The 60948-nt window shown below is 38.4% G+C and overlaps 1 protein-coding gene across 1 annotated transcript; it reads left to right on the top strand.

The window, feature by feature from the left end:
- The first annotated feature begins 1296 nt into the window (after nucleotides 1-1296).
- Nucleotides 1297-27152, top strand: CYP2C76 (cytochrome P450 family 2 subfamily C member 76). Its single transcript, XM_003922366.3, has 9 exons — nucleotides 1297-1531; nucleotides 5697-5859; nucleotides 7267-7416; nucleotides 9665-9825; nucleotides 11129-11302; nucleotides 12230-12371; nucleotides 14486-14673; nucleotides 25705-25846; nucleotides 26494-27152. Exons 1-9 carry the CDS (start codon nucleotides 1364-1366, stop codon nucleotides 26673-26675), a joined length of 1470 nt encoding a protein of 489 aa, XP_003922415.1. The 5' UTR covers nucleotides 1297-1363; the 3' UTR covers nucleotides 26676-27152.
- Nucleotides 27153-60948: the final 33796 nt, after the last annotated feature.

The following is a 60948-nucleotide window of genomic DNA, read 5'->3' as shown; positions in this document are numbered from 1 at the left end:
TGCACGCTGTGATGCTTGCAACCATTCACGCACACATACAAACACACACATTCCACCTTCAGAATATCCTGACCACCAAGTAAATACTTCATCACTCTTGTGGCTTTTCTTACCTTGGTCTGTGCACAGAAGTTGCCTGGTTACCACAGTATAGTAAGCCATTCTTCCCCTGCATTGCTGAGAGTTCTGCTTTAATTCTTGCACAGGGTGGCTTGTGGCTTTTGACCCCTGAAGCCACAGCAATGAGGCAGTAGGTTGCCTCCTCACGAGAGAGAGCCAGAGACTACCCGAGGGGAGTGAGTCCCCATACAGGCCACTAGAATTGTTATATGTAAATTTTTAGTGCTGCAAAAAAAAAAAAGTAGCATTCAAATATAAATTTTGTCTCAGCAAGGCAACTTTATTTTCTGCAGAAAAGGTACACTCACCAGCAGTTTGCCATGAGAGTACAAGGTACACTCACCAGCAGTTTGCCATGAGAGTACAAAGAACAAGGGAAGGGCAGGCATATTTATCCCTTATGGACTGGCCTCTACTGCTGTGCCAGGCCTACCTCCATTGGCGGGAGCTGGGCCTCACAGTCTAAACTATACCAATTGGCTGATAACTCAAACCTTTTTGTAAAAGGTTAAAGACAAGAGAGAACAAAGAAAAAGAGAAAGTCATTTATAAGAAGCAATAACATTTCCAAATAACGTAGGGGAATTAACTATGAGCTGAGGCATGCCTGGGCTTATCCAGACATGTCAGAGGGCAAATATATGGGCTACAGCAGTATAAGAACTAGGAACACAGAATATACCTATTTCTTTATTATAACCAACAGCTACTTAGGATTATTAATAAAAGGCTTTCAAATAAATCAACCTTTGAAGAAGCTATTATTCATCCTTAATAAGCTAAGAAGAAAGCTCTGAAGAGGAACTTCTATTCACTTTTATTTTCTACAGAGTCGTCTCACTTTTTACTTGGATATTCTAGCTAAAAGTTTATCAATTTTCTGCATCATTTCAAATACCAACTCCTTTTTTTGATGTTTTGAATTACTTCCCAGTCTCTATTGCATTTATTTCTGTGCAGAAGTTTATGATTTTCTTCTTTGTATTAATTTTGATTTTATTTTTTCTTGTTTTTACAAAAGTGAGAGTTATCACTCAATTATTATTTTAGGCAAAACTTAATCAATCAATACTGAACTGAATTTTTGTTTTTACTTCCACCAGCAGTTCAAGATGTACTAAAGATAAAAAAATCAATATCCAAAGTTCAAAGTCTTAGTACATAATTGGTGAGAACCACGTACTTTGTCTTCACAAAATCTTTGGATTCTTATCTTTCAACTGCATTTTCACAGAGCACATCAATGGATCTCTTTATCATTCTGGCCATTTGCCTTTCTTGTCTGATTCTTCTTTTTCTGTGGAATGGAAGCAATGCTAAAGGAAAACTCCCACCTGGCCCAACTCCTCTCCCCATTATTGGAAATATTCAACAGTTAAATAGTAAGAATATCAGCAAATCCATAAGCATGGTAAGTGTGGCTAATTTTCTTTTAGTTTTCTGCAGTGAGTAAGTCAGATAGCCTGATAGCCAAGCAACATATGGTGCCAGATACCAAGTTTTAAAGAGATGCCTTTACAGAGAGGTGTTCATTAGATACACAGATATGACTTTAGAATGTAGACAGATAGAAGAAAATGAGATCAGTAAATTTAAAAGAAATGAAGAAATCTGCAAGTCAGAAGCAAGTAAGTGTCTACTCCAGAATGGAGGTTTCAACTGGAAAGCAGTTATAGACTATACCACTAAGAGGAATATTGGGACTTTCATTTACAAAGGAGTTCATTTAGATTATATAAATTGTTTGTCTGTTTAATCCACCAGTGAAGTAATCTAACAATGCACCATCAGTCATTAGTACAAGAGTGCATTTGTATCAGTGAATCGGAAACAACTTATATACGAAGTGTTCTCAAAGATTAGGACCAGTTTCCTTGTATTGTGTATGTGGAGAGCCCAGTTGCTTGTGAAGAAAATGTTTTTCACAATTCCTTATTGATCTCAAAGTTTATCAGCGGTTCAACATGGCAGCAGTTGCCCAAGATGGGAGTCATTCCTGCCACCACTGGATCATTGCAAAGATCATTGATCTATGTTATAATTGTTGACATTACCAGGAGCAGAAATTCTCTGTTGATACTGTAATCCAGGTTGCTTTTTGTGTAACTATTTTTTGGTAAATTCTAGTGAAAATGGAACCGCTTTCAGTTTTTTAAATAAGCACTGATTTACAGAGCCACAACACTAAATTTTCCTGAAGTACAGATGAATTGAAATCAAGGACATTACTAAGGGTTCAGATCTTTCATATTTCATACTGTAGTTCATAATAAATGAGTCAATAAGTTCTCTACTCCCAGTTGTTTACAGAGAAGTTGCTCTCTAAAGCCTGAAGGAATTATCTGGAATCTGTCTTTTCCTTGAGAAAGCCAGTTACCAGAAAACTGTCTCTGGAAGTTCATTCTTCCTATACCTTGGCTTTGAATCTAAAGAGATTGTGTCAGCACTCCAGCTTGTCCAATTGTTAATTCATATATTTAAGCAGAATTAAAACCTCTGTAAACTTTAAATTCCATTTGTTTAAGATATAAATAAGAAATATTTTGCACAGGTTACTAAGTATATCATGTATTGAAGAAGTAATTATGCACCACACAAAGTGGTGCAAAATCTTTGCATGCCAAAGATTTTCAATGGTGAAAGAAAATTTTAAAAGACCCTATCATTATGGAACTTACAGTTTAGAGGAGAAGAATATATTTATGAAATAACAGTGCAACTAAAGTTATGATTACAAACTGTGTAACAGGGACGTGGTAGAAAGAGACCATGTAGTTTCAAGGGACTAACCAGTTAGAGGAGTAGTCAGCAAAGGGTTCTCTGAGGAAGTGAAGTTGGAGCTGATATGTAAAGAATGATTAGGAATTAAACAGATAAAATATCAGCAAAACCCAATTTCACGTGTTTTCTATCTGGGGGAGAATTGCTTCTGTCAGTGCAAAGACTCAAATTGCAAAATATTTGAAGAGATTTATTCTGAGCAAATATGAGTGACCATGGCCCATGACACAGCCCTCAGGAGACCCTGAGAACATGTGCCCAAGGTGGTCAGGGCCGGACTTGATTTTATACATTCATGCATTTTAATATATACACAGGAGACACCAGTCAATACATTTAAGATATACATTGGTTTGTGCAGAAAGGTGGGAAAACTTGAAGCAGTAAGTTGGGGGAGTACTTCCAGGATATCGATAGGTTTTAAAATTTTCTGATTGGCAATTGGTTGACTGAATTATTGTCAATAGAAAGGAATGTCTGGATTATGATAAGAGGTTGTGGGGACCAAAGTGTTAACATGCAGATGAAGCCTCCAGGCAGCACTCTTCAGAGAGAATAGGTTGTAAAAATCTGTGTTGATGTTAAATGCTAGTCAGTTTTTCTTGAATTCCAGAAAGGAAGAGGGCAGAGTAAGGCATGTTCAAGCCCCCTTCCTATCATGGCCTGAATCAGTCTTTCAGGTTAAATTTGGAGGGACCTGCCCTGGAGGAGGAAGTCCATTTAGATTGCTGGCGGTAAGAGTGGGCAGGCTCAGTTGGCAGGGGGCGGGGGGAGGCTTTGAATTTTAATTTCAGTTTACACTTCTCTCCCCAAAACCCCCAAAAAGGAGGACCAATGTGTTTGTAGTCCAGAGAGTACGTAAGAATATGGTACAAACTGAGAGCAGAGAGGGAAGCAGAGGGCAGAACATGCAGGATTTGCATGGATGTAAAGAACACTTGTTTTTATCATAAGAGCAATGTGATGCCATAAACATGCTTAAAGGACAGTCATGTTTACATCTTCCTTGTGAAAAGGTCACTATTATTTGTAGAATAAATTTTTAGGGCAGCAAAAGAAGTTCTACAATGGACAAGTTAAAAGAGTGTAAATCTTATATCATTTAGGATGCCACATAAGGTGATATTATAGAAAGACGATGCTAAAAGAAGATAGGAGTTTATTTCTGTCTCACATAAGGATCTCTACGTGACTGCTGGTGACTTGCCTCTCCTCCATGATGTCATTCAGATAACTAGTTTTTTTTATTTTAATCTTTTTAGTTCTAGTATTGAAGCAGGAGCAGCAAGGAACAAACCTCTCGAGTATCAAACTGAGGAAGGAAGTGGCTTTTTATTCAGCTGGGAGGTACAGGGGTCTACAGCCTCATTTACTGAGCTCCCAGAGAAGCAGCTTCTTTCCCCTTTTATAGGCTTACAATGCTAAAGGGGAAATTGAGGCAAAACTATGTCATTGTTCATTTGCTGGATGTCCTACCTTATAATCTTTTGGCTTCATTGATTTGCTAATTCATATGCAGTATGAGCAGGGACAGACAGGGGAGAGGGCTTACAGAGACAAGACGAAGTCAGTAAATTATCATTTGACAGAGGTATTTCCAGGAAGGAGCCTGGATCATGCAAACATTGATGGGCTCCGGCTGGTAATAACATTCATTTGCAACTCTTTCGAGGCTTATAGATAGCAGAGACACTAGGAACTGAAAAAGGGGAGTCATCTTTCCAGCTCTTTGGTATTTTATTTTATTTTTTCACCCTCCTTCCCATCCAGAGGAGAGGAGGAGGTGGAGGATAGAAAGAGGGAGGAGGGGAGGGGGGTCTTTCCTCTCATTTGTAGAATGAATTTTTAGGGCAGCAAAAACAGTTCTACAATGGGCAAGTTAAAAGAGTGTAAATCCTATATCATTTAGGATACCACATAAGCTGATATCACAGAAAGATGATGCTAAAAGAAGATAGGAGTTTACTTGTGTCTCACATAAGGGTCTCTAGGTGAGTGCTGGTGCCTTGCCTCTCCTCCATGATGTCCTTCAGATAACTAGTTTGTTTGTTTGTTTGTTTTTAAATCTTTGTAGTTCTAGTAACTTGTGCCCCTAGACTGTTTTTCTCATTTGCACATTCACAGTAGAGGCATCTCCATTCTATTATTTCAACACATAGGTGGGGCAGAAATGAAGGGGAAGCAATTATCTTTTATGCACCAATGTAGAATTTTAACACAACACTTGTGTTTATGTCAGTTCATGGAAACTTAGTCATATGGCTGCATCTAGCTTCAAGTTAAGCTGGGAAATATCTGTGACCACGCTGCTATGTTATTATGCATTACAAAAACATGGCACTGTCTTGTGCTAAAAAGAAATGATAGAGAACAATGATGTACAATTATTAGACTATATCTGAAGAAAGGAGATGGGCTTCCCTTAAACCAAAAAAGAAACACAGATTTACTCTAACTGTAAGAAAAAAGGAGAAACTTGGTATAATTATTAGTTTGACATAAAAAATTAATAATATAATAGGAACAAAATGCATAATATGCCCCTGCCATATAGTAGAGGCTGAATAAAAATAAATATTGAATCTGATACACTAATATCATTACTAATAAAACTGATAATTACAATTCAAATACTTTTTTCTTATCAAATAATTGGTTCTAAAACATTACATTTTATATGATAGGTAGATGAATATTGAAACATCTTTTCAGCAAGATTAAAAATAGTTCCCTCACTTACCTACATTTTGTTTTTGAAATTCACACTTTACTTGCATTTGCTGTTATTTTTCCAGCTGGCAAAAGATTATGGCCCTGTGTTCACTGTTTATTTTGGCATGAAGCCCACCGTGGTGTTGCATGGATACAAAGCAATTAAGGAAGCACTGATTGATCATGGAGAAGAATTTTCTGGCCGAGGGAGTTTGCCAGTGGTAGACAGAATTACCCAAGGATTAGGTATGCTTCCCATTGGAGTATGTGTGTGGGTTTGTAAGTTGTAAACACTTCAGAAAGTCTAAGAAATTGACAAATCATAAGTATTTAGAAAAATTTATCAAACACACTTTTCGTATTTTCTACATGAGGCTAAGAAGAATTTTTCTATAAAACGTCATTAATCTATATTTAAAATTTGTGAAAGTGACACATTGATCCCATTAAACATTAAATTCAATGATAACAAGCCATCTAACCACTAATTTTCTATGAATTTTGTTACAAAGACAAGTTCATTGTAAATTATGGTCAGTTAAAATAATGGAAAAGCAACAGAGAGATGAGAGAGAGGAGGAAAATTACTGAATTATCGTATTCACCAAATATTTTGCTTCCTGATCTTAGTCATGGATATGCAGAGATTAGTTTAGGAAGCTTGAATTGTGTGTATGGAACCACATGAGTTTGGAAAATGTCCATCTTTACCTTCAAATATGATTCTAAAACATGAAAAATATTAGAATCCAAGAAAATTCAAAGCATAAAGCAAATGTGTTCTGAAAAGATCATGGAGAAACACATAGTGAGTATGTAGCAGAATTGATACTAGAAAAAGCTTATTTGATTAAGTGCTTCAACTTTCTTCTATTTGTTATTAAAGCTAGCCTTAAACTGTCCAGGCTTCTGGTGGATCACAGGGTTCTGGCCAACAGAGATATGACCTGAATGGGGTCCTGACCTCTTCTGCATTGTTCTCTAAGAGGCTTCCTGGAAAAATTTTGTATGAGCTTGTTTTCCCCTTGATCTGGTCTTGAGTCTGGCAGCCTAGTATTGAACTTCTTTGGTGTTTACTTCCATATTTCATGGAAGAGTGTTAACAAATAGAGGGGGAATGTTAAATGGGTGAGTTATCTGTTTAGCGACTATACCCCTTATCTGAGGAATGGATTGTTAGGTCATTCCTTCCAAAGAAAAAGTGCTGTCTTACATTATCCTGAGAATTCCCCCGTCTTGTTGTTTCTCCTAAAATTCACTTAGTCTGAAAAGCCAGCCCTGAAAATTAACGTCTGACTAGGACTCACCATGTTTATTGCTGCAGGATCATAGAGCATTTTGCCTTTATAATTTCTAGTATCCTTGTAAAATGGGACAAAACATTCAGTTCACAGAATTATTTTGAATTTTAGTGAAGCTGGTGGAGAAAGAATAGTTTAGTAATATGTAAAATTGAGAATCCTGACAGTTGAATAGTAGTTTGGGTTAAGAGAGGAGACAGGTGAGGGAGGGCTCAGTGGGAATTCCTGAAGCGGACACCATTATATTTACATCCCTGCTGAAATGTCAGTATCGTTTCCTGAGATGAGAACTCTCAGCTCGTATTCATGACAATGAAGTATATTTTCTCTCTTTTTTCTTTTGTGTTGATAGGAGTTGTTTTTAGCAATGGAGAAAGATGGAAGCAAATCCGACGTTTCTCTCTCATGGTTTTGAGGAATATGGGGATGGGGAAAAAAACAATTGAAGACCGAATTCAAGAGGAAGCCTTGTGTCTGGTGGCAGCATTAAAAAAAACCAATGGTGTTTATTTCTGTTTATAATTAACACTAATTGTTTGGGTGGAATAAATGGTATTGTAAATAGACTACAAAATATTATGATGGCTGAAGTAGCATAGTTTACTTTTTGCTTATATAGCTGTAATTAAGAGGTGAAGTGTTTGGAATAACAGTCTTTTTAGGTACCAGGTTAATTGGGCTTTGATACCTTCAGCAGATGTCTTTCAGCGTCATCAATGGCTCATCCCTCTGTGTGACAGAAGAAGGAAAAATGGGGAAGTTAAAGAGCAAATACTATTTTAGGCCATGCATAGAAGTCGTACACATAACTTCTCTCATATGTACCACTTAGTAATAGGGCTACACCTAACTGCAAGAGAAGCTGGAAAATGTGGTTTACTCTGTGCACACAAAGAGAACATGAATTTTGGCAGTCAGCTAACAGTCTTGGCCACATAAGCTTGCAAAATTAGTTAACTTTTCTAGTAAATTATTTAAGAAATGCAGGGGTTGCTAACTACCTCCAAAGCGTAGGGCTGCAATTCACCTCTCATGAAGGAGTATGGATATGAAGAAATAGACCCACAGCAGCACAGATTCCTGCAGCATCTAGATATGTGTGTGCACATGCAGGGCTGAGAGAGGAGGTAGGGAAGAAAGGAGCAGGCAGGGCAGGCAAGGGGTAGGATCAGCATCATAAGTTATATGTGGTTTTATAATCTCATACATTGAATGAATATTTTTATGTGTTTAGCTTGTCAATGTTTTTCAAGAACATTATTAGCTGGATAGTAGAGTAATCCATTATTTTTGACTTACCTGAGTTTATTTAACTAATCCTCTATTTTGTCCAGATAAGTTGATTCTAGTTTTTCCTACTCTTAGTATACAAAAGTGCAACCCATATTAATTGTTTTAAATGTCTGACTACTTTCTTTGAATAAAATTTGAAAATAGAATTGATTGAGCAATGAAAATTGGGTTTTGGTACATATTATCTGTGAAATGATTTGTATCCTTAATTTGTATTGAAGAACTTACTATTAACTAGTTCAACTTTTCCCATGGTGACTATTGCCTTATCTCAACTTCCTGATTTATGATCATCCCAAATCTGCTTGATTCCACTTAGTTATTATCCCCTCACACTTTTGGGGAAGCCCATTTCATCACCAATAATGCTAACAGCTGGAAATTATTTTCCTATGTTGAGAAGAGCTAATTTTCCTTGTAACTTTTACTTTTTGATCTCAGCTTGCATTTTCCTCTAGAGTTGTAGTGTTGTGGTTATCACCACACACAGGCAAGAGGGACGTTATTTCTCATCCAAAATCTGGTTTAGATGTTTACACTAATGATGCCACACAAATACCAATAGGATATGAAAGTTTTATTACTCACATAATGTTGCTTTCAATCAACAGCAGGATGATACCCAACCGGGTCCCAAAATAATATTGAAAGAGCAGGGAGAGGATAGTGACATAAAGTTTTTGTGTCAATTAAGGGTTAGGGCTGGGTTGAAGATTCCTGTGTGCAGGCCAGGGCTTAAACTTCCTGTTTGTGCCATAGGAGGGATTACTGTTTGTGTGGCTTATAATTCCTGTTTGTGCCAGAGGAGGGAACCCTCAGGCATTTTTTTTTCCAGCTTTTCCAGATGGGATTGAAGGGGAAGAGTTCAGCATGAGTCTTCAAAACTTCTACCAATGGAACATTAAAAAATGAGGCCATGGTCTTTATTGCATATAGGAAACCTGTTTCTACCTACAGTGTATTTTTCTATAATTCCAATTTCTCTCATTATTTTTATTTTTTAAAAAAGACAAGCATATTTTTCAGCTGTGTTTTGTAATATTCTATTTCAAGTTTCTTCAGTGTTTTGATTTTCTTTTTACATTATTTCGTTTTCTGTTGGCATTGTGAGGATGCATCGACACTGACAATTAAATCCCATACATTAAAAGATATATTAAATGGCATCTTTCTATTTTGTATACCTTCTTGTGAATTAGAACATTTTCAAAAATGATATAAATAGGAGACTCCTTTGGGCAAATTTATATAAGTAAACTTGTCCTGATGAGACAGTTTTATTTGGAGAAACAACGCATTTTATTTTAGGCATTTAAAGTTTATAGCAATGGTGGCATGTTCAGGTAGTTTCTATTCGTAAAACATCTTAGAAGTCAATCATTTTGAACTATTTTAAACAGTCAATATTAGATTTATATGAAAATTATGTACTAACTTCTGACTGGTATTATTTATAGCATCTCCTTGTGATCCCACTTTTCTTCTGGGATGTGTTCCCTGCAATGTGATCAGCACCATCATTTTTCAGAATCGTTTTGACTACAGTGATCCGAAATTTCAAACCTTGATCAAGTATTTCAATGAAAACTTTGAAAATGTGAGCACCCCTTGGATACAGGTAAGCTCAAGGTTCTTTTAGAATGTGTAATAGTTTTCTAGCTTATCTATTGCTCATGCCTACCCCGTCTCTCTACCCTATTTAAAAATGTTCAAAGTAATGCTTATCAGATTCTCATTTGCAGCCCATTAGCGAGTTATCAAATCAATCTAAGGCAATAAAACTGAAAACACAAAATGAGATAGAATAGAAAAAATATATAATCTCAGAGTGCTTCATTTATAGCAAGATTTGTTTTGCTAAAACTTTTGTTGTTTTTTTAGATCCTCAGATATAGAAGGTAGTGATTTAAGATGTATTTCTTATTAAAGTACACGGTCAGAAAATGTTAGTAACCTATGTTTTACAATTATTAACAACTAAAATTCTATACTGATCGTGAAGTTATGATGTGTCCTACCTTCAAAGGATCCTAGAGAATAAATAATCTAATGTCTCTCATTTACTGGAATGGGAAACTGACCCAGAGCTATTAGGTATATTTTCCAAAATAGCCTAGCTAAATCAATAAACAAGCAGAATCTAGAATCTAGATTTCCTGATTCCATATCTAGTTTGATTCAAGCTGCCAGCCTGAATATATAATGTTGATGCCTTTCAAGATAATTAGGTCATTCGGGTATTGTCTAAAGCATGTTCTGTAAACCCTAGGACCAGCAAAAAAATGAGTCTGGAAAATATGCGCATTCTTCAGGTTGGAATGCCTAAATATTCATTCATTCTCTCTCTCTCTCTCTCTCTCTCTCTCTCTCTCTCTCTCTCTCTGTATTCAAACACACACACACACACACACACACACACACACACATACACACACATATATATGGAAGTTCCCAAGTCACTTAGCTTATATATATATAGATATACTATTCTTCATTGTAACAAATGTGTATGAGTCTTCATAAATTTTTAGAATATCCCCTGGTAAAACATGTATTGGGTATACTGGTATGAACAGAGGGTATTAGCTCTGAGATCACTAGTTTGGTGTGGTCAGATTATTAATTAACCTTATGAACTTCAATATCCTCATCTGAAGAGAGGTGACAACGGGTAATTTCCTGACTTCCTTCAGAGAGTTTTGGTAAGGAAATTAATGTGATTGACCTTGAAGTTGCTTTGTAACCTGTGCATACTGTCTCTACCTACTTTTTCAGTGCTCTATCCTTCAAATTCTGAATGCCTTCTTGGGCAGGAACCATGTCTATTCATCTTTATCTACTTAGCATATAGCCAGTGTCTGATAAATAATAAGGGCCTGTGTTTAGTGAATAAATTAATGAAGGATTCTTCTTTCTTTCAGCTCTACAATGCTTTCCCCTTTTTACGGGTTCTCCCAGGAGGTCATAATGTGATATTTAAAAACCATGCCTTGCAAGTAAATTTTATTTTGGAGAAGGTAAAAGAACATCAAGAATCTCTGGATATCAGTAATCCTCGAGACTTTATTGACTACTTTCTGATTAAAATGGAAAAGGTATAATGTGATCTTGATTTGATACTTTATCATTGTGGGTGACATGACTCACAGATATGCTTTGTTTTTTCTGGTAAAACTCAGATATGAAAACAAATTCTCTGTTCTAAAGTGTATTCATTGTTCATCCTATTACCTGTGTAAGCCATATTGAGTGTCTTGGGATATTTCTAAGTTCTCACTTTAAAAGACTTAAGTTTTATGTTTATCATGTTAAAGCTGGTTCTTTATTTGGGGGGCAGATTAAAACAAACACACACAAGCACACATCCATTCAAGACTGGTGATAACATATCACGATTCTGTGAACAGAAGATGTAACTAATGAGGGAACACAGGAATGGATAGGAACCCAGAAAGGCTGACTGTTGAAAATCTCTAAGAAATACTAAATCACAGATGAAGTAGATTTGAGGAAACTCTTAGATAAACAGGGAGGAGAAAATAGTTCCAGGAGATGCTGAGTGTAGTAATCAAGTTTGTGAAATTTTAAAAGAGGCTATCTTGATTGTAATTGAGGAACAGTGGTGGCTGTAATGACTGATGGAGTTGGAAGTAGTGCTGTAGTTTGGGCGTGTTTAGTTCCAGAAGCTTTTGAATGAAAAATTAGATATGATGAATAGACAATAGAAGCTAGAGTTGACAGTGATTAGCAGTGATGACTTAGTAAAAAGTATGTTTAAAAGAAATTACAAAGGAACTGATTGGCTCCAGTGGGTAAGAAAGTGAAGAATCAGAAAGGACTTGAAATTTTATAACTCCAATTATATTTTAACAGAAATCCTAACAGTTCATCTCACATAGTCTTTACCCATAGCACACCCTAATGTCTGGTTTAATTTGCCATGCATTAATGTCATAATGAACAGTGTTGTGTTAGTTGACAAGCTTTTTATTTATTAAGTAATTTTTATGTGTCGTTGCTAGGAAAAACACAACAAACAGTCTGAATTTACTATGGACAACTTGGTTGCTACCATATGGGATATGTTTAGTGCAGGGACAGAGACAACGAGCACCACAATGAGATACGGACTCTTGCTCCTGCTGAAGCACCCTGAGATCTCAGGTATGATCAGAGATGATGGGCAGGATCAGATTTAAGATAGAAATGAACAGAAAACACTGATAGCCATCCCACCATTTACCTGCCAACACAATGTACAAGAAAAGTTCTCATTAGTGCATCTACCTACCATTGGGTGGGTTCAATTCAAGTTAGTTCATAGTATAAAAAGAGAATAAAATGTTTAATGACAGAGATTTGAAGGGCAGAGGTCATTATTCTCCCTGCTATGGTGCAGTATTCTTGATTTGGGTTGGAACAGTTGCAGTAACAGAGTTGTCTCAGAATCTAGAAAGAACTAGGTTCTCTCATTCCCTCAAAAGCTCTCACTTGATGTGCCTTCCGTGTTTAGATAAATATGTTTTCATCAAAAGATATTTCTATGAAATGCATCTGCAATGTAGGGATTCATTCAATAAAGTTCGAATCTTTCTCCACCAAACGACTGAATCTCAAGGGTTATACACCCTTTCCCACATTATTTTCTAGAAAACCCTTTTGGATAGACACATTTTTCCTCATAAACATAATTTCTCTTTCAAATTTAACTTTTTCATTTTTCCACCTCTTTTTTACTGAGTCTTCATCTAAGAGGATGTTTCTTTCACTACTGTATCATGGTTTTTGATTTGGTGCGTTGAGATCTATTTAGTATGATTAAACCTCATGAAGCTTATGTCCATGATATCAGCACCAAAATTTTCCCCTTTAAGTTTTTTTTTTGCCCTCCCATTATAAATAGGACATGTTTTCTGAGTACTGAAATTTAGAAGCATATCTGCAAATTTTATGACATTGTGAGATATGGTGCTTCTCTTTTTCTTTCATTTGACCCAGTCTTTGTTAGCTAAATACTTCTGTTTTATAAGACCTATGTTGATTATGACCAGAATTTGCATATGACATTCCTCTCCAAACCTTCAATCTTTTGCACATTGCAAATACTCTGTGTTATATTCCATATCACTCCCAGTTTCATTTTCCAGGTGGATGTTTTCTTAAGTCATGTCCACATATATTTTTCTTTCCTTTCTCTCCTCATCTTTTACTATGCTATTCTATTGAGCATTTCAACTGTATTGCTAGTTCCTGACCACTTTATGTCTCCGCTGTCTTCTATATAAAACTCCAGCCTCTCAGCCTGAGAAGGGGATATTTAAAACATGCCTCAAATTTGTTTTATTTTTGATAGCTATCAAAATACAGAATTTGCACATGCTCTATTACAAAGATAGATTCTTCAGCTAGTACATAAATAACATTTAACTAAAGCAGCAGTGTGGCATTGTTATTTTGAAAAATGAGTTCTAGACTTTAATAGCAGTGGCTTTGAATTCTGATTCTACTAATAGATGGCTTGTTTGACCTGCAGACACATGACTACTCTCCATATCTCATCCCTTATCTGCTCAAAGGGGATAATACTGGAAAGACCTCATATTCCCTGAGCATTCTGAGGAAACTTTATTTACTTCTCTGGACTTTTTTCTTTGTAAAATACATAAAATAATACCTGACACATAGAATAATACCTCACACATACTTTTTTCTTTGTAAAATATATAAAATAATACCTGACACATACTGCACTATTCATAAAGTAATATAATGAATAGTGCAGTACGTTCATCCTATATTAGTAATACTTTCTAAATAAATGTTAACTTAATTTTCTGTGCTGAATCAAGTAAATATTTTATGTTTTTCTATTTGTTAAGCATTTCCTGAACTACATTGTGTGTTCTTAGATTATTGAAACTTAAATATTTAAGATAAAATTGGCATATATAAAGCGGTTGAACTACATGATCTTCAGCGATTCTTCAGAATCCCAGATCTTTGCATCTGTCAAGAAAAAGTACACAGAGTAGGGAATCAGAGTTGAGAACTGAATGTCATCATGAAATTGTACTTCATGCCTGCATATATTTAAGTATCTAATGAACTTTCAGCTTGTCCAAGAAATGCAAACTTTTTTTTTCATTCCTGTGGAGGTGGTAACATAATTTTCCATCTGTCCATTTCCAATGACAATGGGACAGTGATGAAAGGATCAAACAAGTGGTACTTCAAGTTTTTTATTCATTTCACATAAATTCTGATTCCTGCCTTGCCAGCTAAAGTGCAGGAAGAAATCGATCAAGTGGTTGGCAAAAACCGAAGCCCTTGCATGCAGGACAGGAGCCGCATGCCCTACACAGATGCTGTGGTGCATGAGATCCAGAGATACACTGACCTCGTCCCCACCAGCCTGCCCCATGCAGTGACTCAAGATACTCACTTTAGAGAGTACTTTATTCCAAAGGTGAGAGATACTATGTCTATACTCTTCCTTAGGAGTCTTAGGCCATCAAATGTCATAGTGGTAGAACTTTAGATTGCCTAATCTTCTACAGGTATGGCACAGTCATAACTCTGTCATCCTATCCCGTGACCACATATTTCTTCCCTTCTAGTTTTTGATACACATTTCTAAATATGATAGTGCTTAGACTCCCGCAGGATTTTCAGTGCTTTGATAGCTCCACACTCTGCCTGTCCATTGGCCCAATGTGCTATCCTGTTCTTTGCTTTCAATTTTATGTTTTATTACTCCCACCAATTAATCAGTATCCTATATCCCCACCTCCTTCTGTACCTTCCTTGTCACTTACTTGTGAAAAGTGCAATACGAAAGTCTCCTTCCTCCCGGCTGATTTTTGGCTACTGATCCCTGCTGGAAAAGACCACGCAGCCCAGTAGGTTGATATTGTTATCAATTCCAAATGTGTTGGCTTAATTTTGATCAATGCCAAATGAACCTTACCCAATAATCCTGCTTTACAATGGTAACTCAACTTGCTCCACAATGACTTTCAACCTAGAACTCTTTTCAATCTTTCATTATCTTCTTTTTATTTGACAACCTTTTTTTCCATCTCAGTCAGTGAAAGTGGACTCTTCTAATGCCTACTTGGCTACATTCACACCATTTGATTCTCTCTCATGTCAGTTGCTGTGACAGAAGGGCTGTCTTCTGATCTAATAGAAGCTGTTTTACCTGTGGCATGGATCCCTTCTCTCTTACTTTTCCAATGATCCTCCTTAAATAATTATTTCTTCTTCCTTCCTCTTCATCATCTCCTTTCATGCTGGCTCCTTTTTATTAGCCTCGGAGCATCATCAATTCTCTTTTTATAATTTATGATTGACACATAATAATTGTACATATTTATGGATAACAATGTTTTGAAACATGTATGAGTTGTGTTAATGATTACATCAGGATAATTAGTATCTTGATTACCTTGAACATTTATCATTTATTTGTGATGAAAGCATTCAAGAACCTCCCTTCTAGCTATTTTGAAATATATTTGTATTAGTCCATCTCCATGCAGCTGATAAAGACATACCAGAGACTGGGCAATTTACTAAAGAAAGAGGTTTATTGGACTTAACAGTTCCACGTGGCTGTGGAGGCCTCCCAATAATGGTGGAAGAAAAGGATGAGCAAGTTGAATCTTACATGGATGGCAGCAGGCAAAGAGGGAGGTTATGCAGAGAAACTCTAATTTTTTTTCTTTTTTTTTTTAAATTGCATTTTAGGTTTTGGGGTACTTATGAAGAACATGCAAGATTGTTGCATAGGTACACACACGGCAGTGTGATTTGCTGCCTTCCTCCCCGTCACCTGTATCTGGCATTTCTCCCCATGCTATCTCTCCCCAACTCCCTGCCCCCCACTATCCCTCCCCTGTTTCCTCCCGACAGACCCCAGTATGTGATGCTCCCCTCCCTGTGTCCATGTGTTCTCCTTGTTCAACAACCACCTATGAGTGAGAACATGTGGTGTTTAATTTTCTGTTCTTGTGTCAGTTTGCTGAGAATGATGGTTTCCAGGTTCATCCATGTCCCTTCAAAGGACACGAACTCATGGTTTTTTATGGCTGCATAGTATTCCATGGTGTATATATGCCACATTTTCCCTGTCAAGTCTATCCTCGATGGGCATTTGGGTTGGTTCCAAGTCTTTGCTATTGTAAACAGTGCTGCAATGAACATTCGCGTGCATGTGTCCTTACAGTAGAATGATTTATAATCCTTTGGATATATACCCAGTAATGGGATTGCTGGGTCAAATGGAATTTCTATTTCTAGGTCCTTGAGGAATCACCACACTGTCTTTCACAATGGTTGAACTAATTTACAGTCCCACCAATAGTGTAAAAATGCTCCTATTTCTCCACATCCTCTCCAGCATCTGTTGCCTCCAGATTTTTTAATGATCACCATTCTAACTGGTGTGAGATGGTATCTTAATGTGGTTTTGATTTGCATTTCTCTAATGACCAGTGATGATGAGCATTTTTTTGTATGTTTGTTGGTCTTATGTTTGTCTTCTTTTATAAAGTGTCTGTTCATATACTTTGCCCACTGTTGAATGGGCTTGTTATTTTCTTGTAAATCTGTTTTAGTTCTTTGTAGATTCTGGATAGTAGCCCTTTGTGAGATGAGTAGATTGCAAAAATTTTTTCCCATTCTGTTGGTTGCTGATAGACTCTAATGACTGTTTCTTTTGCTGAGAAGAAGCTGTGGAGTTTGATTAGGTCCCATTTGTCTATTTTGGCTTTTGTTGCCAATGCTTCTGGTGTTTTAGTCATGAAGTCCTTGACTATACCTATGTCTCGAATGGTTTTGCCTAGATTTTCTTCTAGAGTTTTTATGGTGTTAGGTCTTATGTTTAAGTCTTTAATCCATCTGGAGTTAATTTTAGTGTAAGGTGTTAGGAAGGGGTCCAGTTTCTCCTTTCTGCACATGGCTAGCCAGTTTTCCCAACACCATTTGTTAAACAGGGAATCCTTTCCCCATTGCTTGTTTTTTTCAGGTTTGTCAAAGACGAGATGGTTGTAGATGTGTGGCATTTCCTCCAAGGCCTCTGTTCTGTCCCATTGATCTATATTTCTGTTTTGGTACCAGTACCATGCTGTTTTGATTACTGTAGCCTTGTAGTATAGTTTGAAGTCAGGTAGTGTGATGCCTTCAGCTTTGTTCTTTTTGCTTAGAATTGACTTGGCTATGTGGGCTCTCTTTTGGTTCCAGATGAAGTTTAAGGTGTTTTTTTCCAGTTCCGTGAAGAAGGTCATTGGTAGCTTAATGGGGATAGTGTTGAATCTGTAAATTACTTTGGGCAGTATGGCCATTTTCATGATATTGATTCTTCCTAACCATGAGCATGGAATGTTTCTCCATCTGTTTGTGTTCTCTCTTATTTTGTTGAGCAGTGGTTTGTAGTTATCCTTGAAGAAGTGCTTTACATTCTATTTAGTTTTATTCCTAGGTATTTTATTATCTTTGAAGCAATTGTGAATGGCAGTTTGTTCTTGATTTGGCTCTCTTTAAGTCTGTTATTGGTGTATAGGAATGTGTGTGATTTTGGCACATTGATTTTGTATCATGAGACTTTGCTGAAGCTTCTCATCAGTTTCAGGAGATTTTTGGGCTGAGACAATGGGATCTTCTAAATATACAATCATGTCATCTGAAAACAGAGACAATTTGACTTCCTCCTTTCCTAATTGAATAACATTTATTTCAATTTCTTGCCTGATTGCTTTGACTAGAACTTCCAATGCTATATTGAATAGGAGTGGTGAGAGAGGGCATCCTTGTCTAGTGCCAGATTTCAAAGGGAATGCTTCCAGTTTTTGCCCATTCAGTATGATAGTGGTTGTGGTTTTGTCATAAATTGCTTTTATTATTTTGAGATACGTTCCATCAATACCTAGTTTATTGAGAGTTTTTAGCATAAAGGGCTGTTGAATTTTGTCAAAGGCCTTCTCTGCATCAATTGAGATAATAATGTAGTTTTTGTCTTTGGTTGTTTATGTGGTGAATTATGTTTATCGACTTGTGTATGTTGAACCAGCCTTGCATCCCCGGGATGAAGCCTACTTGATCATGGTGGATAAGGTTTTTGATGTGCTGTTGCAATCGGTTTGCCAGTATTTTATTGAAGATTTTTGCATCTATGTTCATCAGGGATATTGGCCTGAAGTTTTCTTTTCTTGTTGAGTCTCTGCCAGGTTTTGGTATCAGGATGATGTTGGTCTCATAAAATGATTTGGGAAGGATTCCCTCATTTTGAATTGTTTGGAATAGTTTCAGAAGGAATGACATCAATTCCTCTTTGTATGTCTGGTAGAATTGAGCTGTGAACCCATCTGGACCAGGGCTTTTTTGGGGTGGTAGGCTATTGATAACTGCCTCAAATTCACCCCTTGTTATTGGTCTGTTCAGGGTTTCACCTTCTTCCTGCTTTAGGCTTGGGAGGATGCATGTGTCCAGAAATTTATCCATTTCTTCCAGGCTTACTGGTTTATGCGCATAGAGTTGTTTGTAATAACCTCTGATGATGGTTTCTGTTTCTGTGGAATCTGTGTTGATATCCCCTTTATTGTTTTTTATTGCATCTATTTGATTATTCTGTCTTTTTTGTTGTTGTTGTTAATCTGGCTAGTGGTCTATTTTATTTATCTTTTTGAAAAACCAGCTCCTGTATTTATTTTTTTGAAGGTTTTTTTTTTAATGTCTCTATCTCCTTCATTTCTGCTCTGATCTTGGTTATTTCTTGTCTTCTGCTAGCTTTTGAATTTTTTTAGATCTTGCTCCTCTAGCTGTTCAATTTTGATGGTAGAGTGTCGATATTAGATCTTCCCTTGCTTCTCTTGTGGGTATTTATTGCTATATATTTTCCTCTAGACACTGCTTTGAATGTGTCCAAGGGATTCTAGTATGTTGTGTCTCCATGCTCATTGGTTTTGAAGAACATCTTTATTTTCACCTTCATTTCATTGTTTATCCAGTCAACATTCAAGAGCCAGTTGTTCAGTTTCCATGAAGTTGTGCAGTTCTGAGTTAGTTTCTCAATTCTGAGTTCTAACTTGATTGCACTGTGGTCTGAGAGACTGTTTGTTATGATTTTCATTATTTTTCATTTGCTGAGGAGTGATTTACTTCCAATTACGTGGTCAATTTTAAAGTAGGTGGGATGTGGTGCTGAGAAAAATGTAAATTCTGTGGATTTGTGGTGGAGAGTTCTGTAAATGTCTATTAGGTTTGCTTGGTCCAGGTCTGAGTTCAAGTCCTGGATATCCTTGTTAATTTTCTGTCTGGTTGATCTGTCTAATATTGACAATGGGGTGTTAAAGTTTCCCACTATTATTGTGTGGGAGTCTAAGTCCCTTTGTAAATCATTAAGAACTTCCTTCATGTATCTGGGTGCTCCCCTATTGGGTGCATATATCTTTAGGATCGTTAGCTCTTCTTGTTGCATTGATCCTTTTACCATTATGTAATGTCCTTCTTTGTCTCTTTTGATCTTTGTTGCTTTAAAGTCTATTTTATCAGAGACTAGGATTGCAACTCCTGTTTTTTTTGTTTTTTTTTTTTTTCCTCTCCATTTGCTTGGTAAATCTTCCTCCATCCGTTTGTTTTGAGGCTTTGTGTATCCTTGCATGTAAGATGGGTTTCCTGGATACAGCACACCAATGGGTTTTGGCTTTTTATCCAATTTGCCAGTCTCTGTCTTTGGATTGGGGTCTTTAGCCCATTTATATTTAGGGTTAATATTGTTATGTGTGAATTTGATCTTTCCATTTTGATGCTAGCTGACTGTATTGCCCATTAGTTGATGTAATTTCTTCATTATGTCGATCATCTTTACCATCTGGTGTGTTTTTGGAGTGGCTGGTACTGGTTATTCCTTTGTATGTTTAGTGCTGCTTTCAGGAGCTCTTGTAAAGCAGGCCTGGTGGTGATGAAATCTCTGAGTACTTGCTTGTTTGTAAAGGATTTTATTTCTCCTTCGCTTATGAACCTTAGTTTGGCTGGATATGAAATTCTGGGTTAAAAGTTATATTCTTTAAGGATGTTGAATATTGGCCTCCACTCTCTTCTGGCTTGTAGGGTTTCTGCTGAGAGATCTACTGTGACTCTGATGGGCTTACCTTTGTGGGTACCCGATCTTTCTCTCTGACTGCCATTAGTGTTTTCTCCTTTATTTCAACCCTGGTGAATCTGACAAATATGTGCCTTGGGGTTGCTCTTCTTGAGGAATATCTTTTGGTGTTGTCTATATTTCTTGGACTTGAATATTAGCCTGCCTTGCTAGGTTGGTGAAGTTTTCCTGGATTTATCCTGAAGAGTATTTCCAGCTTGAATTCATTGTCTCTGTCACATTCAGATACACCTATCAAACGTAGATTAGGTCTTTTCACATAGTCACATATTTCTTGGAGACTTTGTTCATTTCTTTTTACCCTTTTTTCTCTAATCTTGCCTTCTCATTTTATTTCATTCAGTTGATTTTCAACCTCTGATATCCTTCCCTCTGCTTGGGCAATTTTGCTGTTGAAACTTGTGCATGCTTCGTGAAGTTCTCATGTTGCGTTTTTCAGCTCCATCAATTCACTTATATACCTCTTAAGCTGTTTATTCTTGTTTGCATTTCATCAAAACTTTTTTTTTCACGGTTCTTAGTTTCTTTGCATTGGGTTGGAATATGTTCTTTTAGCTAGTTTAAATAATAAGAGAGGTTTCTTATTACCCACCTTCTAAAGCCTGTTTCTGTTAATTCATCAGACTCATTCTCCATCCAGCCTTGTTCCCTTTCTGGTGAGGAGTTATGATCCCTTGGAGGAGGAGAGGCATTCTGGTCTTGGGTGTTTTCATCTTTTTTGTGCTGGCTTCTTCCCATCTTTGTGTATTTATTTACCTGTGGTCTTTTTATTTGGTGACTTTCAGGTGGGGCTCTGAGTGGATGTCCAGTTTGTTGATGATGAAGTTCTTTCTTTCTGTTTTTTAGTTTTCCTTCTAACAGTCAGGCCCCTCTGCTGTAGGACTGCTAAAGGTCCTCTCTAGGCCCTGCTTGCCTGGGGCTCACCTGCAGTGGCTGCAGAACAGTAAGGGTTGCTACCAGTTTCTTCTTCTGCTATCTTTGTCCCAGAAAGATATCCACCAGATGTCAGTCTGAGCTCTTCTTTATGAGGTGACTCTTTGGAATATAGGGGGATCAGGGAGCTGCTTGAGGAGACAGTCTGTCCTTTTTAGGAGCTCAAGTGCTGAGCTATGAGCTCTGTTTTCCATTCAGAGCTGCTGGGCAGGTACATTTAAGTCTGCTGCAGCAGAACTCAGAAATGCCTTCCCCCCATCCCAGGTGCTCTGTCCCAGGAAGATAAGGCTTTATTTATAAGTTTCTGTCATGCTGCTACCTTTTTTCAGGACTGCCCTGCTCAGCAAGGAGGCAGCCTAGTCATAGTCTGCCTGTAGAGGTTTTGCTGTGTTGCTGTGGGCTCTGCCTGGCAGCTGTGTGAACTTCCCTGCAGTCCTGTTTATAGGGGTATGTTTAGAACTGCCTTGGCAATGTCGGCCCACCTCTGTAATGGCAGACTCTCTCTGTAATGGTGGACAGCCTCAGCAATGGCCGGCCGCCTTGGCAATGGTGGATTACCTTGGTATTGATGGACTCCATTGGTAATGGTGGATGCTCCTCCCCAACAGAGCTGGACCATCCTGGGTTCAGCTGTGCTTGCTGTGAAACTCTCAATCCAGAGCATTTCAGATTGCTGATTTTTGTGGGGGTGGGACCGTCTGAGCCTTATCACGTGGTTCCCTGCCTCATATCCCCCCCCCCCATTTTTTTTTTAGTTGAATGCGTGACTCTGTCTCCCAGGCATCCCAGTCACCAGTTGATATGGTGTCCTTATTTGTGTGATTTCTTGTGCATAGACCCGCTGCATCGGCTCAAACAGCCACTGGAAACTCTGGGTGCTTTTTTGCCAGTGAATCTCCTGTCCTAGCTCCCTGTTTCAGTCCCCATTTTTTCAGTTGAACAGGTGACTCTCTTTCTCAGGGGTTCCAGTCACTAGTTGGAAAGGCATCCAGATTTGTGTGAGATTTTGTGCAGAGACCTGCTGCGCTGGCTGAAACAGCTGCACTGGGGGCTTGTGATACTTTTTCGCCGCAGAATCTCCTGGCCTGGCTCCCTGTTTCAGCCCCCTTTTTATCAGTTGAATAGGTGACTGTGTCCCCCAGGTGCTCCAATCGCTAGCTTAAAGGGCACCCGGACCCATGTATTTTGTATGGAGACCCGCTGTGCCAGCCAAAAGAGCTGTGCTGGTGACCCATGAGGCTCCTCCCCCTGGGAATCTCCTGGTCTATGGGCAATAACAATCCATCTGGAAATGCGGTGTCCACTCACCCTCCATGCTCTTGCTGGGAGCTGCAATCCTGAGCTGCTCCTAATCAGCTATCTTGGCTCCCTTCTCCTTTCTGGACTTTTTCATCTATTTTCTTGGTCTATGCCTTTTTTTTTTTTTTTGTCAGTGCCATGTTGTTTTGGTACTTTGTTATATATGTGTGTGTATGTGTTTGTGGGTGTATTTTTTTTTTTTTTTTTGAGATGTAGTTCTACTCTGTCACTCAGGCTGTAGTGCAGTGGTGTGATCTCAGCTCACTGCAACCTCTGCCTCCCAGGTTCAAGTGATTCTCCTGCCTCAGCCTCCTGAGTAGCTGGGACTACAGATGCCCACCACCATGTCTGGCTATTTTTTGTATTTTTAGTAGAGATGGTGTTTCATCATGTTTGCCGGGCTGGTCTTGAACTCCCAACTTCAAGTAATCTGCCTGCCTTAGCCTCCCAAAGAGCTGGGATTACAGGCCTGAGCCACCATGCCTGGCCTTTGTTATATATTTTGAAGTTAGATAGTATGCTCTCACTAGCTTTTTTCCTTTTGCTCAAGATTACTTTGTCTACTCAGGGTCTTTTGTAGTTCCACACAAATATAAAGGTGGTTTTTTCTATTTCTGTAAAAAATATCATGTTTATTTTTATAGGCAGTGCATTGAATCTGTAGATTGTTTTGGCTAGTATGAATATTTTAGGAATATTAATCAGTGGACAAGGATATCTCCATTTATTTGAATCTTCCATTTTTTTTAGTGTTTTATAATTTTCATTGTATAGACTTTTCAACTCCTAAATTAAATTTATTCTTAGATATTTAACTTTTGTTTACTTACCTGAACACTAGGACTTCTGGTACTATGTGGAATACATGTGGTAAAAATGAGTATCTTTGTTTTGTTTCAAGTCTTAGATAAAATTTTTTTCAGTTTTTTCATGTTCAGTAAGGTGTTGGTCATGGATTTGTTCTACATGGCTTTTGTTATGGTGGAGTAGATTCCTTCAATACATGTTTTTGAATGTTTTTATTATGAAAGGAAGTTGAATTAAATCAAATGGTTTTTCTATGTTTATTGAGATGTTCACATGGTTTTTATCTTTCCTTTTGTTTAATTATCTGTCTCTTTTATTGATTCGTGTATGTTGAACCACCTTTGCATCCCTGGGATGAATCCCACTTGATCATGTTGAAGAATCTCTTTGATTTGTTGTTGAATTTAGTTGCTTGTATACATATATATATATATATATTTTTTTTTATTTTTTTATTTTTTTATTTTTATTTTTTTTTTTTTTTGATGGAGTTTCACTTTTGTTGTCAAGGCTGTTGTGCAGTTGTGCAATCTCAGCTCACAGCAATCTCCGCCTCCCAGGATCAAGCAATTCTCCTGTCTCAGTCTTCCAAGTAGCTGGGATTACGGGCATGCACCACTGCACCTGGCTAATTTTGTATTTATAGTAGAGATGGAGTTTCTCCATGTTGGTCAGGCTGGTCTTGAACTCCTGACCTCAGGTGATCTGCCTGCCTTTGCCTCCCAAAGTGGTGGGATTACAGGCATGAGCCATTGTGTTCAGCCTACTTATATTTTGTTAAGATTTTTTGCATCTATGTTCTTCAGAGACATTGGCCTGCAGTTTTCCTTTTCTTCTTGTGTCTTTGATATCAGAGGAATCATGGCCTCATAGAATGAGTTTGGAAGTATTTCCTCCATTTCAATTTTTTGGAAGGATTTGAAATAAACTTTCTTGGTGTTTTTAAACTTGGTAGAATTCAGCAGTGAATATAAAAATATAGTCTGACTTTTCTGTGGTGAGAGATCTTTATTACTAATTTAATTTCATTACTCAATTATTAACTTATTCAGGTTTTTTATTTGTTTGTGATTCAATCTTGGTACATTATATAAGTCCATAAATTTATCAGTTTCTTCTAGATTATCTAATTTTTAATAATAGTCTCTAATGATATTTTGCATTTCTGTGGTCCAGTTGTAATGGCTCTTTTTTGTCTTTCATTTTACTTATTTTGATCTTCCCTGTTTCTTCATAGTCTAGCTGAAGGTTTGTCAGTTTTGCTTATCATTTCAAACAAAAAAACCCAAAACTCTCTCTTTCATTGACTTCTTTGTATCTTACCTAGTTCCTATATTCATTGTGTATTTTATTGATTATGCTATAATATTTACTATTTTTGTGCTTCTACTTATTTTGGATTTGGTTTGTTTTTGTTTTTCTAGTTTCTTATGTTTTAGTGTCAGATTGTTATTTTGAGATCGTTCTCTTTTTGATTTAAGGGTTGTTTTAAACTCCATTCTTAGCATTGCTTCTACTGTATCTCATAGGTTTTGGTATATTTTACTTTCCTTATAATTAGTCTCAAGAATTTATAAAATATTTCCTCTTAATTTTTTTATTAACTCATTCATTCTTTATAAACATGTTGATTAATTTTTAGGTATTTGGATACTTTCCATTCTTGATTTCTAGGTTTATTTCACTGTTTTCAGGAAAAAAAAAATACTTGAGTTTAATAAATTTGTTGAAACTTGTTTTGTGGCTGCCATATGATTTATACTGGAGAGTGTTTTATGCACTGTTTAGAATAGTGTATATTTTGTAGCTGTTGGGTGGAATGTACTGTGCATACCTACTAAGTCAGGTCAAAGGAGCAGTTTAACACCATTGTTTTTTGGTTGATTTTGATGTCTGAATGATCTGTCTATTGCTGAAAATAGGGTGTTTTCTATTATTATGTTGGAGTCTGCCTCTCCCTTTAGGTCTATTAATATTTGCTTTATATATTTAAGTGCTTTGATGTTGAGTGCATGTACATTTATAATTTTTATATCCACTTGATGAAATTCCCCTTAGTCATCATACTGATCACCTTCTTTGTCTCTTCTGACAGGTTTTAATTTAAAGTCTTCCCTTGGAATTCATGGGGAATTGATTGCAGGACTCTTCGTAGATAGTAAAAACCACATAAACTCAAGTCCCATAGTCAGCCCTGCAGAATCCACACATACAAAATGTCGGCCTTTCTTATCTATGGCTTTTGCATTCCATGAACACTGTATTTTGATCTGGTTTATCTTTTTCTCTTTCATTCAGGGCACAACAATATTAACAGATCTGAGTTCTGTCCTGAACGATGACAAGGAATTTCCCAATCCAGAGAAGTTTGACCCTGGCCACTTCCTGGATGAAAGTGGCAACTTTAAAAAGAGTGATTATTTCATGGTTTTTTCAGCAGGCAAGCAAGATTTTTTCTTCTTATGTGTACATCAGGAGTCAAGTGAAATAAGGAAGGGCTCTGCATGGAGGCTTCTTGAAATTGCCTGTCTGTTTATGGAGTGGTGAATGATTAATAATGGCTGAGGTGAGGGGAACTGGGTGGAAGATGTGGAAAGAAACGACTCCCTAAGAATTGCCTGTGGCCAGTTGGTGACATTTCTTTTTATAGCTGGCAATAATAAGCTCTCAGCCATTTTTTTAAAAGGAGGTATGTGGCAGGATTTATCCTTTAGAATCCAGATGACAATGAATAAATCTATTTACTTTTCAAGTCTAGGGTCAGAAGTTTATGGAGAAGTAGATACAGTGTTGTGTATTGTGCTAGTTGGGATAGACTTGTGTGCGTGCGTGCGTGTGTGTGTAAAGGTGTCACTGGAAAGCTACAGCACAGCAGTTCCAATATGCATGCACAAAAATTTTTCATGTAGTACCCACCCAGAAATAGCTGCTAAAAAAATGAAACCACGTTTGGGTGTAAGTAGAAAAAGCTGTAGGTTCATTATTCATTCATTAATATATTTCTTCATTCCATATTAATTTAAACCTTTCTGGGTATTAACTCAGCTCCAGAATTAAATGAGTAATGAACTTGTGTGTTACTTTTAGGAAAAAGAGCTTGTGCTGGAGAAGGCCTGGCCCGCATGGAGCTGTTTTTAATCCTGACCACCATTTTGCAGAATTTTACCTTGAAACCTCTAGTTGATCCAAAGGATATTGACACCACCCCAGTTCACAAAGGGCTTGGCTCTGTACCACCCTCCTATGAGCTTTGTTTCATTCCAGTCTGACAAAATGTCAGGCTGCTAGAGCAAGGCCCTTCAGTCTCATGTAAAAAAAAGCCAGCTGTTTCCTGTCCTGTGTGTCAACCATCATCTACTCCTTCCTTAAAAGCAGGAAGGCCGTCTCTGAGCCTTATCTCTTTTAATTTTACCCATCCTTCAAAATCCATTCCAATTTTTCCTGTATGAAAGAAAATTTATTTTTTCATCTCCAATAAAATTCTACTTGTAACAGAATCCTAAGATGATAAGCTACATTGTATCTGTAGTGCATATGAAATGGAAAGCACTCTATAAATGCCGTATTTGGCTTTGCTACCACAAATGAAAAAAATCAGAAATTATCTGAGATTTTTTAAAAAGTTAAAAGTATTAAAACATGAACTTTGTTAATCTCTCACTCCTGTCTATGGGAATGATGTCTTGACGATTAACTTGTATACTTTGTCTTTTCCCAGTGTTTATTAAAATATAATTACATGTGTATATGTGTATGTGTTGGATATATATGGCGTGTATGTGTTTATTTTTGCATCTATGTGTATACATGTAGAGAAAAAAGAAAGGAAGCTCATTCCAGCCAAAGGGAATAATATGAGATAAACTTGAATTAGCCAGTCTGTCCCAGGATATCTTTTCTTTTTTTCCCCTAGTGGTTAAATACACACATACGTGGACACACACAGATGTACAGACATATTAAGGCAAAGAAGAGGGGAATATGTATTTGAACATACACAAACAGAAATACATGTGTGCGTTTTTATGTGTGTATGTAGAATATAGCTGTGATTTGGAGATGACATTTAATAACATATTTTAAGAAGCAATATAAATAAACATAGCTGACAATATCCTATTAGATGGTTATTCCATAGTTTAAAAATTATTTCCATCTTAAAGGATGTTTAGGTTATTTTTGAACTATTGTTTAGTACAAATGCTACTAGATGCATACATCTTATACTGTTCTTATACTATTTCTTCAAGGTGGTTTTATAGATATGAATGGCTGCACCATAATGTATAGAATCTTTTACTTTTCATAAATACTGGAATATAGTTTACTAAAACTTACATATGTGTTTACTTTTCTACCATGAATATAATAGAAAGACTATTTCCCCAAATCCTTATAAATACTGAAGATTAAATTCTTTGGTAATTTTAGTAATTTTGGGTTATCTTTCATGGATTTTTCAAGTAGAAAATCCTGTCATCTATAAATAATGTTTCAGTGTAATGACCAGAAATTCTTAAGAAATAACATGTACCAAATGTCTTTGCTTATATCTGTTTCTCTCTTTGTTGTTCCCTCTCAGTTACCCATCTCTCTCTCACATAAATATGCAAGTATGTATTTTTATGGAAAATAGTAAAATTATAAAAGTTTGTAGAGATAGGATGACAGAGAGTTTAGAAAATTCATATTCGGAAGACTGATATTTTATGCAATTTAACTTGAAATAATTGCTGATTTGAAAACAGGAGCTGAGAGGCCGAAATGTTGAATAAAAAATTTCTTTTAGAAATGGAAATAATTTTTGGCAAATGTCCAGAGTTAGAGGAAATTAAATGGAGTTCAGAGCTTTTCAGGTAAGAAAGACCAAGTAAGCACTTTTACTTCAGTTGAAGCCTAAAGGCCATAATGAAGGTTTGCAGACAAGGATTAGAATATACCTACAGTTGAAAATTTATAATAAGGCCATAGTTTTGTTTTAAATAATCTACTCCCTAAACATTTTCTTATCTGCAGACATTTTTGGCTAGAGAAATGTAATGTCCTGCTCTCATAGACCCTCAAAGTTACTTAGAGGTGAGGGCTTAGGGCCTTCTCAGTTCTTTCCTAAGTTTGGGTAGCCTTTTATGTTTCAGAAATGTGTCACTGCTCATCAAAGCTTTCTGTGAGCATCTTATTTTTCAGTTTCTTCTTTTAAGGTTTTTAGTTAGCTTAGCAGATTTATAAAGTGCTGAGGTAGGTGTGACAGGCATTCTCCAACATGCACACAGAGCCTCTTGCAAAGACTGGAAACTTTATTTGTTCCAGATGTCTAAGGAAATTACTGTTCAATTGTTAGCAGAGCATTAAGCTAATTGAACAAAGTATTAAGTGGGCATAACAAAGGGAGACTTTACAGAATTATTTCAGAGATGCCACTAAAACACAAACTGGAGCAAAAATGCCTTACTGAGTTTTCAGAGTACAAATTTGTAACTGAATAGAAATGCATTGCTGGTGGCGAAGCAGAATGGGCAGAGGAAATGAATACAATGTTATATATTTTTTAAAAAATACATTACTTAGCTGGGTGCAGAGGCTCACACCTGTAATCCTAGCATTTTGAGAGGCCAAGGCAGGATGATCAGCTGAGGTCATTACTTCAAGACTAACCTGGCCAACATGGTGAAATACCATCTCTACTAAAAATACAAAAATTAGCTGTGTGTGGTGGCATGCACCTGTAGTCTCAGCTACTTGGGAGGTTGAGGCAGGAGAATTGCTGGAGCCTGGGCAGGCTCAGGTTGCAGTGAGCTGAAATTGAGGCACTGCATTTCAGCCTGGGCGACACAGTGAGACGTCTCTAAAATAATAAAAATAATGCAGAAGAAGGCTTTTGGGTAATAACAAATTCCTCTGAGCCAAGGGAGCAGTTTCTAACCCAAGGCAAGGAAGCTAAGAAACTTTAAAAAATGTTATACAAATTGCTAACTAGAATAACCAGTTTGGAGAGGAACATAAATGACCTGAAGGAGCTGAAAAACACAGCACAAGAACTTCATGAAACATACACAAATATCAATAGCTAAATCAACCAACCAGAATAAAGGATATCAGAGATTGAAAACTCGAAATAAAATGAGAAGACAATATTAAAGAAATAAGAATGAAAAGAAACAAAGCCTGCAAAAAATATGGGACTATGTGAAAAGACCACATCTACCTTTGATTGGTGTACCTGAAAGTGATAGAATAGAATCAAGTTGGGAAACACTCTTAGATGTTATTCCAGAGAAATTTTTCAACCTAGCAAGAGAGGCAACATTAAAATTCAGGAAACACAGAAAACACCACAAAGTTACACTTCAAGAAGAGCAACCGCAAGACACAAGCAATTGCCAAGATGTTTTGTCACAACCAGGCCTGCCTTACAAGAACTCCTGAAAAAAGCGCTAAACATAGAAAGGAACGACTGGTACCAGCCACTGCAAAATCATACCAAATTGTAAAGACCACTGATGGGATCCAATTCACACATAACAATATTAACCTTAAATGTAAATGGGATAAATGCCCCAATTGAAATACACAGACTGGCAAATTGGATAAAGAGTCAACACCCATTGATGTGTGGTATTTAGGAGACCCGTCTCACGTGCAAAGACATACATAGGTTCAAAATAAAGGGAAAGAGGAAGATTTACCAAGCAAATGGAAGGCAAAAACCAAACCAAACCAAAAAACAAAACAAACAAACAAACAAAAAAAAACAGGGATTGCAATTCTAGTCTCTGATAAAACATATTTTAAACTACCAAAAAATCAAAAGAGATGAAAGCAGACATTACATAATGGTAAAGGGATCAATTCAACAACAACTAACTGTCCTAAATATATATGCACCCAAAACAGGAGCACTCGGATTTACAAAACAAGTTCTTAAAGAACTACCAAGAGACTTAGACTCCCACACAATAATAGTGAGAGACTATAACACCCCATTGTCAATATTAGACAGATCGATGAGACAGAAAATTAACAAGGATATCTAAGATTTGAACTCAGCTCTGTACCAAGCAGATCTAATAGACATCTATAGAACCCTCCATCCCAAATCAACAGAATATACATTATTCTCAGCACCACATTGCACTTATTCTAAAACTGATCACATAATTGGAAGTAAAACACTCCTTAGCAAATAAAAAAAAGAAAAAAAAAGGAAATTATAACAGTCTCTCAGACCACAGTGCAATCAAATTAGAACTCAGAATTAAGAAACTCATTTAAAAACCACACAACTGCATGGAAACTGAGCAACCTGTTCCTGAATGACTACTGGGTAAGTAACAAAATTAAGGTAGAAATAAAGATGTTTCTTGAAAACAATGAGAAGAAAAACACAATGTACCAGAATTTCTGGGACCCATGTAAAACAGTGGGTAGAGGGAAATTTATAGCACTAAATTCTCATAAGAGAAAGCAGGAAAGATCTAAAATTGACACCCTAATATCACAACTTAAAAAACTAGATAAGTAAGAGCAAACAAATTCAAAAGCTAGCAGACAACAAAAAATAAGTAAGATCAGAACAAAACTGAAGGAGAAAATTAATTCAGTAGCTAGTTTTTGGAAAAGATCTACAAAATAGACCACTAGCCAGACTAATGAAAAGACAAGAATCAAATAACTGCAATAAAAAAATCATAAAGGGGATATGACCAACAATTACGCAGAAATAAAAAACTACCATCAGAGAATACTATAAACACCTCTATGCAAATAAACTAGAAAATCTAGAAGAAATGGATAAATTCCTGGACACATACATCTTCCCAAGACCAAACCAGGAAGAAGCTGAATCTCGAATAGACCAATAACAAGTGCTGAAATTAAGGTAGTAGTAAGCAGCCTACCAACCAAAAAAAGTTTAAGTCCAGATGGATTCACAGCCAAATTCTACCCGAGGTGTAAGTAGGAGCTGGTACCATTTCTTCTGAAACTATTCTAACCAGTAGAAAAAGAGGGAATCTTCCCTAACTCATTTTATGAGGCCACAACATCCTGATAACAAAACCTGGCAAAAACACCAGAAAAAAATGAAAATTACAGGCCAAAGTTCCTGATGAACATTGATGTGAAAATCCTCAATAACATACTGGCAAACCCAATCCAGCAGCATATAAAAAAGTTTATCCATCATAATCAAGTTGGCTTCATCCCTGGGATGCAAGCCTGGTTCAACATATGCAAATCAATAAACTCTATCCATCACATAAACAGAACGAATGACAAAAACCACATGACTAGCTCAATAGATGTAGAAAAGGCCTTTGATAAAATTCAACAGCACTTCATGTTAAAAACTCTCAACAAAGTAGGTATTCATGGACTATATCTCAAAATAATAAGAGTTATTTGTGACAGACCAACAGCCAATATTATACTGAATGGACAAAACTGGAAGCATTCCCTTTGAAAACCAGCACAAGACAAGGATGCCCTCTCTCATCTCTCCTGTTTAACATAGTATTGGAAGTTCTGGCCAGGGCAATAAAGTAAGATTTTTTTAAAGGGTATTCAATTAGGAAAAGAGGAAGTCTTGTCTCTTTTTGCAGGTGACATGATTGTATACTTAGAAAAACCCATTATCTCCACCCAAAATCTACTTAAGCTAATAAGCAGCTTAAGCGACGTCTCAGGATACAAAATCAATGTGCAAAAATCACAAGTATTTCTATACACCAATAACAGACAAACAGCTAAATCATGAATAAACTCCCATTCACAATTGTTACCAAAGAGGATAAAATATCAAGGAATACAACTTACAAGGTGTTTGAAGGACATTTTCAAAAAGAACTACAAATCACTGCTGAAGAGAATAAGAGAGGACACAGACAAATGGAAAAACATTTCATGCTCATGGATAGGAAGAATCCATACTGTGCAAATGGCCATACTGCCCAAAGTAGTTTGTAGATTTGATGCTCTCTCCATCAAGCTACCATTGACTTTCTTCACAGAATTGGAAAAAACTATTTTAAATTTCATATGGAACCAGAAAAGAGCCCGCATAGCCAAGACAATCCTAACCAAAAAGAACAAAGCTGGAGACATCATGCTACCTGATTTCAAACTATACTAAAAGTCTAAGGTAACCAAAACAGCATGGTACTGATACAAAAACAGATAAATAGACCAATGAAGTAGAACAGAGGCCTCAGAAATAACACCACACATCTACAACCATCTTATCTTTGACAAATCTGACAAAAACAAGCAATAGGGAAAGGATTCCCTATTTAATATATGGTGCTGGGAAAACTGGCTAGCCATATGCAACAAGCTGAAATCTGATCCCTTACACCTTGTACAAAAATTACCTTAAGATGGATTAAAGACTTAAACATAAGAACTAAAACCATAAAAACCCTAGAAGAAAGCCTAAGCAATACCATTCAGGACATAGGCATGGGCAAATACTTTATGACAAACAACGAAAGCAATGGCAACAAAAGCTAAAATAGACAAATGGGATCTAATTAAACTAAAAAGCTTCTGTATCATCAGAGTGAACAGGCAACCCACTGAATGGGAGAACATTTTTGCAGTCTCTTCATCTGACAAAGGGCTAGTATCAGGAATCTACAAAGAAATTAAACAAATTTACAAGAAAAAAAAAAAAAAAACACACACACACACCAAAAAGTGGATGGAGCATTTGAATGACACTTTTCAAAAAAAGACATTTATGTGGCCAAGAGACATGAAAAAAAAAGCTCATCATCACTGGTCATTAGAGAAATGTAAATCAAAACTACATTGAGATACCATCTCACACCAGTTAGAATGGTGATTATTATTATTATTATTATTATTTTTTGAGACGGAGTTTCACTCTTGTTACCCAGGCTGGAGTGCAATGGCCCGATCTCGGCTCACCGCAACCTCCGCCTCCTGGGTTCAGGCAATTCTCCTGCCTCAGCCTCCTGAGTAGCTGGGATTACAGGCACGTGCCACCATGCCCAGCTAATTTTTTTGTATTTTTAGTAGAGACGGGGTTTCACCATGTTGACCAGGATGGTCTCGATCTCTTGACCTCGTGATCCACCCTCCTCCGCCTCCCAAAGTGCTGGGATTACAAGCTTGAGCCACCGCGCCCGGCCAGAATGGTGATTATTAAAAAGGAAACAACAGATGAAGAGGGCGTGGTGAAACAGGAATGCTTTTACACTGTTAGTGGGAGTGTAAATTAGTTTGACCATTGTAGAGGACAGTGTGGTGATTCCTCAAGGACCTAGAAATAAATATTCCATTTGACCCAGCAATCTCATTACAGGGTATATATCCAAAGGATTATAAATCATTCTATTATAAGGACACGTGCACACGAATGTTCATTGCGGCACTGTTTACAATAGCAAAGACTTGGAACCAACCCAAATGCCCATCGATGATAGACTGGACAGGGAAAATGTGCCAGATATACACCATGGAATAATATGCAACCATAAAAAACGATGAGTTCATGTCCTTTCTACAAACACGGATGGCCCTGGAAACCATCATTCTCAGCAAACTGACACAAGAACAGAAAAGCAAACACTGCATTTTCTCACTCATAGGCGGGTGTTGAACAATGAGAACACATAGACACAAGGAGGGGAGCATCACACTCTGGGGTCTGTGTGGGGGACCTAAGGGAGGGACAGCGAGGGGGTGGGGGTTTCGGGAGGGATAACATGAGGAAAAATGCCAGATATATTTGATGTGGAGGAAGGCAGCAAACCACACTGCCATGTATGTACCTATGCAACAATCTTGCATATTCTTCACATATACCCCAAAACCTCAAATTCAATAAAATATATTTTTAAAAATGTGCCTCCATGTGGAACTGTAAGTCCAATTAAACCTCTTTTCCGCCCCCTGCCGCCAGTTTCATGTCTTTACCAGCTGTGTGAAAATAACTAATACAATATCCTGAAAATTTGTGTGCCCATACTAAAGAAAAGGCATAAGCAGAATTGTTCACAGCAGCCTTCTTCAAAGTAATCTCAAACCAGAACCAAGTCAATATTCAATAACATTACACTAAACACCATGTCATATTTACAGAATGGTAAATAACACTACTGTCAATAAAACACTGTCAATAATCATTAAAAAACACTGTTGCTTGTGAACACTTGAATGAATCTCATAGATGTAAGGTTCAACAACAGGGCCCAGACATAAAAAATACATTCCGTAATATTCCATTTTTTTTAAACATTACTTGAATATAACCCTCCTTGACACAATCAAGCTTCATTGACAGAAGTCAAAATAACACCGTATTCTCTGAGGCAAATGTACCTGAAACAGGCATAAGGGAGCATTTGGCATGTTGTAAGTGTTCTAGATCTTGATGTGAATTGGATTCGTGAAGGTTTATACATGTGTAAAAATTTGTTAATGTTCATACTCAAATCCAGTTAAGAGCAATAATATTTTATATTTCAACAGAGCAAAATAAAACATCAAAAAACTAGACATGATAAAATAAGACATACCAAGTGTAGTGGTTCATACCTGTAGCTCTAGCTTCTTGGGAAGCTGAGATGGGAGCATTGCTTGTACTTAGGCATTTGCACTATGCCTGGATATCATAGGGAGAGCCCATCTCTAAATAGAAACAAAAACAAGACACATAGAGAAGTTTCAGAATAAAATATAGATAACAGAATAAAACCCACATTAATATATATCTTAGAATTCTCTGAATGTAGTATAATAGTAAATATAATTACTATATATGTAGAAATAAATTCAAAAGTCAATATGAGCATAACAATAGAAAATATTTTTAAAATATTAATTTTCCAACTAAAAATATACTAAAGTGAATTGCTTAATGAATGGTTGCAGTAGCAAATATTTGATAGCTAAATAGTAAATTCAAAAATATATGAGAAAATAGCATACAGTCTAACAAAAAAATACAGAAAAAAGGCAATGAAGAAGCTTATAGAGCTTAAGGTGAAATTAGACTTCCCAATGAGAGAAAAGACAGAATAGAGAAGCCACTGAAGAGATAAAGGCCTGTAATTTTTCAGAGCAGATTAAAGATATAAAGTTACATATTGGAGAAGAGCTATGAATCTGAAACAAGATGTAAGAAAACATGTTTAGGCAGATAATAGTAAAAAGACTAAAAAACAGATATTAAAGAAAGGTCCTAAAAACTGAAAGAGAACAAAAAGCATTTCCTTTCAAAGTAGCAATACTATTTCTAACTTCTAAATAAAGGCAATAAAATTCCAAAGAAAATAGAAAAATATAATCTAAATGCTAAAAGGAAATAACTGCCAATCTATGCTACTTAATCCAGCAGAAAAATATTCTTTAATAATGAAGAAAAGAAAACCAGACAGGACATCAATAAGAAAATACAGGACTTGAACCATACCAGAATCAGTTGGACCTAACAGACACATGCAAAGCACTGCACCCAACAGTAATAAAATAACCACATTTTCTCAATGCATATGGAACCTTCACCAAGATGCAACATATGTTAATAATACATGAGTTAAGAAAAAGTTGTTTAGGCAGATAGAATACAGGAGTCCTCAGTAAGGTTTTCCTTTTAATAAAAAGCAGCCCCAAAATAATTATTTTCCAACAAATACCAGCCTGTATAATGGGCTTGCAGACATAGACAAGCAAGCTGGAAGCTTGCACAGGTGAATGCCATCAGTTGTGCCAATATGAAAAGACTACCTGGGACTAGGCATGTTCAAAATGGCAGCTACATCTTCCCTTCTCTTTGCCAGCCATGTGTACAGTAAGGAGCAGGCAACAAGGCGTCAGTAAGGCAACGATCCCACTTGCATAAGATTAGGTTGGGGTGGCCAGCTTCCCCGCTTAACTATGTAAACTTCACATCTGGTCCAACCAATCTATGGGTCCTGTTTATATTAGGCACTGCCTCCTCAAGCTTGTCTGCAAAATCTATTACACTCTGCCATTGGGCAGAATTCTTATTTGGATGCCCCTCTATCTCACAAGAGAGAGAGCCATTCTTCTTTCTCTTTCTTTTGCAAATAAAACCTCTACTCCTAAACTCACTCTGTGTGTGTCCATGCCCTTAGACTTCTTGTTGCAATATGATGAACCTCAGGTATTTACCTTAGACAATTATGCAGTTTCATATTGGGGACTCATTCAGGATCCCAAGGTACATTCATTGGAAAGGTGAATACAGGAACGGACGTTTCAAAATCACTCTTTTGCCTTGGTCTGGAGAGCACATGGCATGTCAAAGCCATTCTGTGCCCTTAGTCAGGAGATCACAAAGCATTTCAGGGTCACCAGCGCCCTCTAGTGGAATTGGAATTCTCTCCATAAGGCACATTGCTGGTCCTCTGCTCAAACACTCTTGCCTCCCAATTCTCCTCTTTTTGTGCCCCTCAACTAGAGACCAGGCTTCATATTGCTTCTGTGAACAGAAAACTTTCCCTTCAACAATTAGGAGTAAAATGTCCTCCAAAACCAAATTTTAGTTTCAATACCGTCCCATCAGCTAGGAAACTGCCATTTAGGCCCTATGTTCTTTTAAGGCACCTATTCTGCTCCCTATTAAATTGTTACTTAAATAGTAAGGGGATTTTAGGTCTGCAAGTTAACTGAAACCATTCCTTAAGGGTAAATGCTTTACCATGGGCCATAATATCTAGACTAGAAAAGCAACTTCCCGGGTGTATTAGTCTGTTTTCACACTGCTGATAGACATATTCAAGACTAGGAAATTTACAAAAGAAAGATATTTAACTGGGCTCCTAGTTTCACGTGGCTAGGGAAGCTTCACAATCATGGCAGAAGGAAAGGAGGAGCAAATCACATCTTACATGGATGATGGCAGGCAAAAAGAATTCGCACAGGGAAATTCCTCTTTTTAAAACTATCATATCTCATGAAACTTATTCACTATCACAAGAACAGCATGAGAAAAACCTGCCCTCATGATTCAGTTACTTCCCACCAGGCCCCTCTCACAACACATGGGAATTCAAGATGTGATTTGGGTGGGGACACAGCCAAACCATATTATTCCACATGTGGTCCCTCCCAAATCTCATGTTCTAACACTTCAAAACCAATTATGCCTTTCCAACAGCCCCCCAGAGTCTTAACTCATTTCAGCATTAACTCAAAAGTACATAGTCCAAAGTCTTTTCTCATCCAAGACAAGGCAAGTCCCTTCTGCCTATGATCATGTAAAATTGAAACAAGTAACTTACTTTCTAGATACAATGGGGGTACTGGCATTGCATAAATACAGCCATTCGGAATGGGAAACATTGGCTAAAACAAAGGTGCTACGGGCCCCATGGAAGTCCAAAATCCAGTGGGCCAAATATTAAAACTCCAGTGATCTCCTTTGACTCTAATGTCACACGTCCAGGTCACACTGATGCAAGAAGAAGGTTCACAAGGTCTTGGTCAGACCCACCCCATGGCTTCGCAGAGTACAGTCTCCCTCCTGGCTGCTTTCATAGGCTAATATTGAGTGACTGTGACTTTTCCAGGTGCACAGTGCAAGATGTTGGTGAATCTACCATTCTGAGGTCTGGAAGATGGTGGACCTCTTCTCACAGCTCCACTAGGCAGTGCCCCAGCAGGGACTTGGTGTGGAGGCTCCAACCCCACATTTTTCTTTTGCACTGACCTAGCAGAGGGTCTCCATGAGAGCCCCACCTCTGTAGCTAACTTATGCCTGGACATCCAGGCATTTCCATTCCTCTTCTGAAATTTAGGTAAAGGCTCCCAAATCTGTTCTTGACTTCTCTGCACTGGCAGGCTCAACACCATGTGGAAGCTGCCAAGGCTTGAGGCTTATATCCTCTGAAGCCACAGCTTGAGGCCTTTGTTGGCCCCATTCAGCCATGGCTGAAGTGACTGGGATATAGAGCACCAGTTCCTAAGCTGCACACAGCATGGGAACCCCAAGCCCAGCCCACAAAACCACTTTTTCTTTCTAGGCCTCTGAACTTGTGATGGGAGGGGTTGCCATGAAGACCTCTGACATGCCCTGGAGACATTTTCCCCATTGTCTTGAGGATCAACTTTTGGTTCCTCATTACTTATGGAAATTTGTGTAGCAGGTTTAAATTTCTCCTCAGAAAATGGAATTTTCTTTTCTATTGTATTGTCAGACTGCAAATTTTCTGAACTTTTATGCTGTTTTTCTCTTTAAACTGAATGCCTTTAACAGCACCCAAGTCACATCCTGAATGCTTTGCTGCTTAGAAATTTCTTTTGCTGGATATCTTAAATTATTTCTCTCAAGTTCAAAGTTTCATAAATATCTAGGTCAGGGGCAAAAAGCTGCCAGTCTCTTTGCTAAAACATAACAAGAGTCACCTTTGTTCCAGTTCCCAAGAAGTTTATCTCCATCTGAGATCACTTCAGTCTGGACCTTATTGTTCATATCACTATGAACATTTTTGTCAAAGTCCTTCAACAAGTCTCTGGAAGGTTCCAAATTTTCCACACTTTCCTGTCTTCTTCTGAGCCCTGTAAACTGTCACAACCTCTGTCTGTTACCCAGTGTCAAAGCTGCTTCCATATTTTTGGTTCTTTTCTGTAGCACCCCACTCTACTGATGCCAATTTACTCTATTAGTCCATTTTCACACTGCTGATACACACCTGAGACTGGGAAGTAAAAGAGGTTTTAATGGAATTACACTTCCATGTGGCTGGAAAGCCCTCACAATTATGGCAGAAGGCTAAGAGGAGCAACAGGCCAAAAAGGGTTGTGCAGGGAAACGCCAATTTTTAAAACCATCAGCTCTCATAAGACTTATTCATTATCACAAAAACAGCAAAGAAAATGACTGACCCCATGATTTAATTACCTTTCACCAGGTTCCGCTTGTACCTGGGAATTCAAAATGAGATTTGGGTCGGGACACAGCTGAACCATATCATGGGGGAACCATCTGAGGCAGCTATTGAGTGTTGTTCCAGCCCTTCCAATACCCCTTATCTGGGGCCACCTCCCACTGTACCATCATCTCCTCTACCCCCACCACCTCCGAAACTCTTCACTCCCCCAGCTTTACATTTATGCCTACAGGAAATGCCCATCAACAGTGATGCCACTATAAGCTCCCTTCTTATTGCAGGACCTTAGGCAAATACAGGGAGACTGAGGCCAGTTTTGTGATGACACTACAAGGTATATAGAAGCTTTCCAAAACTTAACTCAAGTGTTTGACCTCTTGTGGAGGGTTACTATGCTGCTCCTAAGCCAAACCCTAACCACAGCTGAAAAGCAAGAAGCTCTGCAGGCAGCAGAGAAGTTTGGAGATGAGCAGTATGTCTTCTATAGTAGGCAAAAAAAAAAAAAAAAAAAAAAAAAAAAGGAAAAGATAACATAGGCAAGGTGAAGAAATAGTGGAAACACCATTCCCAATAAGAAGAGAGGCAATATCTTTTGATAACCCTAATTGGAACTTCAATGACACCACAGATGAATTTAAAAAGAAACGGTTTCTATGTGCATATTGGAGGGCCTATGAAGAATTAGGGCCAAGCATCTTAATTACTCTAAACTCTTTGTGATAGACCAAAAGTCAGATGAGAATCCCATAGCCTTTATGGAAAGTCGGGGAGAGGCACTAATAAAGCACACCTCCTTATCCCCCAAATTAGTCGAGGGACAGCTCATCCTAAATGACAAGTGTATTAGGAAGCTCCTAATAATAGAATGGAACTACAGAGGCAGTCTATTGGATCACATAGCACCTGAAGAACCTCCTGAGGGTGGCCATCATAGTCTTACTGTAGGGACCAGGAGGAGACCAAGGAGAAACAGAGGAAGTAAAAGAGAACAGAGTCTCTAGTAACTGCTTTGCAAGCTTGCAAACTCCAGGATCCCCAAGGTGCATCCATTAGTTGCTATCACTGCAGCCAGTCAGGGTAGTTTAAGGAGTGCCCAGACAGCAAGAAGAAACCACCATGACCCTGTCCAGAATGTAATGGGTACCACTGGAAATTGGACTGCCCCCAGAGATAAAGGTCACTGGGTTCAGAACCAGTCTCACAGATAATCTAACTAGACTGATGTGTCCTGGGGTTCAAACCTCTGGCTTCAGCAGCTCAAGCTGCAATTACAGCACAGGAGCCCCAGGTGATTCTGAAAATTGAAGAAAGAAAGGTAAACCTCCTTCTGGACACTGGAGCAAGCCTCTCTCTTCACCTTTCTAATCCAGGCCTCCTATCTTCCCATAAGTGTGAGGGGCATCTTAGAAAAATATCTGATATTTTTCTCAATCCCTTAGTTACAGTTTGGGGGACCTATTATTTATACATGACTTTTCAATCATACCTGAAAGTCCCATTTCTTTATTAGGTAGAGATATTTTGACTTACATGGGGGCCAACATCCTTATAGCTTGACAAACTCTTTGTCTCCCCTCTGGTGGAACTAACATCAATCCAGAAGTGTGAGCAACCCAAGGAAGAGTAGGTTGAGCAGTAACCACTAGGCTAGTCCAGATCTATCTTAAGGGTCTCACGACTTCTCTCAACCAAAAACAAAACCCCCTAAAGACAGAGGTTAGGAAAGGGCTAGAAGCCATTATTAATAAACTGAAGATGCAAGAGCTCCTCAAACACTAAAAAAGCCCCTTCAACACGCCAATATTAGGAATGCAAAATCCCAATAGGGAATGGAGACTAGTTCAGGACTTCTACCTCATTCATGAGGCCATAGCCCCAATCCATCCAGTAATACCTAATCCCTATTCCGTGCTAACCTTGATACCAGCGGGAACTAAATAATTTGCAGTCCCAGATTTAAAAGATGATTTTTTTTCTGTAAACCATCACATCCTGACTCTCAATACATTTTTGCCTTAGAAGATCCCTCTGGCCAAATTGCCCAGTTAACATGGACAGTGCTGACTCAGGGATTTTGAGATGCTCCTCGTTTGTTTGGACAGGCACTATCAAAAACGTCTTTGAGGTTTCTCATCCTCAGGTCAGGATCTTGCAATATGTGGATGATATACTGCTCTATGCTCCAACTGAGGAAACTTCTCAGGAAAGCACTGACGTTCTTAATGTATTAGCTTACAAAGGATATAAGGTTTCAAAATATAAGGCCCAGCTTTGCAAAATCTCAGTGAAGTACTTGGGTGTAGGGCTGTCTGAAGGGACCAGAGCATTAGGGGAAGAAAGGATTAAGCTCATTTTCTCCTTTCTCCTCCTTAAAACCCTAAAGCCACTAAGAAGATTTTTGGTCATTAAAGGATTGTGCAGACTATGGATACCTGGGTATCGTGAGATAGCCTGTCCTCTATATCATCTCATAAAAGAAACGCATGCTTAAGGCACCAGCCCTCAGTCTTCTTGTAGGGAGGGGCTTCAATCTGCAAGTATCCGAAAGAAAGGGAATGGCCCTGGGAGTTTTAATGCATGCCTGAGGATGAGCTCAACAGCCAGAGGTATACCTGAGTAAGAAATTTGATATGGTGGCTAAAGAATGGCCAGCATGCCTCTGAGAGATTGCCATGGTGGCCTTACTGGTCCCAGATGCCTCCAAATTAACCCTGAGAAATGATTTAGCTGTTTACAGCCCACATAATGTAGCAGGATTACTGTCCTCTAGGGGGAGCCTTTGGCTAACAGATAGCCAGCTCATTAACTATCAAGCTATCTTATTAGAGGGTTCCACCATCCAGGTAAAAACTTGCTCTTGCCTAAACCCAGCCACTTTTCTCCCTGAGAAAACAGTGGAACCTAAACATGACTTGAACAAGTTGTGGTACAGACCTAGGCAGCCAGGGAGGATCTCAGAGAAACTTACTTAGAAAATCTATACTGGACCCTCTTTATGGTTGGAAGCTCCTTTGTGGAGCAAGGAGTGCATAAGGTGGGATATAAAATAGTCACTCTGAATTATGTTATTGAAAGTGCATCTCTCTCTTCAGGCCCAAGCACTTAACTAGCTGAACTGATAGCTCTTACAAGAGCACTTGAATTAAGCAAGGAAAATGTAGCTAACATTTACACTGACCTCAAGTATGCTTTCTTAGTTCCCCATGCTCATGTTGCCATTTGGAAGGAAGGACACTTTCATACTGTCAATGGATCTCTTATAAAATACCATCAGGACCAGATGATTGTAGATGCATGGCGTTACTTCTGAGGCCTCTGTTCTAGTCAACTAATCTATATCTCTGTTTTGGTACCAGTACCATGCTGTTTTGATTACTGTAGCCTTGTAGTATAGTTTGAAGTTAGGTAGATTGATGCTTCCAGCTTTGTTTTTTCTTGCTCAGGATTGTCTGTTATACTGAATGGGCAAAAATTGGAAGCATTCCCTTTGAAAACTGGCAAAAGACAAGGATGCCCTCTCTTACCACTCCTATTCAACATAGTATTGAAAGTTCTGGCCAGGGCAATCAGGCAAGAAAAAGAAATAAAGTATACTCAATTAGGAAAGAGAAAGTCAAATTGTCTCTATTTGCAGATGACATGATTGGATATTTAGAAGACCCATGGTCTCAGTCCAAAATCTTCTTAAGCTGATAAGATACTTCAGCAAAATCTCAGTAGACAACATCAATGTGCAAAAAGCATTCCTAAGCACCAATAACAAACAAACAGAGATCCAAATGATGACTGAACTTCCGTTCACAATTGCTACAAAGAGAATAAAATACCTAGGAATTTTATTAATAAATACCTAACAAGAGATGTGAAGGACCTCCTAGAGAAGAATGATGAATCTCTGCTCAAGGAAATAAGGGAGGACACAAGCGGATGGAAAAAACATTCCATGCTCATGGTTAGGAGGAATCAGTGTTGTGAAAATGGTTATAGTGCTGAAAGTAATTTATAGATTCAATGCTATTTCCATCAAGCTACATTTACTTTCTTCACAGAACTGAAAATAAATAAATAAATAAATAAATAAATAAAATAAAATAAAATAAAATAAAACACCTTAAACTTCAAATGGAACCAAAAGAGAGCCCACAACCATCTGATCTTTGACAAATCTGACAAAAGCAAACAATGGGGAAAGGATTCTCTAGTTAATAAATGGTGTTGAGAAAACTGGCTAGCCATATGCAGAAAGCTGAAACTGGATCTCTTCCTTACACTTTATACAAAAATTAACTCCAAATTGATTAAAGATTTAAACATAAGACCTAACACCATAAAAACCCTAGAAGAAAATCTAGGCAATACCATTCAGGACATAGGTATAGGCAAGGACTTCATGACTAAAACACTAAAAGCAATGGCAACAAAAGCCAAAATAGACAAATGGGATCTAATTAAGAGCTTCTGCACAGCAAAAGAAATGGCCATTAGAATGAACCAACAAAAAAAGAATGGGAAAAAATTTTTGCAATCTACCCATCTGACAAAGGGCTAATAACCAGAATCTACAAAGAACTTAAACAAATTTACGAAAAAAAAAAAAAAAAAAAACGAAACAAACAAAAAACATCAGTGAGCATGGGATATGAACAGACACTTATCAAAAAAAGACATTTATGCAGCCAACAAACATATGAAAAAAAGTTCTTCATCACTGGTCATTAGAGAAATACAAATGAAAAACCACATTGAGATACCATCTCACACCAGTTAGAATGGTGATCATTAAAACATCAGGAGACAACAGCTGGAGAGGATGTGGAGAAATAGAAACACTTTTACACCGTTGGTGGGAGTGTAAACTAGTTCAATCATTGCAGAAGACAGTGTAGTGATTCCTCACAGATCTAGAAATAGAAATATCATTTGACCCAGCAATCCCATTACTGGGTATATACCTAAAGGATTATAAATTATTCTATTATAAAGACATGCACACATATGTTTATTGCTTAACTGTTTACAATAGCAAGACTGGGAACCAACCGAAATGCCTATCAATTATAGACTGAAGAAGAAAATGTGGCACATAGACACCATGGAATACTACACAGCCATAAAAAAGGATGATCTCATGTCCTTTGTAGGAACATGGATGAGGCTGGAAATGATCATTCTCAGCAAACTGACACAAGAACAGAAAACCAAACACCATGTTTTCACTTATAAGTGGGTGTTGAACAATGAGAACACATGGACACAGGGAAGGGAACATTACACAACAGGGCCTGTCGGGGCATGGAGTGACTAGGGGAGGGTTAGCAGGCGGTGGGGGTATGGGGAGGAATAGCATTAGGAGAAATACCTAATGTCGATGACAGGGGGATGGATGCAGCAAACCACCATGGCATGTGTATACCTATGAAATAAACCTGCACGACCTACACATGTACCCCAGAACTTAAAGTATAATAGAATAAAAAATAAATAAATATCATCAGGAAATTAAGTTATTATCCTCAATTTTCCTTACATAAGAGGTAGCAGTTAATCATTGTAAGGGACATCAGAATGCAGTAGGTAAAATAGCCAATGGAAGCAAGTTAGCTGATCAGGTTGCCAAGTCAGCAGCAAGCAAGCCTCAGGGCATCAGCACACTTCAGCCCCTTTAATCTAGGAAGGCTTAGTAAGAAATTTAACCTCAGTACTCCCTGAAGAAATGGAATGGGCCACTTCTTTAGAGTGCACTTTCCAGTCCTCAGAATGTTTACAATTGGAGGATGGCAAGCTCCTCTTGCCGGCCTGCAGCCAATGGAAAGTCCTTAAAACTCTTCACCAAGCTTTCCACTTGGGAAAGGATAAAACTTATCAGTGTGTCCAGAGACTGTTTTCAGGAAAGAGCTTATTAAGAACAGTCAAACAGGATATTACTGGTGGTGAAGTCTGTCTTAAAAGTAATTCCCTTAACAAAGGGCTCCTTACTTCTCAGACCTGAAGGATGGAAAGCTATCCAGAGGAGGGCTGGCAAACAGACTTCACACACATTGCCAAAGATGAAGGGCATCCAATACCTCCTGGTATTGCTAGACATTTTCACTAGCTAGGTAGAAGTATTTTCATGCCATACAGAAAAAATCCTCTGAGGTAATAAAAGTGTTAATTAATGAAATTATTCCGTTTTGTCTACCTAAGTACCTACAAGTGACAACAGCTCCTCATTTAAGGCAGCAGTCACACAGCGCATCTCAAAGGCACTAGGCATACAGTATATACTCCATTGTGCTTAGAGACACCAGTCCTCAGGAAAGGTAGAGAAAACAAGTAATATCATCAAAAGATACCTCAGGAAACTGTCCGATAAAACTCACCTTTGGGTCACTATTCTCATGGCTTTACTGTGAAAATTGACTCAACTAGAAGAAGCCCAAGCCCAAGAAATAGGACCACGTTTATTTAATCCAGGAGATTTCATATTGGTAAAAGCTCTCCCTTCCCTCTCTACTTCCCTATACCTAATCTAGAAAGGGCCCTGCATTGTTCTTCTTTCAATGCCCTCAGCAGTAAAAGCTACAGGTATCAGCTCTTGGATACATGATACTCAAGTCAGAGTCTGAAAGCTAAGAGAGCAAACCCTAACAAATGAGAGAAATGCCCTGGTTGTCAATGTGAAGAAATAAGAGGTTTCAAGCTGGAAATCATAAAAGATAAGTTAATGAGTAAGGGCTACTCATCCTACTTTGTCCCATCTTTACCTTACCAGATACATTTAGTTATTTCCACCCTTCCTCTCGAGATTCACTGCCAAGTATTAGAACTTTTTAAAATGCAAACTTGCAGGCAGATTTTAATTATTCATGGGATTGCATTTGTAACTTCATAGACCCCCAAGGGAAATGTTATGTCTTGGTGAGTAAAATTTTAAATGAAAATTATCTACTACACCACACTTTCAGAAATTGCTATACTCACTCTATTATTTGCAGTGGGATTATATACTGTAGCACCTTCAAACTGAAACATTTGACAGTTTCTATTGCTGTAGCATTTACTTAATTATTATCCTTATAGCAGGGGTAATAGTTACCAACAAAAGGAAAGCATAAAAGTTTTACTATCACTGAGTCTGCTAGAATTTTTTATTGAGTTTGGTAATATGTCACACCTTAGCTATGCAAAGGTTATAAAGAAAAGAGATTTTATATAAGAAAGAATCTTTTAGGGTAAATTCTTATCCTAAAGAGAATAACTGGTGGTTTAAAAAGAGGGATGTTTGGGATAAGTCAGAAAGTTTAAGCATTTTCTTTTTTTTATTATTATTATACTTAAGTTCTGGGGTACATGTGCAGATCGTGCCGGTTTGTTACCTATGTATAACATGCCATGGTGGTTTGCTACATCCATCCCCCTGTTATCTACATTAGGTATTTCTCCTAATGTTATCCCTCCCCAATACCCTCACCCCCTACTATCCCCCCCTAGCTCTCACACCCCTCAACAAGCCCTGGTGAGTGATTTTCCCCTCCCTGTGTCCATGTGTTCTCATTGTTCAACACTACTTATGAGTGAGAACACGCAGTATTTTCTGTTCTTGTGTCAGTTTGCTGAGAATTATGGTTTCCAGATTCATCCATGTCCCTGCCAAGGACATGAACTCATCCTTTTTTATGGCTGCATAGTATTCCATGGTGTATATGTGCCATATTTTCTTTATCCAGTCTATCATTGATGGGCATTCAGGTTGGTTCCAGGTCTTTGCTATTGTAAACAGTGCTGTGATTAATATTCTTGTGTATGTGTCTTTATAATAGAATGATTATAATTCTTTGGGTATATACCCAGAAATGGGATTGCTGGGTCAAATGGTAATTCTATTCCTAGATCCCTGAGAAATCACCACAGTGTCTTCCACAACGATTGAACTAATTTATACTCCCACCAACAGTGTAAAAGCATTCCTATTTCTCCACATCCTCTCCAGCATCTGTTGTCTCCAGTTTAATCATTTTCTAGATAATCTGTAGAAGTCTTGAAAGAATTAATAATTCCAGGAGAGAGTTAGCCGAGATTAACACTAAAGTTACTCTAGCCACACAATAATGTATTTCTCCCACTTATATCACAAGTTATAAAAGATGACCTAGACCTAAAATTATTCCCTAATTGTAAGTCAAGGGGAAAAATTTTGTTTTTCTAAAAAAAAATTGTTGCTTTTCTATCAATACTTCAGGTAAAATACAGTGACATAAGCTGGAGGCAAACCAGTGTTTCAAAACATCACAATGACTGACAGGTATCAAACTACTATCATGGTTCTGGTCTATAGGACCCCTACTAATAGTGGTAATTTTAATATTCCTTCAAACTAAAATTAATCTCTTCTCACCTAGAAGCAAACTCCAAATGGTGCTGCAGACAGAATACTCATACACCTTTCTTCTGAGTTTTCTTAAATCAATACCAGGAGGAGCCCTAGCTGCTGCTCCCAATATAAGACCTCTTTTCAGCAGGAAATAGCCAGAAAAAGTCATTGTCCAACACTCTCTAACAGTAGTTAGGGTTACCACTCCTGAAGGAGGTACAATATAGGAGTTAAGAAGAAATTATTTAGGCAGATAGTTAGGGTATGGTAGTCCTCAGTAAGGTTTTCCTTTTAAAAAAAGGCAGCCCCCAAATTATTTTCTTTTCCAACAAATAGCAGCCTATAAAATGGAGCTGCAGACATAGACAAGCAAGCTGGAAGCTTGTATAGATGAATGCTGTCAGTTGTGCCAATAAGAAAAGGCTACCTGGGATTAGGCATGTTTAAAATAACAGCTTGATCTTGCCTTCTTTTTTCCAGCCACATGTAGGGTAAGGAGCAGGCAATGTGGTGCTGGCCAAGCAAAGCCCCCATAGTAAGATTAGGATGGGGTGGCAGGCTTCCCTGCTTAAAATGTAAACCTCACACATAATCCAACCAATCTGTGGGCTCTATGGAAATCAGACATCATGTCCTGAAGCCTGCCTAGACAATTTGGTGCACTCTGCCTCAGAGAAGATCCCATTCAGGTGCCCCTCTCTCTGGCAATAGGGAGATTAGTTTTTCTTTTTCTTCTTTTGCCTATTATACTTCCACTTCTAAACTCACTCCGTGTGTGTCTCAGTGTCCTTAATCTTCTTGGCATGAGATAGACTGTCTCCTGAAGCAGCTCACTGACCCCCATATATCCATATAGTCATCTCATAAAGGAGAGCTCAGACTGACATTTGGCGGGTATCCTTTTGGGACAAAGATAGCAGCAGAAGAAACTGGCAGCAACCCTTACTGTTCTGCAGCCACTGCAGGTGATCCCCAGGCCAGCAGGGCCTGGAGTGGACCTCTAGCAGTCCTACAGCAGAAGGGCCAGACTGTTAGAAGGAAAACTAAGAAACAGAAGGAAATAACTTCATCATCAACAAACTGGACATCCACTCAGAGACCCAATCTGAAAGTCAACAACTTCAAAGATGACAAGTGGATAAATCCACAAAGATGGAAAGAAATCAGTGCAAAAAGGATGAATGCACCCGAAACCAGAATGCCTCTCCTCCTACAAGGAACCACAACTCCTCACCCACAAGGGAAAAAGGCTGGATGGAGAATGAGTGTGATGAATGGACAGAATCAGGCTTCAGAAGGTGAGTAATAAGAAACTTCTGTGAGCTAAAAGAACATGTTCTAACCCAATGCAAAGAAACCAAGAACCTTGAAAAAAGACTTGATGAAATGCTAATGAGAACAGACAACTTAGAGAGGAATATAACGAATTGATGGAGCTGAAAAACACAACACGAGAATTTCGCTAAGAATGCACAAGTTTCAATAGCTGAATTGACCAAGCAGAAGAAAGGATATCAGAGGTTGAAGATCAAATCAATGAAATAAAATGATAAGGGAAGATTAGAGAAAAAGGGTAAAAAAGAATGAACAAAGTCTCCAAGAAATACGAGACTATGTGAAAAGACCAAATTTACATTTGATAGGTGTACCTGAATGTGACGGAGAAAATGAATCCAAGCTGGAAAATACTCTTCAGGATATCATCCAGAAAAACTTCCCCAACCTAGCAAGGCAGGCCAATATCCAAGTCCAGAAAATACAGAGAACCCCACAAAGATATTCGTGATGAAGAGCAACCCCAAGGCGTATAATCATCAGATTCACCAGGGTTGAAATGAAGGAGAAAATACTAAGGGCAGCCAGAGAGAAAGGTCAAGTTACCCCCAAAGGGAAGCCCATCAGACTCACAGCAGATCTCTCAGCAGAAACCCTACAAGCCAGAAGACAGTGGAGGCCAATATTCAACATCCTTAAAGAAAAGATTTTCAACCCAGACTTTCATATCCAGCCAAACTAAGCTTCATAAGTGAAGGAAAAATAAAATCATTTGCGAACAAGCAAGTACTCAGAGATTTCATCACCACCAGGCCTGCTTTACAAGAGCTCCTGAAAGAGGCACTAAACATAGAAAGGAACGACCAGTACCAGCCACTCCAAAAAACATACCAAATGATAAAGAGCATCAACACAATGAAGAAACTCCATCAACTAACGGGCAAAACAGCCAGCTAGCATCAAAATGGCAGAATCAAATTCACACATAACAATATTAACCCTAAATGTAAATGGGCTAAATGCCCCAATCAAAAGACACAGACTGGCAAATTGGATAAAAAGCCAAAAGCCATTGGTGTGCTGTATCCAGGAAATACATCTCACATACAAGGGTACACAAAGCCTCAAAATAAAGGGATGGAGAAAGATTTACCAAGCAAATGGAGAGAAAAAAAAAAAAAAAAAAAAAAAAAAAAAAAAAAAAAAAAAAGCAGGAGTTGCAATCCTAGTCTCTGATAAAATCGACTTTAAACCAACAAAGATCAAAAGAGACAAAGAAGGACATTACATAATGGTAAAAGGATCAATGCAACAAGAAGAGCTAAAGACACTCGCACAATAATAGTGGGAGACTTTAACACCCCATTGTCAATATTAGACAGAACAACGAGACAGAAAATTAACAGGGATATCCAGGACTTGAACTCAGACCTGGAACAAGCAAACCTAATAGACATTTACAGAACTCTCCACCCCAATCCACAGAATATACATTCTTCTCAGCACCACATCACACCTACTCTAAAATTGACCACATAATCGGAAGTAAATCACTCCTCAGCAAATGCAAAAGAATGGAAATCATAACAAACAAGTCTCTCAGACCACAGTGCAATCAAGTTAGAACTCAGAATTCAGAAACTAACTCAGAACCCCACAGCTTCATGGAAACTGAACAACTGACTCTTGAATGTTGACTGGATAAACAAAGAAATGAAGGCAGAAATAAAGATGTTCTTTGAAACTGATGAGAATGAAGATACAACATACCAGAATCTCTGGGACCCATTTAAAGCAGTCGCTAGGGGAAAATATATAGCAATAAATGCACAAATGAGAAGCAAGGAGAGATCTAAAATTGACAACCTATCATCAAAATTGAAAGAGCTATAGGAGCAAGATCAAAAAAACTCAAAACCTAGCAGAAGACAAGAAATAACTAAGATCAGAGCAGAACTGAAGGAGATAGAGACATTAAAAACCCTTCAAAAAATCAAATCCAGGAGCTGGTTTTTTGAAAAGATCAATAAAATAGATCACTAGCCAGATTAATAAAAAAGAAAAGACAGAATAATCAAATAGATGCAATAAAAAACAATAAAGGGGATATCACCACAGATTCCACAGAAATTCAAACCATCATCAGAGATTATTGCAAACAACTCTATGCACATAAACTAGTAAACCTGGAATAAATGAATAAATTCCTGGACACTTGCCTCCTCCCAAGCCTAAACCAGGAAGAAGTTGAAACCCTGAATAAACCAATAACAAGGTCTGAAGTTGAGGCAGCAATTAAGAGCCTACCACCCAAAAAAGCCCCGGTCCAGGTGGGTTCACAGCCGAATCCTACCAAACATACAAAGAGGAGCTGGTACCATTCCTTCTGAAACTATTCCAAATAATCCAAAAAGAAGGAATCCTTCCCAAATCATTTTATGAGACCAATATCATCCTGATACCAAAACCTGGCAGAGACTCAGCAAGAAAAAACAACTTCAGGCTAATATCCATGATGAACATAGATGCAAAAATGTTCAATAAAGTACTGGCAAACCGATTGCAACAGCACATCAAAAAGTTTGTCTGCCATGATCAAGTAGGCTTCATCCCGGGGATGCAAGGCTGGTTCAACATACACAAGTCTATAAACATAATTCACCACATAAACAAGTAAATACAAAAACCACATGATTATCTCAACTGATGCAGAGAAGGCCTTTGACAAAATTCAACAGCCCTTTATGCTAAAAACCCTCAATAAACCAGGTATTGATGGAATGTATCTCAAAATAATAAAAGCTATTTATGACAAACCAACAGCCAATATCATACTGAATGGGCAAAAACTGGAAGCATTCCCTTTGAAATCAGACAAGGATGCCCTCTCTCACCACTCCTATTCAAAATAGTACTGGAAGTTCTAGCCAGAGCAACCAGGCAAAAAGAAGAAATAAAGGGTATTCAAATAGGAAAGGAGGAAGTCAAATTGTCTCTATTTGCAGACAACATAATTGTATATCTATAAGACCCCATCGTCTCAGCCGAAAATCTCCTGAAACTGATAAGCAACTTCAGCAAAGTCTCAGGATACAAAATCAAAGTGCAAAAATCACAAGCATTCCTATATACCAATCACAGACTTAAAGAGAGCCAAATCGAGAACGAAATGCCATTCACAATTGCTACAAAGAGAATGAAATACATAGGAATACAACTAACAAGGAACGTAAAGGACCTCTGCAAGGAGAACTCCAAGCCACTGCTCAACGAAATAAAAGAGGACACAAAGAGATGGAGAAACATTCCATGCTCATGGTTAGAAAGAATCAATATCGTGAAAATGGTCATACTTCCCAACGTAATTTACAGATTCAACACTATCCCCATCAAGCTACCAATGACCTTCTTCACAGAACTGGAAAAAAACACCTTAAACTTCATATGGAACCAAAAGAGAGCCCGCATAGACAAGCCAATTCTAAGCAAAAAGAACAAAGCTGGAGGCTTCACACTACTGGACTTCAAACTATACTACAAGGCTACAGTAATCAAAATAGCATGGTACTGGTACCAAAACAGAGATATAGACCAATGGAACAGAACAGAGGCCTCGGAGGCAACACCACACATCTACAACAATCCAATCTTTGACAAACCTGTCAAAAACAAGCAATGGGGAAAGGATTCCCTGTTTAATAAATGGTGTTGGGAAAACCAGCTAGCCATGTGCAGAAAGCAGAAACTGGACCCCTTCCTGATACCTTACACTAAAATTAACTCCAGATGGATTAAAGACTTAAATATAAGACCTAACACCATAAAAACCCTAGAAGAAAATCTAGGCAAAACCATTCCGGACATAGGCGTAGGCAAGGACTTCATGACTAAAACACCAAAAGCACTGGCAACAAAAGCCAAAATAGACAAATGGGACTTAATCAAACCCCACAGTTTCTGCGCAGCAATAGAAACAGTCATTAGAGTGAATCAGCAACCAATAGAATGGGAAGAAATTTTTGCAGTCTACCCATCTGACAAAGGGCTGATATCCAGAATCTACAAAGAGCTCAAACAGATTTACAAGAAAAAAAAAAAAAAAAGCCCATTCAAAAGTGGGCAAAGGATATGAACACATATTTTACAAAAGAAGACATACATGAGGCCAAGAAACATATGAAAAAATGCTCATCATCACTGGTCATTAGAGAAATGCAAATCAAAACTACATTGAGATACCATCTCATGCCAGTTAGAATGGTGATCATTAAAAAATCTGGAGACAACAGATGCTGGAGAGGATGTGGAGAAATAGGAACACTTATACACTGTTGGTGGGAGTGTAAATTAGTTCAACCATTGTGGAAGACAGTGTGGCGATTCCTCATGGACCTAGAAATAGAAATTCCATTTTACCCAGCAATCCCATTACTGGGTATATATCCAAAAGATTACAAATCGTTCCACTATAAGGACACATGCACACAAATGTTCATTGCAGCACTGTTCACAATAGCAAAGACCTGGAACCAACACAAATGCCCATTGACGATAGGGTGGACAGGAAAAATGTGGCACATATACACCGTGGAATATTATGCAGCCATCAAAAACGATGAGTTAGTGTCCTTTCTAGGAACATGGATGAACCTGGAAACCATCATTCTCAGCAAACTGACATGAAGAGGAAATCAAACGCCGCATGTTCTCACTCATAGGTGGGTGTTGAACAGTGAGAACACACGGACACAGGGAGGGGAGCATCACACATTGGGGTCTCTTGGGAGGAAATAGGGCAGGGACAGCGGGGGGTGGGGAGTTGGGGAGAGATAGCATGGGGAGAAAGGCAGCACATCACACTGCCATGTGTGTACCTATGCAATAATCTTGCATGTTCTTCACATGTACCCCAAAACCTAAAATGAAATTTAAAAAATAGAAAAAAAAAGAAACTTTGGGTATTTACTGGAGACAATGATGACACTTCATTAGGTCACAAAACAAGTCTTAATACATTTGAGCAGAGATTTCACAGAAGTTTTTGAAGAAGTCTGGCTACAAGCAGCTAACGTGTGCTGCTCTCATGGATTAAATAAAAAGTGGCAAGTAAATGGTGGTTCTTCAACTGGAACATCTAAGTGGACACATTGGGATTCATCAAAAAAATCAATTCAACTCAGAGAAAATGGAGAGGAGTGAGACTGTATGACCATCCATCTGACAGGGGCATGAAGCCAGAGAAGGCTTCCCTACTGTGGACAAACAGTGACTGAGAGTCCCTGAGGCCCATACATCTGCCATGAAACTTTTCAGGAGAAAAGTTTCCTTGGTTCAGGAGATCTCCCCATGAGCCCAATCTACTGGGGCCTTGACTTACATACTCCCTGCACTTCACAGTAGGAGTTTTGTGCTTCTCTGGAATGGAGCTCCCAGAGGGAGAGGCAGGCCTCCATTTTTGTTGTCTCACAGCCCTCAGGACTGTTGCCTTCAGGCTCAGTGCACAGCAACTAAGGATTGGTGCAGACCACTGACACAATGCAGGCACCCCATGGAAAAGCAGCCAGGCTATTTTCAATGCAAATCCCTAATTCCCCTTCTCACTGAGCAGGGCTTCCCAACCTGGGATTTCAACCGCCCCATACAGGGGCTCCTGTGCCAGTAGCATCTCTGTACTTTCCAGAGAAAGAGCTTCCAGAGAGTCAGATTGCTGTATATTCTATCCTGTGGCCCTTGCCAGCTATTACCTTCAGGCTCTGGAAAGTGCCTAGCGAATAGAAACTCTCACAGACACTCAGCACAGCTTAGCCACCCCCTGCAAAAGTGGCCAGACTATTCCCTACACAAGTTCTTGTCCCTGCTTTTCCTCATTGGGTGGATGAGGCCTCTCAATCTAGGACTTAAGCAAAACTACCATGCTACCACCTGAACACTTCAGTTGAGCTGGCTCTTCATTTCCCTGAAAATCTCCAAGACCACCCGTAACCCTTCTGCCATTGCAGCTCCAGTGGTACCACTCTGTTTCAGGCTGTGGAAAAAAAAAAAAAAGGCCCAGTTGCTATACTGTACCTCCAGCATACTGCAGCCACCATATGGAGAGGAGTCAGTCTCATTTATCTGTGAGCCTCTCCCCACAAGTCTTCAACAGGCAGAGCCCTGGCTCTGGATGATTAGCTGTCCCATTTAATGGTATGGGTGAGCATACTTCCTTATAGTGGCTCTGAGATTCTGTAGGGAGGAGCTCCCAGAGGCAATTGACAGCCCCTCTGCCACTGCCACAGCAGCATTTCTACCCCTACTGCCCTTGGACAGCGGAAGAAACAGAGCCTAAGTCTTTACCTGAACTTCAAGAATGCCACAATCACCATATGGAGAGGAGCCGGTCTCTACTTTCTGTGAACTCCAAGCTCTCCACCTCCATTGCCCACTCCTCAACAAGCAGAGTTCACAGCTCAGGCCAGCAGTGCAGCTGCCCCAACCCACTGATTAAACATATCAGTAGCAGAACCTCTGTGTTTCTCTGAGATGGAACTCTCAGAAGCAACAGAAACCTCCTCTACCACTGCCACTGCCATTGGTACTGTCCTTGCTTTTGTCAGACTGGGAAAGGAGCAAAGACCCTGAGTGCCTTAACCACACCTCCAGAAAGCTGCAGTTGGCCTAAGGAGAGGAGTCCAGTCTGTTTCACCCAGGACCCAATTGCCTCCCTGCTCAACAACAGGTAGAGTCCCTCCCCCAGCTTGGTTCCACAGTGCAGCTGTCCCATTCTAGGCTGATTTCACTGATTGGTAACAGCACTGCATTTCTCTGGAATGCAGCCCAAAGAAACAAGGGAAAGACCCTCTCCCACAACCACTGCTAAGGTCCTATGCCCTGCTGCCTTGAAGCTGGGTAGAAAACATAAGTCCTGAGGTTGCCCCAGAGCTTTGGTGTGGAGCTCAGCAGTTGCAAGCTGAGATCTGCATCCAACTCTCAATTGGGAGGGAAGACAACACTTTTAGAGCACTGAGAGGAAGCATGGCTGCAATCATGAGGAAATGCAGAGAAGCCACGTGGCCAAGCAAGAATCTACTTACGGACTGTAACACTTAAGTTACAGCAAGAGATAATAGCCCAAAACTTCAACACCAAAAATACTTTGCTAATATAATCCCTGTCAAACCAAAGACAAAGTGTCAGCACAATTAAGACCCTGCAAAAAACATTCAGAAATGAGGTCTACTGACTGTGCTGAATTTACACTGCACTTAAAGAAATACCAACCCATACAGATGAGAAAGAACCAGAGCAAAATCTCTAAAAACTCAAAAAGCCAATGTCTTCTTTCTCCAAACAACCACACTAATTCCCAACAAGGGTTCTTAACCACGCTAAAATGGCTGAAATGACACGTATAGAATTTAGAATATGAATAGGATGAAGATTATTGAGATTCAGGATAAACTCAACACTTGATCTAAAGAATATAAGGATTAAAATAAAATAATACAGAAGCTGATAGACAAAATAGCCACTATAAAAAAAGAACCAATATGATCGAATAGAGCTGAAAAATACACTACACAAATTTAATAATGCAATCATAAATATTAACAGGAGGTATAAAGGAGCTTCTGGGGTCCTGGAATTTTTTTTTCTTGGCCTGTTTGTTGGCTACACAGCTACATTCACTTTGTGATAATTCATTGAGCTATATATTTAGGATGTGTGCAACAATCTCTATGTATATAATTCTTCAACAGAAATGGTTATTTAAAAATAAATAACTTGACAGGGGGCAGGGTAAAGATCTTCAAATAGAAGCAGCTGCAGGCAGAGGCTCCCAGAGGAACCAAAACAGCATGAGAATTTTGTACCAGCAACCAAGGTATACAGGTTCTATCATCAGGATTGACTAAGTTGGCATAACCCATGGAGAACCAGGAAAGGCAGGGTGTTGGCTTGGCCCACCTCACAGCTACATAGCCCAAGGGGAACCCCCACCCCCAGCCAAGGGAGATAATGAATGAGCATGCTACCCAGCCTGTGAAACAGTGCTTTTTCCATGGGTCTATACAACCCACAGATCAGAAGATCCCATTTGTGATCCCATGCTACCAGGCCTTGGGTGTCAACCACAGAGCAGCATAGATTCTCAACAGCCACTCAGCTGGAGTATTCCTAAGACTACCAAGTTCCTGGAAGGAGGGGCAGCCATCATCACTGCAGCTGCCTGTTGTCTAAGCCATTTGAGCTCCCTTGGGGAGGGGCGGCAGCCATCACTGCAGCTGCTGACTGCCTAAGAAAACTGAGCTCCCCCGGGAAGACATGGTAGCCATCACTGTGGCTGCTAGCTGCCTAAGACATTGAACTCCTGTGGGGGAAACTGCAGCAGCCATCACTATAGTTCCAGGTCATGGCCCGCCCCGGAGCTGGGGAGACTGGATGGCTTGGTTCCAAAAAGTATTCCCTCACAATAAAGCACACTAGCTGTGGCAAACCTTAGCCAGACTTCCTCTATAGCCTAACCCTGACCCATCCCTCTTCAGTGGGCAAGGCCTCCCTGCAGGAACCCTAGCAACTTTAGCCAGGGGCTTAGGGACATAGCTCTGATACCCCTGGGCCTGAGTCTCTAAAGGGAGTAGTAGCTATAGTCTCTACAGACCAGCATACTGATTTTTTCCCCTGCTAGTGCTGAAGAACGTGGATGTGATGAGAAAGAACCAGACCAGATGAGTGGGTTTCCCCCAGCACAGCACACACCCCCTACCAAGGGACAACCAAAGTGCTTCATTAAACAGATCCTGGTTCCCATTCACCCCAACTGGATGAGGCTCACCAACAGGGGTCACCAGAAACTCTATACAGGAGTGTTTCTACTGACATCAGGTTGGTGCCCCTTGAGGTCAGACACACCAGAGGAAGGAGCAGGCACGCATCTTTCCTGTTGTCCAGCCTCCTGGTTTCACATCTCCAGGTGCTGGACAGACCCAGATGAATATGGCAGGAAGTGAACACCCAGCAAACTGCTACAGCTGTACAGAAAATGGACCTAACTAATGAAAGAAAAACAAACAGAAAGCAACAACAACAGCATCAACAGAAAAGTCCCCACAAAAACCATCCAAAGATCAGCAGCCTCAAAGATCAAAACTAGACAAACTCATGAAGATGAGATAGAATTAATTTTAAAAAAATGTTGAAAACTCAAAAGGCCAAATCTTCTCCAAATGATTGAAACACCTCACCAGCAAAGGCACATGTCTGGATGGAGGTTGAAATGGACAAATTGACAGAAGTAGGTTTCAGAAGGTGAGTAGTAACAAAGTTTACTGAGGTAAAGGAGCATGTTCTAAGCCAATGCAAAGAAGCTAAGTACCATAATAAAAGGTAATAGGAGCTGCTAACTAGAATAACCAGTTTAGAGAGGAACATAAATGACCTGATGGAGCTGAAAAATAAAGCACAAGAACTTCATAATGTAAAAACAAGTATCAATAGCTGGATTAATCAAGTGGAAGAAAGAATATCAGAGCTTGAAGACTATCTTGATGAATTAAGGCAGACAGACAAGATTAGAGAACAACGAATGAAAAGGAATAAACAAAACCTCCAAGAACTATAGGACTATTTAAAAAGATTGAACCTACAACTGATTGAAGTACCTAAAAGAGACTGGGAGAATGGAACCAAGTTTAAAAACACACTTCAGGATATCACCCAGGAGAACTTCCCCAACCTAGCAAGAGAGGTAAGCATTCAAATTCAGGAAATACAGAAACCACAGTATGATACTCCATGAGAAGATCAACCCCAAGAAACATAATCATCAGATTCTCCAAGATAGAAATAAAGGAAAAAAAAAATGTTAAAGGCATCCAGAGATAAAGGCCAGGTCACCTACAAAGGGAAGCTCTTCAGACTAATAGTGGGCATTTCAGCCCTACAAAACAGAGAAGAGTGAAAGCCAATATTCAACATTCTTAAAGAAAATCATTTTCAGCCCAGAATTTCATACGCAGTCAAACTAAGTTTTATAAGTTAAGGGAAATAAAATCCTCTTCAGACAAGCAAATGCTGAGGGAATTCATCACCACTAGGCCTGCTTTGCAAGAGCTCCTAAAGGAAGCACTAAATTGGAAAGGAGAAAAACATTACCAGCCACTAAAAAAAATACCAAATTGTAAAGACCATTAACACTACGAAGAAACTGCATCAACTAAGGTGCAAAATAACCAGCTAGCATCATAATGACAGGATCCAATTCACACATAACTCTATTAACCTTAAATGTAAGCAGACTAAATGTCCCAATTAAAAGACACAGACTGGCAAATTGGATCAAGAGTCAAGACTCAGGGTGCTGTATTGAGGAGACCCATCTCACATGCAAAGACACACAGAGGCTTAAAATAAAAAGATGGAGAAAAATTTACCAAGCAAATGGAAAGCATAAAAAAGCAGGGGTTGCAATCCTAGTTTCTGACAAAACAGATTTTAAACCAACAAAGATAAAAAAAAAGACAAAGAAGAACATTACATAATTATAAACAGGTTAATTCAACAAGAAAAGATAACTATCCTAAATATATATGCACCCAATACCGGAGCACCCAGATTCATAAAACAAGTTTTTAGAGACCCACAAAGAGGCTTAGATTTTTACACAATAATAGTAGGAGACTTTAATACCCCACTGTCAATATTAGACAGATCATCAAGGCAGAAAATTAAAAAGGATATTTAGGACTTGAACTCAGCTCTGGATCAAGTGGGCCTGATAGATTTCTACAGAACTCTCCATCCCCAAACAACAGAATATACATTGTTCTCAGTGTCACATGGCATTTACTCTAAAACTGATCATCTAATTGGAAGTAAAACACTACTTAGCAAATGCAAAAGAACTGAAATTCTAACAGTTTCTCATACCACAGTTCAATCAAATTAATACTCAAGACCACACAACTACATAGAAATTGAACAATCTGCTCCTCATGACTCAATCCAAAAGCTCCGTAAGCTGATAAGCAACTTCAGCAGTCTCAGGATGCAAAATCGATGTGCAAAAATTGCAAGCATTCCCACGCACCAACAAGACAAGCAGAGAGCCAAATCATGAATGAACTCCCATTTACAATTGCTACAAAGAGAATGAAATACCTAGGAATAGAGTTAGCATGGTATATGAAGGATCTCTTCAAGGAGAACTACAAACCACTGCTCAAGGAAATAAGAGAGGACAAAAGAAACAGATAAACATTCCATTTTCATGGATAGAAAGAATCAATGTCATTAAAATGGCCATACTGCCCAAAATGATTTATAGATTTAATGCTATTCCCATCAAACTATTATTCACATTCTTCACAAATTAGAAAAATTTAATTTAAAATTTATATGGAACCATAAAAGAGGCTGTATAGCCAAGACAATCATAAGCAAAAAGAACAAAGCTGGAGACATCACACTACCTGATTTCAAATGATATTACAAGGCTGTAGTAACCAAAACAGCATGGTACTGATACCAAAACAGATATAGACAAATGTAACAGAACAGAAATCTCAGAAATGAGACCACACATCTACCACCATCTGATCTTTAACAAACCTAACAAAAGCAAGCAATGGGGAAAGCATTCCATATTTAACAAATGGTGCCGGGAGAACCGGCCAGCCATACGCAGAAAATTGAAACTTAATTTTTTTCTTCTACTTTATACAAAAATTAACCCAAAATGGATTAAGACTTATAGATAAAACCCAGAACTATAAAAACAAATTCTAGAAAAAAATCTAGGCAATACCATTCAGGACATAGGTATGGGGAAATATTTTATGATAAAATCACCAAAAGCAATTGCAAGAAAAGCAAAAATTGACAAATGGAATCTAATTAAAGAGCTTCTGAACAGCAAAAGAAACTATCATCAGAGTGAACAGGCAACCTACAGAATGGGAGAACATTTGCAATATACCTGACAAAGGTCTAATATCCAGAATTTACAAGAAACTTTAAATAAATTTACAAGAAAAAAAATCAACAAACCTATGAAAAAGT

The sequence above is a fragment of the Saimiri boliviensis genome, chromosome 12, assembly GCF_048565385.1.
Source record: "Saimiri boliviensis isolate mSaiBol1 chromosome 12, mSaiBol1.pri, whole genome shotgun sequence".
Lineage (NCBI taxonomy): Eukaryota > Metazoa > Chordata > Mammalia > Primates > Cebidae > Saimiri > Saimiri boliviensis.
The sequence above is the reverse complement of the archived record's forward strand: the minus strand, read 5'-3'. Positions and strand labels throughout refer to the sequence as shown.

Bases quoted from the DNA above. Each gene is read 5' to 3' on its own strand.
- CYP2C76 (XM_003922366.3), top strand. From the start codon at position 1,364: ATGGATCTCTTTATCATTCTGGCCATTTGCCTTTCTTGTCTGATTCTT. The intron at 5,860-7,266 runs GTATGCTTCCCA...TTGTGTTGATAG, and splicing joins CAGAATTACCCAAGGATTAG to GAGTTGTTTTTAGCAATGGA. The intron at 14,674-25,704 runs GTGAGAGATACT...TCTTTCATTCAG, and splicing joins GAGAGTACTTTATTCCAAAG to GGCACAACAATATTAACAGA.